Source organism: Aquila chrysaetos, unplaced genomic scaffold (assembly GCF_900496995.4).
Source record: "Aquila chrysaetos chrysaetos unplaced genomic scaffold, bAquChr1.4, whole genome shotgun sequence".
Taxonomy (NCBI): Eukaryota; Metazoa; Chordata; class Aves; order Accipitriformes; family Accipitridae; genus Aquila; species Aquila chrysaetos.
Genome location: NW_024470382.1, coordinates 106,442 through 177,125, shown reverse-complemented (window position 1 = coordinate 177,125; position 70,684 = coordinate 106,442). Strand labels below are relative to the sequence as shown.

The 70,684-nt window shown below is 46.0% G+C and overlaps 3 protein-coding genes and 2 long non-coding RNA genes across 10 annotated transcripts; 3 read left to right on the top strand and 2 right to left on the bottom strand.

The window, feature by feature from the left end:
* Window positions 1–17,624: 17,624 nt before the first annotated feature.
* On the bottom strand, window positions 17,625–26,960 carry LOC115337774 (butyrophilin subfamily 3 member A1-like). The gene is given in 7 exon segments (XM_030006175.2): window positions 17,625–18,169; window positions 18,658–18,684; window positions 23,252–23,350; window positions 24,305–24,589; window positions 25,316–25,360; window positions 25,363–25,671; window positions 26,888–26,960. Coding segments are annotated over 7 exon segments (1,383 nt in total).
* LOC121233096 lies at window positions 19,344–21,873 on the top strand. Its single transcript, XR_005931880.1, has 3 exons — window positions 19,344–19,431; window positions 21,035–21,109; window positions 21,402–21,873. It is a non-coding gene; the product is annotated as an uncharacterized LOC121233096 (long non-coding RNA).
* A 7,464-nt stretch (window positions 26,961–34,424) lies between the features above and the next one.
* LOC115337772 (butyrophilin subfamily 3 member A2-like) lies at window positions 34,425–45,659 on the top strand. The gene is made up of 12 exons (XM_041121755.1): window positions 34,425–34,497; window positions 37,146–37,496; window positions 38,737–39,021; window positions 40,349–40,447; window positions 40,848–40,874; window positions 41,981–42,007; window positions 42,999–43,025; window positions 43,470–43,496; window positions 44,117–44,143; window positions 44,392–44,412; window positions 44,600–44,626; window positions 45,115–45,659. Exons 1-12 carry the CDS (start codon window positions 34,425–34,427, stop codon window positions 45,657–45,659), a joined length of 1,536 nt encoding a protein of 511 aa, XP_040977689.1.
* Window positions 45,660–55,971: 10,312 nt separating this feature from the next.
* LOC115337814 lies at window positions 55,972–58,133 on the bottom strand. Its single transcript, XR_003922247.2, has 2 exons — window positions 57,521–58,133; window positions 55,972–56,937 (listed from the first exon to the last, which is right to left on the bottom strand). It is a non-coding gene; the product is annotated as an uncharacterized LOC115337814 (long non-coding RNA).
* Window positions 58,134–61,716: 3,583 nt separating this feature from the next.
* On the top strand, window positions 61,717–65,433 carry LOC121233093. Of its 6 annotated transcripts, none has more exons than XR_005931876.1 (4): window positions 61,717–62,191; window positions 62,318–62,512; window positions 63,189–63,324; window positions 64,236–65,433. XR_005931876.1 is itself a non-coding variant. In XM_041121772.1 (4 exons), exons 1-4 carry the CDS (start codon window positions 63,654–63,656, stop codon window positions 65,148–65,150), a joined length of 453 nt encoding a protein of 150 aa, XP_040977706.1. In that variant the 5' UTR covers window positions 63,395–63,653; the 3' UTR covers window positions 65,151–65,433. The 6 variants fall into 6 exon arrangements, 3 of the variants coding, with proteins under 3 accessions (XP_040977705.1, XP_040977706.1, XP_040977704.1); XR_005931877.1 differs by having other exon boundaries at window positions 61,717–62,512; window positions 64,236–64,274; window positions 65,104–65,142; XM_041121772.1 differs by lacking the exons at window positions 61,717–62,191; window positions 62,318–62,512; window positions 63,189–63,324 and adding an exon at window positions 63,395–63,720 and having other exon boundaries at window positions 64,236–64,280; window positions 64,423–64,716; window positions 65,104–65,433.
* The last annotated feature ends 5,251 nt before the right edge of the window (window positions 65,434–70,684 follow it).

The following is a 70,684-nucleotide window of genomic DNA, read 5'->3' as shown; positions in this document are numbered from 1 at the left end:
CGGGCAGGCAAGGAGACTAACCCTGAAGATCCACACTTACTGATCTGCCTGCAAAAGCCAGTCCATTCTGCTATTGCCCACCCCAGGGAAGGATGAAAAACTCCTCTGGCGTGGTGGATGGCTCACGCTCCTTGGAGCTACTCATTACGTGGCGCTGACTGGATTTTTGCCACCAACCACAGACACCCACGTCCCTACCAGGACCCGGGGCTGGTCAGGGACACAGGCTCGCCACCTCATCAGCCACACCGTGGCCTTCCCTCAACATCCCCTTCCCTCACCCTCCTGCCTGCACCAAAGCCTCCACCAGCCTGGACACCACCAACCACCCGCCATGGCAGCCCCAAATCTCACGAGTTGCAAGGGCCATGGCTGCCACTAGAGATCCTTTCCCCGGGGACATTTGGTGGAAGAAAGCAGAGGGAAAGCAGGGAGAGATCGCCTCCAGCCCAGCTGTCTCTCACCACTCCTGACACCACTCACGCTGCAGGCTCTCCTGGCTATCTCGTGGCGTGAGGGGTGGCTTGCCCTCCACTGTCCCACCCTGGCAACGCATCCCATGATCCGCTTGCGCACACATGGCACCCAGGGAGTCAGCAATACTCACCAATCTCCTGTTTCTGTTTCTTTGCAAAAAGAGATGGGGAAGGGAGACGACCTTGCTTAGCAACCCAACTCCAAGGAAGACAGGGGAAAAAGCCTGGGTCTATTTGGCAACGTGGTCTCATCCTCCACCAGCACCCATCCCCAGTCTGGGCCTCAGACGAGCACAGAACCATGGTGGCAGCACACTGCATGCAGTCCCCCTTCTTGGCACCCCTTGATGTCCCACCTTGTGGCTTGAGCTCCTCTGCAAATGAGGGGCAGGGAGAAGGGAGAGCAATTGGGGATGCAGAAGCAGCAGCTGCTGCCAGCAGTGGGGATAAGGGCTCCCTCGGTTCTGGGGACAGCAGCATCCACCACCTGCGCTGGTTGAGACCCACTGCCCTTGCTCCCGCTCCCCCACTCACGAGAACTTCCCACCAGCCCTGCCGAATGCATGCTGGGCCAGGACGACAGCCAGGGACCCCATGAATAGGACAACCATTGCACTGTCAAGACTCCACTAATGACCCCGCACCACGGGCGGGCAAGGACACGAAACACCAAACATCCACACTTACCATTCTGCCTCTGAAGCTGCACTGAAAGGCAAAGACACCAGAAATAGGACCTCCACAGCTGCTGTTGGGGGACCCCTCACAAAAAGGAGGAGTCAAAAGCAATTGGCCATGGGGCACTGCCTTGGCAAAGCCCAAGCTAGGGAGCACTGGCTGCTATGTCGAGCTTTGGGCACTGGCAGGGTCTCTCAACACGACAATCGCGAAGCAGTTGGCATTGCTGGAGCATCCCACCTTCACCCGCCCCAAGGCCCCTGTCCCAGCGGAGAAGGCACGTGGGCAAGCAGAAAGACTCACCGTTCCTTGCACGCAGTTCCTCTGCCGAGTCCCCGTGGTCACAGGAGAAGAAGACATGAAGTCAGGGCAAGACCGTGACCAGGTTCTTGCAAGACATGGTCCTTGCAAGCCAGTCCGCTCAGGGACTGTCGAACCCAGGGAGGGATGAAAAACTCCTCTGGCGTGGTGGATGGCTCACGCTCCTTGGAGCTACTCATTACGTGGCGCTGACTGGATTTTTGCCACCAACCACAGACACCCACGTCCCTACCAGGACCCGGGGCTGGTCAGGGACACAGGCTCGCCGCCTCATCAGCCACACCGTGGCCTTCCCTCAACATCCCCTTCCCTCACCCTCCTGCCTGCACCAAAGCCTCCACCAGCCTGGACACCACCAGCCACCCGCCATGGCAGCCCCAAATCTCACGAGTTGCAAGGGCCATGGCTGCTGCTAGAGATCCTTTCCCCGGGGACATTTGGTGGAAGAAAGCAGAGGGAAAGCAGGGAGAGATCGCCTCCAGCCCAGCTGTCTCTCACCATTCCTGACACCACTCACGCTGCAGGCTCTCCTGGCTATCTCATGGGGTGAGGGGTGGCTTGCCCTCCACTGTCCCACCCTGGCAACGCATCCCATGACCCGCTTGTGCACACATGGCACCCAGGGAGTCAGCAATACTCACCAATCTCCTGTTTCTGTTTCTCTGCAAAAAGAGATGGGGAAGGGAGACGACCTTGCTTAGCAACCCAACTCCAAGGAAGACAGGGGAAAAAGCCTGGGTCTATTTGGCAACGTGGTCTCATCCTCCACCAGCACCCGTCCCCAGTCTGAGCCTCAGACGAGCACAGAACCATGGTGGCAGCACACTGCATGCAGTCCCCCTTCTTGGCACCCCTTGATGTCCCACCTTGTGGCTTGAGCTCCTCTGCAAATGAGGGGCAGGGAGAAGGGAGAGCAATTGGGGATGCAGAAGCAGCAGCTGCTGCCAGCAGTGGGGATAAGGGCTCCCTCGGTTCTGGGACAGCAGCATCCACCACCTGCGCTGGTTGAGACCCACTGCCCTTGCTCCCGCTCCCCCACTCACGAGAACTTCCCACCAGCCCTGCCGAATGCACGCTGGGCCAGGACGACAGCCAGGGACCCCATGAATAGGACAACCATTGCACTGTCAAGACTCCACTAATGACCCCACACCATGGGCGGGCAAGGCCACGAAACACCAAACATCCACACTTACCATTCTGCCTCTGAAGCTGCACTGAAAGGCAAAGACACCAGAAATAGGACCTCCACAGCTGCTGTTGGGGGACCCCTCACAAAAAGGAGGAGTCAGAAGCAAGCACACAATTGGCCATGGGGCACTGCCTTGGCAAAGCCCAAGCTAGGGAGCACTGGCTGCTATGTCGAGCTTTGGGCACTGGCAGGGTCTCTCAACATGACAATCGTGAAGCAGTTGGCATTGCTGGAGCATCCCACCTTCACCCGCCCCAAGGCCCCAAGGCCCCTGTCCCAGCGGAGAAGGCACGTGGGCAAGCAGAAAGACTCACCGTTCCTTGCACGCAGTTCCTCTGCCGAGTCCCCGTGGTCACAGGAGAAGAAGACATGAAGTCAGGGCAAGACCGTGACCAGGTTCTTGCAAGACATGGTCCTTGCAAGCCAGTCCGCTCAGGGACTGTCGAACCCAGGGAGGGATGAAAAACTCCTCTGGCGTGGTGGATGGCTCACGCTCCTTGGAGCTACTCATTACGTGGCGCTGATTGGATTTTTGCCACCAACCACAGACACCCACGTCCCTACCAGGACCCGGGGCTGGTCAGGGACACAGGCTCGCCGCCTCATCAGCCACACCGTGGCCTTCCCTCAACATCCCCTTCCCTCACCCTCCTGCCTGCACCAAAGCCTCCACCAGCCTGGACACCACCAACCACCCGCCATGGCAGCCCCAAATCTCATGAGTTGCAAGGGCCATGGCTGCCGCTAGAGATCCTTTCCCCGGGGACATTTGGTGGAAGAAAGCAGAGGGAAAGCAGGGAGAGATCGCCTCCAGCCCAGCTGTCTCTCACCATTCCTGACACCACTCACGCTGCAGGCTCTCCTGGCTATCTCATGGGGTGAGGGGTGGCTTGCCCTCCACTGTCCCACCCTGGCAACGCATCCCATGATCCGCTTGCGCACACATGGCACCCAGGGAGTCAGCAATACTCACCAATCTCCCTCTGGTTTTCTGTAAGAAAAGAAGGGGAAAAAAGAACACCTTGCTTAGCACCCCAACTCCAAGGAAATGGGCAAAATCATGCACCAGGGACCACGGGAGTGACAGGAGCAGCAAAGCCCTTGTGCCTCACAGCACCATTGCCATTGGGATCTTCGAGGAAGTCTTGCCCCATGAGTCCTCAACCAGGAACAAGGGAGGACAAGGGGCACAGCACATCCCTCTCTCACAGAACATGCGTACTGGCCTCATGGCACCCTTTGGAGCCAGACCCAGCACACGCTCCCTGCCTGGCTGCCCGTGCTGCACCTCTCCCACCCTGGCCATTCTTGGCACAGCATGGGAAGTCTTCAGCAAGGCAGTCTTGACCCCCGTGAACGCCCGCCCCCAGCCGGGGCTCCCGTGGGCACTGAGCCGTGGCGGCAGTCCGCTCCTTGCACTCACCCTTCTCTGCATCGCGTGCTGCCTTGTTTTGCGACTGGAGCTCCTCTGCAAATGAAGTGTAGGGAGAAGGGAGAGCAATCAGGGCTGCGCAGGCAGGAGTTGCTGCCAGCAGTGAGGACAGGGGCTCCCTCGGTTCTGGGCACAGCAGCATCCAGCCCCTGCGCTAGGCTGAGACCCCCTGTCCACCCACCCACTCCCCACGCCTTACATCGATGACCCTGCATGGCACAGACACCCTGCACGGCTCTTCCCTCCACTGGCATCGCAGCCACGTGTCCTTGTTGGCATGTCGGGTCCTGAGGGACACGGCACCACCCCTCGACCAGCACCCAGTAAGCCAGAAGCTGGAGCACCCCCACCACAACCTCCCTGACCCTTCTTTCTGGCTCGCACAGGGAATACAGCCTGGCAGTTTCCTACTTCCCCAGGGATGGTATTCCCTTCACGCAGGGATGGATTCTCCCTCTTGAGCCACCGCTTCTCACCCTGACGCAGCAGCAAGGACCCAGAGCCTTCACAATGGAGCCCAGTCAGCAACAGGGGCCCCCAGTCACGAGAACTTCCCACCAGCCCTGCCGAATGCACGCTGGGCCAGGACGACAGCCAGGGACCCCATGAATAGGACAACCATTGCACTGTCAAGACTCCACTAATGACCCCGCACCACGGGCGGGCAAGGACACGAAACACCAAACATCCACACTTACCATTCTGCCTCTGAAGGTGCACTGAAAGGCAAAGACACCAGAAATAGGACCTCCACAGCTGCTGTTGGGGGACCCCTCACAAAAAGGAGGAGTCAAAAGCAATTGGCCATGGGGCACTGCCTTGGCAAAGCCCAAGCTAGGGAGCACTGGCTGCTATGTCGAGCTTTGGGCACTGGCAGGGTCTCTCAACACGACGATCCCGAAGCAGTTGGCATTGCTGGAGCATCCCACCTTCACCCGCCCCAAGGCCCCTGTCCCAGCGGAGAAGGCACGTGGGCAAGCAGAAAGACTCACCGTTCCTTGCACGCAGTTCCTCTGCCGAGTCCCCGTGGTCACAGGAGAAGAAGACATGAAGTCAGGGCAAGACCGTGACCAGGTTCTTGCAAGACATGGTCCTTGCAAGCCAGTCCGCTCAGGGACTGTCGAACCCAGGGAGGGATGAAAAACTCCTCTGGCGTGGTGGATGGCTCACGCTCCTTGGAGCTACTCATTACGTGGCGCTGACTGGATTTTTGCCACCAACCACAGACACCCACGTCCCTACCAGGACCCGGGGCTGGTCAGGGACACAGGCTCGCCGCCTCAGCAGCCACACCGTGGCCTTCCCTCAACATCCCCTTCCCTCACCCTCCTGCCTGCACCAAAGCCTCCACCAGCCTGGACACCACCAAGCCACCCGCCATGGCAGCCCCAAATCTCACGAGTTGCAAGGGCCATGGCTGCCGCTAGAGATCCTTTCCCCGGGGACATTTGGTGGAAGAAAGCAGAGGGAAAGCAGGGAGAGATCGCCTCCAGCCCAGCTGTCTCTCACCATTCCTGACACCACTCACACTGCAGGCTCTCCTGGCTATCTCATGGGGTGAGGGGTGGCTTGCCCTCCACTGTCCCACCCTGGCAACGCATCCCATGACCCGCTTGCGCACACATGGCACCCAGGGAGTCAGCAATACTCACCAATCTCCTGTTTCTGTTTCTCTGCAAAAAGAGATGGGGAAGGGAGACGACCTTGCTTAGCAACCCAACTCCCAGGAAGACAGGGGAAAAAGCCTGGGTCTATTTGGCAACGTGGTCTCATCCTCCACCAGCACCCATCCCCAGTCTGGGCCTCAGACGAGCACAGAACCATGGTGGCAGCACACTGCATGCAGTCCCCCTTCTTGGCACCCCTTGATGTCCCACCCTGTGGCTTGAGCTCCTCTGCAAATGAGGGGCAGGGAGAAGGGAGAGCAATTGGGGATGCAGAAGCAGCAGCTGCTGCCAGCAGTGGGGATAAGGGCTCCCTCGGTTCTGGGGACAGCAGCATCCACCACCTGCACTGGTTGAGACCCACTGCCCTTGCTCCCGCTCCCCCACTCACGAGAACTTCCCACCAGCCCTGCCGAATGCACGCTGGGCCAGGACGACAGCCAGGGACCCCATGAATAGGACAACCATTGCACTGTCAAGACTCCACTAATGACCCCGCACCATGGGCGGGCAAGGCCACGAAACACCAAACATCCACACTTACCATTCTGCCTCTGAAGCTGCACTGAAAGGCAAAGACACCAGAAATAGGACCTCCATGGCTGTTATTGGGAGACCTCTCGCAAAAATGAAGAGTCAAAACTGAGCCCACAACTCACTCTGAGGTTGATTCTTTACTGTCAAGAAGACCTGGGTAATGTGATCTCTGACATGGGGAAATATCTTACCTCGCAAAGTAATGAGAACAAGGCAGCAGATAATCCAGAACAAGTTGCTGTTTTCTGAAAAATGGAAAAAAAGCCATAAAAAAAAAAGACATCCATTTTCTTGCGGTATAGCACGTGCATAACAGAGTGGCTTTGGAATCACATAATCTGCACTATTTGGACACAGTTAGCAGCAGAACACTTTCAGCAAAATCATTCATCTGGAAATGTGATGAGGAACACAAAAAGTCTTAAAGAAAGCTGAAATGAGACACTGATAGTTCCATTTTAATTCACTGCCTTGTGTCCAAGAATTTTCCATACACACACACTGAAATCCAGATTTGAGATTAACCGGGAAGTAAAATTTTTTTTTTCCTTGTGAAGTTTTTTATTATTTTTAGTCTTTGCAATTGCTCTCTATTTTTATTCAAGAGGCTACTATCTCTGAAGTGAGCAATATTGTTCTAAGTGATACCATAAAAATATTGTAGCTTAACACAAGTTGACCTTCAAAGCTTTCGATGAGAAGACATTTCAGAGGAAAGCTCAGCCTTAGCCTTGCTGCTCAACACCACCTTTCAGGCAGAATAATCCTCCAGTAGCCTAGTGCCAAAGTCTTTCCTTGCTGGTACAAATCTCAGCAGCTGACAGTCTGAAGAGCTGCCAGAAAAGCTTCTCTGCCAGCATTGAAAAATAGAGGTTCATGCTGGGAAACGGGCCAGTGGGCACTTAGCTCAGGAGCCCACTGTCTTCCTGGCTTTCCTGGGGTCAGCAGATGCTCTTGCCATTTCAGCCACAGTCCTGATAGTGGGATGCCATGACTGCAGATTCATTGACTTCCTCAAAGTATTGAGCAATAGACTCCTCTTAGGCAAAAATCTCATTCCCTAACTATTGTACCCATTAGTCTTTACAGGATGACATTTTATCAACTTTCTTTAGATATACGTAGTTACACCGTATACCGAATCCCCATGCTTAAGTAAGCATGACTAAAGGAGCCCAGCTTATTGCAAGGAGGAGGACAGTCCCGCCTGGAGATAAGGACCTTTGTTTCTCAGAATCTTAAAGCTGTCCATGAAGGATAAGGATACCCCTGGACTACCGAGATATCGCCAGCATCCTAGCCACTCAAAACCTCTGTGAAACCCTCCCATTATCAGGTGTCATAGATAAGCAACTGTAGCAAGACCAACTCCAGGGACATCTAGATCAATAAAGAAGCAGGTAGATGATGACACCATGGAATTATCATTGCTTTGCAAAGAGTTGTGTGTGTGTGTTAAGTAGCGATTAGTCAAATCATGTTGTAACCGAATGCTTGAAAGGTGTTAAGAACCATGTGTAAAACCACATTTGGGTTTCCCAATTTGGCTCATGCACGTGAATAAAAGAATTACTCTTGCAATTCTATACTTTGTGTCCTAGCCTCTCTGCCTGGTCAGCACGGGCCAGTTGCAAATTTTTGTGACATTCCCAAATGAATTCAACTATTGAGTGTTGTGGGAAACTGAGTGAACAATTCACAGCATTAGGCCCAGCTTTCTCATTAGTGGAGGATGATGCAGTATCCAAGTGAAAAGAGAGTACCTTTGCTTGCTTGGAGAATGCCAAAGTACATGATATGTCTTAATTGCTGCATACCTGACTGTTGAGCAATCCGTGGACTGCGTTCCCCATCAGTGGTCACAAAAGAAGGTGGCGGTTGTCCACAGAGTATCTCAATGGAGCTTTCTATATAAAAAATATTGTCCTTCTCCTGCAGAATGCTTGTCTGGGCCAGTGAAGATAGATCTTCTCCTTGGGGATTAACCCACATCACTTTGGGCTTTACATAGGAGCCTCTTATTTTGCCCTTGTATGTACAAGTGCCTGACTGTGGCACAGTAATTCCATTCATGGAACCTGTAACAGAGGCAATTTAACACCACAACATCTGGCACAACACAGAAATAACAAGTATGCCATGAAAGAGATCTCATAGAACACCTGTGCTTTTGTTGTTCTTTCATTTCTAATCAAAACCATCTGGCTTTTGAGCACTTCATTTTTAACAATTCCACACTGGAGAGAGTCCTATGAGCTTTCTGTGTGTAAGAGTGAAACTGCTGAAATAAATGAAAACAGACAGGATTGTGTACAAGAAGCTCTTCCCAAACCCTAAGTGATACAGCCTGTCGCTTCAGGTATGAAGGTAAAAAACCAGAAGTGATGCTGAAGAGATAACAATACTAATGGTTCAGACTGTTAAAAATACAGGAAAGCTATGAGCCCCTTAAGCTATGGCTGAACTCGGCCCAAAGAGGCAGAGCAGTGAGAAGATCACTCTCAGTGCTTTCCTGGGGTGTCGTTTCATGGTGTTCCCCTGAAGATGCCACAAGGCCAACCCAAACCTCTGTCACCCGACAGCAAAGATTTCTCCTGAAGGGTAAGATTCTGCTGGATGCTTGCGGCTTCAGGGAAGGTGCTGAGACCTGTCCAATTTCAGCTCTTCTAGCAATAATGGAAGGCTCTGATTCCCTCAACAAAGCAGATGCAGGTGTAAAAATGTGACCTACCTGATAGGCTTATCTTGGATTTGTTGAGTTTGACTACACACACCACATCTACATTATCACAAGGCACTGTGATGATGCTTTGCACCGTGAAATGGTCTCTCTCACTCCAGGTTACGTTGGTCTTGGCCTCCACATTTATTGTGTCTCCTCCATAGTTCATCCAAATGACTTCAGGCTTTGGGTACCATTGTTTTGACTTACACGTGTAGCGACACATACTCTCCTCTTGCAGATCCCTGTTCAAAGTTGGCTTATACCCAATTGCTGTAACAGTTAGTCAATGAGTATGAAACAGAGTTAGAGTTATTGCAAAACAACGACAACAACAACAAAATAAACCAACAAAACTCAGAAAGGCTCAGTATGTTGCTCTAAAAATTCATAGCTCATAAAACCAACCACACCTGGTCACATCAAAGGGGCCATTTACCTGGACTCCAACAATGGTGGGCACTAGGGCATTTTATCACAGAGATACAGTGAACCCCAGGGAGCCTGGATGATCAAAGGTCAGGAAGATATCTGGGAGTTTGCAAAATAGATGAGCACTCTTGTATTGGGTCTGGCTGAGGTGGAGTTAATTCTCCCCATAGCAGCCCTCATAGTGCTGTGCTTTGTATTGGTAGCTAGAAAGGTGTTGATAACACACCAGTGTTTTGGCTACTGCTGAGCAGTGCTGGCACAGCATCAAGGCTGCCTCCCCAACATTTTTGGCCCCCCCCCCCCAATGGCAGGCTGGGGCTGGGCAAGGTCTTGGGAGGGGACATAACCAGGACAGCTGACCTAAACTGACCAAACAGCTATTCCATACCATATGACGTCAGCTCAGCTATAAAAGCTAAGTAAAGGGAGATGGAAGGGGGGCATTTTTGTCTTCTGGAGCAACCACTATGCATACTGAAGCCCTGCTTCCCAGGAAGTGGCCAGGCATCACCTGCTGATGGGAAGTAGAGAATAACATCATTTGTTTTTCTTTGCTTTCGTGTGCGACCTTTGCTTTCACTTTATTAAACTGTCCTTATCTTGACCCATGAGCCTTTTGTTATATTTTCTCCCCGCTGTCCAGCTGAGGAGGGGGAGTGATAGAGCGGCTTTGGTGGGCACCTGGTGCCCAGCCAGGGTCAACCCACCACAACTCTCCACATCTCTGAGGGGGATATGATACAGGTCTATAAAAAAGGAATGGTGTGGAGAGGAAGAACAGCAACAAATCTTTCCCTGTCTTGTCCAACACCAAAAGAGGAGGTATCAAGTCAGCCTAGTACATGATAGGTTCAAAAGAAAAGAAATTAAAAGGGCCTTCACCCATAGCATTGATCTGAGGAATAGACTGATGCCAGATTTGTGGATGCTAGATGTTCTCATGCACTCAAACTAAGCTCCAGAGTGTGACTTGTCCAACGGGAGATCAGATCTGATAAGGTGCTTTTTGGAAGTGCATGTTTGCATTCTGGAACTTTTGGTTTGCATTTCAGACAGGTCTTCTGAAATGGAGGATTTCTAATGAGGAGGGAAAAGGGGCCTTTACCATATCATTATGTGCACTGCACATCAGTGAATACCCTCCCTAATAGCTCTGAGTAATTGTTTTTTCATTTTACAAAGCAAAACAGCCCTAACTGGAGAGGCTGAAAATTCATAATCCCAGAAGAGAAAACAACTCTAGGTTGTTTATATAGGGGTCTTCAGCACCTATATCGGGATTTATCTAAGGATTTTCAGCATCTTAACACAGATGCCGTGTTGCACTATTTCCCACATGACAAACCACATGCCCTGTCCCCCTCCGTGCCCAGCTTTTAGATATTCAGAATTGAAGCAAGTCTTTCCAGCTACTTCCTCCATCTTTGCTTATTTTCTCATTTTTCCAAGTAACTGTTACACCTGATGGAGCCCTGCTTTCCTGGAGATGGCTAAACACCTGCCTGCTGATGGGAAGTAGTGAATGAATTCCTCATTTTGCTTTGATTGTGTACACAACTTTTACTCTACCTGTTAAACTGTCTTTATCTTAACCCATGAGTTTTCATACTTTTACCCTTCCGATTGTCTCCTCCATCCGACCGGGGCAGGGAGTGAACTAGTGGCTGTGTGATGCTTAGCTGCCTACTGGGGTTAAACCATGACAAAGTCTCAGCTGTCCAGCAAGGAATAGGCAAAGCCACAGAGTCATGATGGGAACTGAACTCAGCATGGTCACAGCAGGTTGCATTTCACTGTGAAAATCTCCCTGCTTACCTGTGACATCAAGGTGAGTAGTAGCCTCCTGCCTGACAACACTGCCATTCACTGCACAAACATAGGTCCCCTTGTCAGTTATTTGCACTTGCCAGATAACCAGAAGGAGTGTTCTTCTCTGCCAGAGTCCCACAATCCTCCCCTGTTCTTCATCCTGGCACTGCTCCACCACCCCACCCAGGCTGGAGGAAGAGCATAGTGGAGAATCCCTCCCCTTTTCCATTTTGTACCAGAGCACTCTCGTGTTAGAAGGGATACTGTCTGTCAGCTGGCAGGACAGAGTCACTCGCTCTCCAACACGGACAACCGCAGGTTCGATGCTGATGGTGATGGGCACTTCACCTGCAAGGAAGAGGTGGGAGCAAATGTATTGGCTTTCCCTGCGAGTGTAATCCTTCCATAGAAAGAAGAAAGCCACATGTGTTAGCTGAAACCAAAGCAGGAAGCTGAGCTCTAGGTTAGAGTCTCATAGTACCTTACAATAGTGAGGACAGGGTCTTGAGTCATTGCTACCACCTCCTCCAGGCACAGACGTGCTTCACAGTTACCAAATTTCCTGGGTTTATATACGTCAGCTGTGTTACGTACCCATGGAGCATACTCATGGGCACTGTGGGCAGTGGTTTATTCAGGAAGACAGTAGGTACGCTGGTGCGAGGACTGCAAACCAAAACTCACCGAGCTAGGAGCAAGTCACCACACGAGGTGCAAAGATCTATGCAATGATCTATGCACTCCGCAAATTTACACCCTGCAAAGCAATCTGTACAGGCTCTTGCTCTCCACAGGCCCTGGCTCTGTGACCCAGGAGACACTGAACATGCCTCCCTCTTGTCTGTAGTAAGATAATACACCTATGCTCCTTCCCTGAAATAGCTGACACCCCAGCGCAGGACTGGGGTGTCTCACATCATCAAGATGGCTGAAGTTACCCCAAACTTGGGCTTGGAGGTATGAGACACCGCATACGATGTACAGTGCATTTGTTCCTTTAGGGACTATGAACTGAAGTGCAGGCATGATATCTTAGGAGAACTGGCTAGCTGGATACAGGAGGGAGTTTCTTACCTGTAAACCACTTTCTAATTAAAACACATGTTAGAAGAGCAAAGAACAGGACTAGTACAAGCTTCCTTCCTGAGCACTTATTCCATAAATCCTCCAAAAACATCCTGTGGGTCAAGTCAAATTGCTTCTATTCCCCCTGGAAATGGATGATGTGCTGTAAAAATGAGAAAGAATTCCCAAGAGGAATGAAACAGAAAGCAATGAATCTTGCTAAAGACAGAAACACAAAGGCAGCACCTGGCTCTGCCTGCTGTGTTCAGATCCTGTGGGACTGCGTCATATTGGTGGGGTCACCCACAGCTCTTGGCTCCTTTCTCTGAGGGAAAAGCTGCCCATTCCCACTCCCTGACAGTCCCTATTCTTCGTCACAGGATCATTTGACTTCAAACTGATTTAGATGGCAGGCCAGAAAGTCCAGGATGCCCACTGCCAGCCCTGTACGCATATTACTCGGCTCATGCAATGAATCTCTTGTTGCATGTGTCTAGGAAACTGGGCCATGCATTGTACTTCCCAGCCTACTTTGATTATGCAGCAGTGCATTACTTGGGTAGGAACACTTTCCTGGATGAGGATGTGACAGAGAATAACAGAAAATGCTGCTTTTGCTTCATTACAGATGAGCAGCTGTGATCCTCATGCATAAATGAGGGAGAATGGGAGCAACTGCCTGGTCTGGTTCTCCCAGTCTCCTCGGAAACTTTTCCAGGGTCCCATCTTGGAAGGCCTGAGAAAAGCAAAGTATTCCACAGAGATGCAACACTGCAGCTCATCTGTGCCCAGTCAGTTGTGACTTTACTCCCCGCAGCCACTCTCTTCTGTCTTTTACAGTTCCTCACACAGCCTGGCTAAATCAATCAGCACACCCCATTCCCTATCTCTATGGCTGCGTTATCTTGCACCTGCAGTTTATCTTAACTCCCAACAAACTTGCACTCTTGTCTTAGCAGAAAACGTTGGTGAACTCCTGAAGGGCAGAAAAAGAGTTGTTTGCTAGGGCAATAAAACTGGAGGAACTGTTAGTGCTGTAAGGAAGCATCTGGGGAGTACACCATGGCTTGCAAGGGTCTAGCGTTTACTCTAAATGCACAGAGGATAAGAGGGAGGCAATGCAAGCACAGTGCAGGAGAACAGCAGACATCATACTAATCACCTGAAAGGCAGGTTAGAGGACAATAAGGCATGCCCAGGGAAGCCCTCTCCCTTTGTTTTACTGAACCCCAGAGTCACACTGAGCTGCTTGGCACTAAAGCTCATCTACATATCAAAATACACAATTACCCACATTCTGAATACCAACTGGCATTTACAACATCTTTTCATAATAGTCTATCTGAGGGACAGAATACTAACATTTATGTCTCAACCATTCAACATTTTGAATGAATTAAACCAGCAAAATTTATATCTGGCTGTCACTGTTTTGTATATGTTTTGCCCTCTTCTTCTACAACCCTTAATTCCCTGCTGGGCTAAATATTTATACCTATATTACAAAGATCATTCTAATAGATGTTTACCATTCCAAAGCAGAGGATGTTTTACATTTTCAATCAACCACATTGGAAGAACACTATATAGCAACAAAGTACCAGTTCAATGAGATAAAGTGACTAAAACCACAGTACAAATCTCAGAGCAGTACCTGATTAACGAACATACATTCTCATAGGTTTAGTTATTAAAATGCTCCTTCCTTACTAACGCTAAGGTATCCTCCACTTTATTCCTTCTCATTCATTAATCCTCCGATCTCACCTGTGAAGTAGTAAATAGAATACACCTACTCAAAAAGACATCTAGAATATATTTTTTTGCTATTTTCATTATGCATCCTTTCTAGCATTAAAAAGGTCTTGTGCTCTTACCTGTGGGAAGGAGTGTCTTGGCTAGAGATTTTAAAAAATACAGGAAGGAACGAGATGACTCAAGTTACCACTGAAGTAGGAGGAGCAATTCTGCACTACTGAGAAAATGATAAGAACTGCCTTTCACCTGTTGGTGAACTCAAGAAGTCTGATAGAAAATGATAGGTAAATATGAGAGACTTATTTGGGGGGTGTATTGGGTGTCTGTGGCCATGTTTTGGGAGCAGGGGGGTTGCAAGGGTGGCCTCTGTGGTAAAAGTGAGGGGCTGCTCCCATGTTGGACACAGCTGATTCAAGCCGGCGGCAAAATGGACCTGCCCCAGGCCAAAGCTGAGCCAATCAGTGAAGCTAGTGGCACCTCTGAGAAGACCTGTTTATGACGGGGCAAAATGCAGCACGACAGTAAGGAAAAAATGTGACAGAAACAATCCTGCCAACACCAAGGTCAGAGAAGGAGGAAGGGGAGGAGGTGGTCCAGGTGCCAGAGCAGAAATTCTCCTGCAGCCTATGGAGAGTGGTGGAGCAGGTACCCACACTGGACCCGTGGAGGTCCCTATACTGCAGCAGAGTGGATATTCTCTGAAGGAAACTGCAGCCTGTGGAGAGCCCATGCGGGAGCAGGTTTCCCACGCTGGAGCAGGGGAAAGTGTGAGGAGGAAGGTCTGGCAGAGGGGAACCATTATGGACTGACCACAACCCCCCATTCTCTGTCCCACTGTGCCACTTGGGGTGGGGGAAGGTAGAGGAGTCAGGAGTGAAGGAGTGAAGTTGAGCCTGGGAGAAAGGAGCATGGCGAGAAGGTGTTTTAGGTTTTGTCTTTCTTTCTTACTATCCAAATCTATTCTAAGTAGCAGTAAATTACATTAATTTTCCCCAAGTTGAGTCTGTTTTTCTCATGGTGGTATCAGACTTGACCATCTGGAGAAAGACTCTGAAGGAATGAAAAAGACCAGGAGGCAGGTTCTTCCATGGATTTTGGAGACTCCTTTGACTAGCGATTGTGTAAAGACCCATGCATGGTGGGAGGCATCCTGTTACTGTTTTCCATGAGCCTGCTCCATGCCATCCACCCAGATCAAAGCATTTGTGGGGTATAAGAGGTTTGCTACACACTACAGGCTGCCCTTTTCTCATAATCAACTCTCTGGTCTTGCTGATCACGCAAAAGTTTGCCTACATGCTGCCATCACACTGGTAATGACATGGTATTCCTTGGATTGAAACCACTCTGCATTCTCTAAGCTCCGTTCACTGGTGTAAATCTGTTCATTACCCTTCTATTCTGGGACCAACCTTTTGCCTGATGCACCCTGTTCAGGAAGGGAACACATCCATTGGACACCTGAATCCCGTTGAGCAGGCTCCTTGCTGCCCCACTGGAAAATCAGGATGCATTGGGCAAAGGTGATAACTTCAAGGTGACCGGCTCAGCTGGAGATTTCTACTGGACAGACACACTGAATAAAGCCCAAGTTGAGGGCACCTAAACTGAAGCAAATCTATATCACTCTACATTCATGTATAACTCATATATTAATTATCATATACTCATTATCATATACTCCTCATGTATTAACTCATATAACAACCTCTTTTGGTCTTCTGAAAAGTTGATAACCATTCTGCTCTGTCGCTCCTGCCTCCTCACACATCTCTCCTGCTCAGCATGGGTCCTCTCCATGGGCTACAGTCCTTCAGGATCAATCTGCTCTAGCATGGGTCGTCCATGGGCTTCAGTTCCTGTCAGGAGAATCTACACCAGGGTGGGCTCTCCACAGGCTGCAGTTCTTCAGGATAAACCTGCTCCAGTGTGGGCTCTCCAGGGATCGCAGCTCCTTCAGGGAATATCCACCTGCTCCAGGGTTGGGTTCTCCATGGGCTGCAGTGTGAATACCTGCGCCAGCATGATGTCTCCGCAGAATGCAGGGAAATACCTGCTCCATCATGGATTCTTCCAAAATTTCTGTGGGCTGCAGGGCAGTCTCTGCTCTGGAGCCCAGAACCTTCTTCTCACAGAGGCCACCCCTGCAGCCTCCCCGCCTCCAGCTAAAAAAACCTTGCCATGTAAACTCAAAACAATTTCTAACTGGAATTTGACCATTTTGACGCAAACAGCTCTGAATATTTTTCAAGCCAAATAGTTCAGAGACTGCAAAAAAGTTTTATTCTCCCCTCAGGCAGCCAAAATTTAACCAAGGCAGCTGTGAAAACAGGAAATAAAATGAAAAGAAAGTGCAGATGGTATTAAGATCAGTTTGCGTACCATTTATTATAAAGGTTTTGTGTAACTTTTTCATGCATGGTGAGACCTTTAGGAATTTAGTCACAGGAGGTCAGAAGAGGAGGAGGTGCTCCGTGAGCAGGCACCTCCCTGAAGGGATTGCAGCTCACGCTGGAGCAGGTACACCTCTGAAGGGAGTGCAGCCCATGGAGGACCCACACTGGAGCATAGGAAAAGAGTGAGAAGGAAAGAGTGGTAAAGAGAAACCACTATGTCATGACTCCAACCCCTTGCACTGCTTGTTGCCCAACTGGAGAGACTGAGTGTAACCTTTGGTGATAGAAACCTTTGGTGAGGGGAGAGGTGTCTGGAATTGAGCCTGGGTGTGAAGCTGAGCCTGGGAAAGGGTGAAAGGTGATGGAAATGTTTGTCTTTTTTTCATTTCCCAATACCCAAACCAGTAATTGAATCCTTCTGCCAATTGGTAGTAAACTAAGTTAAATTCCCAAGTCTAATCTCTTTTGCCCGTGACAGCAATTGGTAAGTGATTTCTTGGGGGAGTAGGGAGCGAGCATCTCTGCTGGGGCTTGGCTGGTAGCCAGGGTCAACCCACCACAGTGATGCAGACAGATGAGGTATGCTCAGTACCCTGCCAAACGTTAGCACACTCTTGGAAAACACAATCTCTCTTTTAACTCCTTTTCCTATCTTGAATTTTCCAAGGAGCTTAAAATTGAAAAGAAAAGTTTTCAAAACAACACTCTCGTCCTTCAAAATACCTTTATTTCATTTCTTGATACAAGAATGGTAGCAGTTGGCTTGCCTAACTTTAGGGATGGCATTCAACCTAACATAAACACAGAACATGGAGTATGAGTCATGTTGCCTAGAGGAGAAGGAAAGACAGGCTATATAACTTCACCTAAATTACAATTCTATCTTCAAGCAACTGAAACCATTGCTGTACTGATAAGACTTTCATGGCCTGTAATGGGAATTCAGACTCCTGCCTAGGTTTTTCTGAATCGGATCCCAATCTTCTTTCGACTAGCTGATTCTTTTTTCCTTTCTCATTTTTTCCCCCTGTTTCAGCTTCAGGTTTCTTCTTATTTAATTTTACATTACTGATGTCTGAGAAGTAGCTTTTCCCTTCTTCTTTCCACTGAACTGTCTTTCCCTAATCGACTAGATCTCACAGTCATATTTCAAGAAGCTTTAATGGGACAGGGGTTAAGACTGGGCGGATAAGAGGTGTGAGCGTCCCTTCCCTTTTGGATAGAAATGGGTAAAACATTTCTGCAGGTTCCTTTCCAAGCCTTAGAGGCATTCTCACCATGACGCCCATCTGCTCTGTGTCATAAAAGTTCACTTGCCCTTCCTCCAAGTCCAGCAGCACACCGATCACTGAATTACCCATCTGCTGCTTCGCAATCCTGTGGTCTCCTTTGCTAGAGAAAATCTCTCCCTGGGAGCTGTGCAGAGCCCAGAAGTCCTCCCCGGGAAGGGTCCCTTCCTCCTCCTCTCTCCCTTTCTCCCTCAACACCCCCAGCACCCAGTCCTGCTGCTGGCCCACCTCCACCTCCCAGTAGTGTTTCCCAGCTGCAAACCCTTCCTTCCCCAGCAGGACAGGGACTGTGGAGGGAGCGTTTGGGCCAGCAGGTTCAGACGTGTTGCTCTCCACATCTGGAGTCCCCGGCACCTGCAGCGCCAGGACTCGGCAGTCAGGATCCACAGTAATGGGAACTGGAGGGGAAAACGAGAATCATCCGATGAGCAGAGTGGCCCAGGGACCTCTCTCCCCATGGGGCTACGTGTTGACGTGTTTGAGGGTCTGAGTGGTCCTGGTGCGATTCAACAAAGAATTTAAGCATTCCCCAGGACAGGGCATGCAATCACTGATTGATGCACCTCAGAGCTGTCACAGCCATGTCCCCTTTCAGGGCGCAAGTCCACACGCTGTGCCATAAATCTCTTTTTCTCTTTTCCATACAGCCATCCATCCTCTCCAGAATTGTGTCCACATCCCACCCCACAGCTCGACACCTTTCAGCAACTCCTTCTCTCAGTCTTCCCAACAGCCACATCCCAGCTTCATTAGCCTGTTAACCAAGCCAGGCATATTCCTGTGACTCCAGCTAGTCGGTCTATCTCCAACATCATGGCATTGTCATTTCAGGGTGGCTTGGACAGATGGCCACTGCATTTTCACACCCTTCCTCCTGCCAGCTTACCTGCGCAGCTCCGGGCTTCCCAGAAATCTACAGAAAGGAAAGAGAGCAGTGTTTTATGAATCCATTGGGCAGCCAGACACTTATCAACCTACAGTATTTCTGTCTATCGATGTGCAATTATTGTCATTACTGTGATTCTGCCCCGGGGTTGACTTTACTTAATGCACCAGTACATATAACAAAAAAATAAAACTTTTAAACCACTTACCCATCTCAGCTTCGAATGTCTCTGAAAGAGAAAGATGTTCTAGTTATTAACACTTAATTTGTGAGGGTTTTTTCAATGTCGGACAACACCTAACAATAGAAGCTCAAGCAATGACATGAGACAGTCTGCTGATTTTTTTTTAATTTGTGTGGTTTAAACTTTTGAGACTTTGTTGCAAGGTGAGGCACACAAACTGGGTCTCTCAAGAAGGTCTGAATTTCTTTACATTTGGCAAGCATTTTAGAGGACATTAGGTCAGCCAGTTGGGCTATGTGGAGGAAATCTGTTTCTCAGCTGTCATCATAACGGTTCAGGCGGACGTGATTTGTAAGAAAAAAACACATGATGCAACATAGTTTTCTGTAGTTTTGGTGTAGTTTTTCGGTAAGAAAAACTCCCAATAAGGAAGATTATTCATTATTCATAGAAGACTTCCAGAGAGGTCTTATAGCAGCTGTGTGACAAATTTCTTGAAGGAAAAAATTGAACCTCACTGTGAGGAGATATTTACATTGGCTTCACCCTCACAGAAGACCTATCTGAACACTTGCTTTATTTTTTATGAGGTTTGTAAAAATGTAAGATTTATACAAGGTGTTTTCTTACCAAGGATCTTTCTCTTTTGCGACACTTCTGTAAAAGAATAATAAGTGAAATGAAAACTCGAGGAGATAACGATCAAAAGGTGAGATCTGAAGGAAATAATTCTATCCCTGTGCAAATTCTCAAATGATTTTTTCCCTTAAAAATTGCCATGTGAAAACTTGTCAACTTAAATTCTTAAAAGCATATGTTGTTGATAAAGGTCAGGTGTAAATTAACACAGCTATACTGCACTGTTCCTATGCTCTAGAGTTATGGCACTCTTTTTTTTCTTTTTCTGACCCTTCTTCCCTTAGTTGTACACCTCCAGTGCTGTCTGAAGCGGTGTGCCCTGGGTGGGAAACCTCATGGCATCTCAGCACAATCTAGGTATCCTACTATAAATAGCTGAATTTCAACCCAAATGAACACAGTCAGAATAGCTTGGTATGCAGGCTTAGGTGACCAAATGCAGGTGTCTATTTTTGAGTTCTCTAGGTGCCGTTAGCAATATTGCTAATCAATATTGATGGCACTGACAGTATCCTCCTTATTGTGGCATAAGTTGCCCAATGTTATTTGTCTACTGCCTATTCATAGGCACAAGCTGTGTAATGTTATTTGAGATGCCCTAAAGTCTCCTCCCTGGCATTGAGGTGGCCTACTCATCCAAAAGGAGTTGACCTCCAGGAGGGTCTTCGCTGTATGTGTCCTCTCCAGGTGGGTATCTGAGTTGAGGGATGAAGCAGGAAGACAGGGGGAAGCATGACATGGCATTTTCCTTAGTGCTCATTTTGTATGTAACTAAACATCCAAGCCAATATTCCTCAGGGTACAGTCCGAGCCGTACATTTTTGGCTTTGTGATGCTGGTTACAGCTGTTTGAATAATTTGACCAGAAAGTAAAAAACGAACAGGAGCAGTAGGTCAGAGCTTCAAGAAATCTCACTACAGTCAGCAAGACTCCAGGCAGAGAGATTACACAGGAGCAGAAAAGTATCACAAGCTTCTTAGAAGTAGAGCCACAATAAGTAATATTTTTCAGCAGTGACTAAAAACGAAATAGAAGTAACAGCCATTTGAATAAAGGCAAGCTGCTATGCTTTTTTATGAAGTAGCTTTTTTTTTTTCTCTCTTACATACCTGCTTCTCTGTTTGTTTTCTTGTGTATTTCTAAGATGATCAACAAACAAAACAAAAAAAGGAAGGAAAAAAAAAACATTATTGGCTGGCCAGTTGGTTTAATTTACAAGTTTAAAATGATGAGACAAGCTTTTAAATTATTTCGTTGTCCTCAATTACTAAAGCTCCAACAAGTTATTTGAAAATGGATCATTTTTTAATTTATAATCAAACTTGAAAGCAGGTCACAAAAATGTTTTCTAAAGGGAACAGACGCATCCAGAAGTACTTCATATGAAAATCTACATCTCATTTGCTCTTTTGGGGTTGTAAATAGTATGCACCCTAGAAGTACTAAAAGGAACAGTAGAAGTGTGTCCTTACCTAGTTTTGCCTCCAAGGATACTTTTTCTGCAAGAAATTATACATGGTTATTAATAATGTATAAGTTTCTGTTTCTCTTAGCTGACTACAAAGACAAGACCCTCAGGAACACCCAGAGACTTCTATCACTTTAGAAACTTAAATTGAATCTCACTGGTAAGTTGAAAGGCCAAAATGAGATAACGGAGTTCCTCTAGACTATGTCTTGTTTACTGTTATCATTATTTTACAAGAAATGTACGCTGATGACACACAGAATTTGCAGAAATTGCAGCAGAAATTGTTACTTGTTTCTTCAGGCTAGACTGGATTGAGAGGATCAGAGATGAGAGTTTGATGAGCTTGATGAGAGCATCAGAGTCAAAGCCACGGGGTGCAATTTAGCAGTGAACAGTTCAAGGCTTGTTATTTAAATCTTTTTTTCTCTAATAATCTTGGGAATTATTAGCAGGTGAAAACAGAGGAGGCAAAAGATCAGAATACATGGATTACTGTGATCCAGCCGTGCAAAAAATGGAGCATAAACCTGGCATAGAACAATGGCATTTTCAGAGCAATTACAGCATTGATATGGTTATACCTCAAGATATTAGTGCAGTCATACTAGATCACGGTGTATCAGTCTGTTCACCATCTTGCAAGCATCAGAGGATTACCCTGAGTGATGTACTCTACTTCAGGCTACCTATGGAGGGGTCAATACTTTTTAATTATAAAGGACAATGTGACCAATTGCCATCAAATCCTTTATGCCGATAAGGAATGCTGCTTTGGAGATTCATGTCCAAGAAATCAAAAGGCCCTAGAACAGTGTGTTTGATTTTATGTTTTCAAGAAATCCTCACAGTTTTCAAGGAGCATTTACCTTTTACCATGTTCTCCCTCAAGTTTACTGGAAAAAAAAAATATTGCAATATTAATTATTGACTCTCTCAAAAGAATAAAGCATAAATTATACCAGTCAAAGGATCTGGAAAGCTAGTTGGAAGTTGAACCCATCAGTTCTGTAGAAAAATTAAGCCATTTTAACAGAGGGTTATGGAAATACCAGAAGACCTTAGAAATACCCAAAGAAAAAAGAGCTACTGGAACAGCAACCAATTTAGTGAAGAAGCCCCTCTACAACCTCACATCTGGAGAAATGATAGAGGCAAGGAGAACTTCCACGTGCAAGTAGGTAAGCAGACAAAAAAAGTTTCTATTGGATTCACCAGCTGATGCTGACATTGATAGGACAAGGGGTAATGGCTTTAAACTGAAAGAGTGTGGATTTAGATTAGATGTAAGGAAAAAAATTCTTCACTGTGGGGGTGGTGAGGCACTGGAACAGGTTGCCCAGAGAAGTTGTGGATGCTCCATCCCTGGCAGTGTTCAAGGCCAGGTTGGATGGGGTTTTGACCAGCCTGGTCTAGTGGAAGGTGTCCCTGCCCGTGGCAGCAGGGGTTGGACTTTAAGTTCCCTTCCAACCCAAACCATTTGATGATTCTATGGTTTCAGTATATGTATATTCTTGTCTTGAGGAAGAGTGAGCTCTGGAGCAATACAAGCCACTGACTGTATTGTTGTATTGGAGTCCATACAGCAGGAGAGTACCCCAACTTGTCTGTGCTGACAAGAAGATCTGCCTAGGAGTGTAAGAAGCAAAGCTCCCTGATTAAGCAGCAGTGGTAGTACACAGAGCTGAGCAGGGTCCAAATATCCCCACTTCAGCATGGTGCTCTGAAAAACTGAAATACTTAAATGTTGATCATGCCTGCATTATTATCACACCTATAATACTGCTTCTAAGACTGTTGCTGGCTCAGAAGCATAAACTTTTCTCCTCAAATATGTTCGTGTGGGTTTATATTTAGCTGCTTCACTACTCACCTGCTTTACGGCATTGTGTATAACTACCTGGAAAAACAAGAAACTTTTTTAATTTTTGTTTTTATTTTTTAAACAAGATGTGTATTGAGAATATTGAAGTAAAACCTCAAACTTTCTCATTTTAAAATGAATTTTTTTCAAAATCCACTATTCTAAAAGCTAAAATCATATTCTGTGTCTGTAAATATCTGTGATCATACAAAATGGCATCTCATAGAAGTGACCTCCCTGTAAAAGATTCTCTGTGCATTCACACACATGCAACCCCCCCACCCTACTCTACATTTAACTATATGTTTGTTAATTTTGTCTCTCTCCCCCTCATTCCCATATGTTTGTTTCTGAATCTGTTACTTAAGTTTTCATTAACTGTGGTTTGCATTGTAGGTTAAAACTTGCATATCAACTGTTGTAGGTGGAAATACTTACTGTGTAGTTTATAACCGATAGCAGCAATAACAGCTATATTAAGAAATAAAATTACAAGGAACGCCATCATCCAAGGTGAAGTGGAAGGAAAGAAGACATCTGTAAAATATAAATGGTGTTACTTTCACTGCATGTTTGTGAAACAGCTATGACAGGCTCCAGCGGCCAAAGCATATGCATCCAGCGCCATTTTATTTGCTGTACTGTATGCTTTACAGTCTCCTCCTGCCACCCCTAAAGGTTGCAGGTCTCCCTTGAAATCCAAAACATCCAAAGTTCTGCTCTGCCAGCTATACCAGGCCATCGGAGATAGTATCAGATGCCTATGTGCAGGCAATCAAACTGGGCTCCTGCACTGCATACACCCATACTCCAACTGCCACGGGTAGAGGCATGTTTGGAGAAGGTACCTCTTTATGAGGGAGATGTGCTGAGAAGCCCATCTCCGATGCCAGTATTTGCACTGTTGAGCCACATGATGAAGTTTTCAGCAAAGCACAACTGTCCTCAGTGGCATTTCAGATTGGAAAAAAAGGATCCAATTCCCCTTTTGGATTCCCCTTTTGGATTCCCCTTTTGAAATCAAATTGCCTACTTTCCAGACTAGGAATCCATCTAGAGGGAGGCACACACTGAAGCTCAGAGTAATCACGGTGGTGTTAGGGAGAGAGAAGGGGATGGGAACGGACATTCAGCATTTCCTATTGGCATACTCCAGCCGTCTCAGGTCATTGTGCTTGGTATCCTGGCAGCATCATAGGGCCTTTGTTAACCCCATTGGCACTTCTAAATCCTTCCCTCTCCAAACTGGCACAGTGCTCTCAGGTGGCAGCTAACGAGAGCCCTGCATTAGTATTTATAGCTAAGTTGTATCTTGGAAGTAACAAGTGATCTAAGACACAAAGATGGACTTCTTATCATGTTATCCATCTAAACACTAGTCATGTTTGTGCTTGCGCTGGGTGTCCAGGATCACCCCAGGGGCAGTGGAGAGACAACGCACAGCAGCCTACCAAGCAGACCTGACAGTGATTGATCCTGGAGGTCACTCACCTGAAATCAGGACTCGGGATTCACATGTTGCATTGAGTAGGTTATTGACTACCCTGCAGGAGACTTCCTTGTCAGATCCTGGTTCAAGAATCATGGAACTTACAACATCAAAAACGCCTGAAGATGTCTTTGTGCTTTGGGTGGTCACTTCCTCCTTCCGTGTCTGTCCTTTGCTGTTCAGCCAAACTACTTTGGGCTCTGGCAACCATCCCTGTGACTTGCAGGTGAGGCCAATGCCCTGACCCACAGGACCATCCAGGAAAACTGAAGACTCATCACCTTTAGCTATAGAACAGCAAACAAACAAGCTCCAACAACCAGGAGACAAGATATTCTCTCACCAAACAGTACACGGTGGGAAGGTCTTCCCCAGATTTATCTATAAACACAGTGTGTAAATTCATCAGATTTGAAAATTTAGTTCTCATTAAATTGCTGGTAAACAGCTCTTCCTGTGTTACATTAAAATGGGGGCATTTGCACGTAACTTCCCTTTTAGAGTCTTAATAGAGACAGATCTTTGGACTGATTTTTGTTATCTCCATGAACAACTGGAATTAAAATAAAGTAGCATTGCACTGAATGGAAATTTGTTGGTAAAACAAAGTTGGACGACACCATGAATAGATGAAAATTAGAATACTGGACCGAAAATGAGATGATGTATAGGGCAAGAGCAGAAGAAACTGGTTGCAGTACCAAATGCAGCTTTGGTTGCTTCACCTCTGCAAAACCAGACTTGTCTTACTGTAGGATTCATCTCTCTCCAACATTTAAATGTTTTAAAGCTAAGGTGTTGCCTACGCTCCCTCTGCAAGACATGGTAAAAAGACCTCTATGACTGTTCAGAGTCTGCTGGAGACAGAGGTAGCCTAACCTATAGCAGAGGCTGATCTTTCACATGGCTAAGAGCAAGTCAGACGAATCCAGCCCATTGGTACCCCATAGACCTTTCTGATGTTATACAACTGGACAGAGGAAGAAGCAGCAAATGCCTGCCATTCCACTTACCTGCCACATCCAGGTCAACCACTGCTTCATCATACCAATTCTCAAAAAGACACTGCAGGTGTATTTGCCTTTGTCTGAGAGCGTGACATTTTTCAGGTGAAGAGACACATCTCCCTTATTAAATTCAGACCAAAAAATATTTGTCCTGCCCTGGTATGTCTCATCCTCATAAACTGGTTTGTCTGCGTTTTTTCCACCATAAGTGATCACATCAATTTTTTTGGAGTGTCCAGTAAACACCCACTGAACAAGTGGTCTCTCGGGGATTATCTTAATATTCAGCTGACAGGGCAGGATGACTCCTTTTCCAATGACTCCAATGACAGGCTTGTCAGGAGTAATAATTTTATACTGGCCTGCAAGAAAATATAGATGTAAATCTTACCTGTCATAGAATCATAGAATAATAGAACAGTTTGGATTGGAAGGGACCTTTCAAGGTCATCTAGTCCACCCCCCTTGCAATGAGCAGGGACATCTTCAACTAGATCAGGTTGCTCAGACCCCCGTCCAACCTGACCGTCAATGTTTCCAGGGATGGGGCAGCTACCACCTCTACCAGGCGGAGACTGATGGGACAACAGGACTGGAGAGGAAGAAACCCTGTGACAGTGATCACATCACATCTCTGTAGGTCCATATGAGCATATACAAGCACAGTTTTGTAACTGAAGGTCCCTGCCATCCTCTGCCATCCTTCACCACTACCACTTATCCTAAGAACATAGCGTAACTTCAGGCAGATGCTGCTGAAAATACTGAGCTCAGTCTGTAGACTGGTTCAGAGATAGAAATGCCATGTCTATCATGCAGAAAGGCTAGCTCACTTTGTAAAGCTGGAGCTCACAAAGGCAGGATTTCACCTACCTAATTTCAGATGTCCATAGTCTTTTCACTGGGACAGCCGCTTCCAGGGATGAAACACACCACAGGAAGTGTATTTCATTTCAAATGCAGGCAACTTGTTGCAAAATGGCCGTTTTAGTGAAAAAGGACAAGCTTAGTGTTGAGGTTTTAACAGCAAAAATAGTAATGGCCCTTTCCTGAGCTTATTTTGCCCTTCAGTTCAGTACTCTACAGTGGGAGATCCAAAAAGAAACCTAGGTTTTCTCAGCATGGCAAAGTGACAGGGTCAGCCAAGCTGAAAAATGACTCCAAAACAGAGAAAGGAAGCTCCCTGAAAAACAGTTATGGGGGGCCTGTGAATCTATAACCCCATGTTGAAGGTTTAAGTGAGTCTTTAGTATTGCCTAGGCCTTCTGCCATCTGCATGATTGAAGTGTATTAAGATTTCATATAATGCTACTGTTTCATTCTGGCTTCAGAAAATGAGTGGAGGGAATGGTGGGTGTATATATATATGTATAAAAATATGTGTATCTAGATCTATTTTCTATATATATATAAAATCAGGTAATGATACAAATATGTTGCAAATAAAACATGTATTGCCACCCCACCCTCCCCCCCCAATATCTACACTTCTTTTTTTCCTTCTATATCTATCCACTAGCTCTGGAAATTAGGTATCTTTTTAAATCAAATTGTGATTAGAACAGAACCTAGATTTACCTGTGACCAAATGAATTATCTGCAGGAAAAGAATGATGTGAAGAGTTGTCGCCTGCTGGAATTTGGAACCCATTGCCTTGCAGTTTTGTCAGACATCAATAAGCAAAACTTCTGGGGCCAGTCTTACCAGACTCCCGTCATCTTTTCAAGCACAGAACAGAGAATGGGAAGAGCGAATCAAACTAGAGCCATATGTTTCTCTATATACTGCTGTATATGGAGTGACACAAGGACAAATCTGCAGAGGTGTTTAGGTACCTTCAAGTAAAATTAGGAAAATGACAGAATAAGCTGTTTTTAACGAAAGTCAGTCAATTAAGTTGTGATTCTAAGACTTACACTTGGCCATCAGAGAAAAGAGAAGTATTTCTGAGAGACTTAGAACAGTATATTGGGTCTTAAGGGCCCCTCACAGGCCTGGTCCCCAAGCATCCATGAGACACTCAGTGTTCAGGAAACTTGTAGCCAGGATAGCAACATTTTTCTAGATGACATGAGGCTAAATCTAAACCCAGTACGATGTGTCTAACTTCAGACAAGTGAGACCCTGAGGCAGACAGAAGTCTTTAAAAAGCTCCTTTATTTCCAGGTTCTGCTAGAAAGCATCTACTGTGCACTGAAACTCCATATGTTGTTTCTCTTACTCATACTTGCTTGGTCAAAACTTCTGTTGGTGGTGGTGGTTGGAGGAAGGAGCTAGGATTTCTAGAAAGGATCTTCAAAAATGCCCAAAGACAAAAAAAAAAAATCTACGTCATTTCTGTTTTGAGTAAAATGCTTACATGCTTCTAACATTAGCAGATGCACGTGCCATTTGAAACCATGGATTCAACTTGGGAAATTCCTGACCTAAGTAACAGACATTGGCATGTCAAATGATTATTCCAGGACCATATCAGTCAGTACGAGCAGCAATGGGTGAAATTCACCTGCTGTATATGAGTTAAGTAAGTACGTTCGGATACTTGGAGAGAAATACGTACGTAAGGTGAAGCGACCTATCGATTGCTGTAATCACAAAGAAAGTCAGAGAGGATACACTGGCATGCAGATTCTAGGGGTGTAAATTTAGGCACACAGAATCTCACCCAATGTTTCAACAGGTTTTTTTAGTATAAAATGTAAGCACTTCCCTCCACCCAGAGCTTTCCGTGTGACCGCTGAAAAAAATTAGACGGACCTAGACTACTCATGTCACGAAACTCAACATGGGAAGAGACTGGTTTCCTTAGAGCCCAGCAGCATTTCTGTTCATATGCAAGGTCTACAGAACACACTCGGTGCTCACTTCCTTGTGGAGGCTAACCCACATGCGTCTTTGCTTTCCTAACAAAGGAGAAGCATGAAGCAGTAAAGAGTCAAAAAGGAAGCTAGGGATTGTGAGTACAGAATACCAAGCCCATTGTCATAATCTGCACTCATTCATTGCTATTTCTGTTGAAAAATTAACTGTTTACCCAAATGCAAAGTTAGCTTTTCTAAGATCTAGAGTGAAAGAAGGAAAAATAAAAAGGATTAAAAACTGCAGCAAAGCTACAGAGCATTTTCTGTCTTGCTTTTGATGTATTTCTGTTTCACACTCCTCCAAATAAAGCTAAAAGCTCTCAGACACAGGCCAAATATTATTTTTTAAAAAAGGAAAGGCAGAAAATAAATGCCACAGATTTGCACCACTCACCAGCTAGAAAATTTAGCCAAGATTTATTGCTTGCACATACATGAATGCAAAAACTGTTATCCTTTATACCGATTATCTTCAGAATAATTTTATACCTGCGTGATAATTCATTAATTAAGATTACCTACATCATGGTATATATAATAAGTCATATTGGTATATACCTACCAGACAAGCACATAACAAGTCTATATTTCTGACACAAAAAGAGTAAATAAATTTGCTTTCCTAAGTGCAAGTATGTTTCAGAATCAGCACATTGCAATCCTCAAGCCAACCCCATCCATCACAACAGTTTCAGCAAACTATCTCTTTCAAGCAATCTACCAAAAAAACAATTAGCATTTCAGTGACTAATTTCTTTAATAAAGGTTGCTAGCAGGTAGCATCTGATTCAAAATCAAAATCATAGATCTGACGCAGGCATTATGCACTCTTAAGCAAGCAGACTGTTTTATTCATTACAGTAAGGCAGTAAATAAAGAGAAACTTCAATTATCTCTAACAAGTTCATTAAAATGGCACCCACAAATGACTACCGTATTCCCACTGATCCAGGCAAGAGAGAAGCCTTTTTAATTCCAAACTGGAATCATTCCCGGGGGACTGTAAACAGCAAACCACCAGCTCAATATTCATGCAAACCCCTCCAAAAACCTAATCGTGCACAATTCTGTTTCAGGCAGACTTTAATTCCTTACCTGAATAGCAAGATCCAAAGTATCCATTTTAAATTCAGCATGGATTATGGAATTAAGGAACCTTTGGCTTGTATTGCCTGAACACACACACTTTCCTTTTCCATATCTACAGAGGGGATAGACTTCACTAATTTCCTCACTAAAGCTTCCAAGTATTGAAAACTGAACTTTCACCATGAGCAATGTTTTGCCCTTGGGTGCAAGATTCCAGCCGATACCTGCAGATACCAACAACCTATAGTAGGAGATATCCAAAGGCTTGGTTTGCTTACACACCTAGATCCAAAGTACAGCAAGAGGATTATGTTTCAAATCCTTTGCAAGTCATTTTCTAGTATGGCTTTCAGACAATTAAATAAAACTGAGAAAACAGTGTGAATGGGAGGCAGAGAAACCAAAATGGGGTGTTGCATGAGCCCATTACCCACTAGGATGATTTGAAGTTAGAAGTATGAATATACAAGACAGAGACCAGGTAGGAAAACACAGAAATCTTAAAATTGGGCAATTTAGAACTTTAAAGTGCAAGACCTTCTCATTCAATTACACCAGTTCGCTTTATGTGTTAGAAAGAGAGGAAGTTAAGATCTGTAGTGAGCGGGAAAATAACTTGATTTACAAGACTCAGTCCCTTCACAGAGAAAAAGACTAATGAACGTCTAAATGGGGCTCAATTCCTCTTCACTTAAAGGTGGGATGTATCCTGCATACAAAAGTGTTGTAGGCATGGGGCCACAACTAGCTTTAAAAATCTAGGGTTTTTTATGGCCCCCCCAGGCAGGATCAATCATGTTGCAGAGCTGCCTGTCCCTCCTTTGACTGCAGAGGGAGAATAACCATCCAGCTGAGACCTGAAACTTCGTCTTCAAACAGCCAAGGTCACAGCAGCTTAATGGCACCCAGGGAATCCAGGACTGTGATTCCTTTAATCAAATATCGTAGTTTATGATACCATGAGATGAATCATAACTCAAACTCCACTGTCTTTCACAGTCTACGGGAAATAAATGTTTGTTTCACGTGAAGGCTATCTCTGAAAATGCAGGCACCTCTCTCCACAGACATGGTATTCAGGACCATCCTGATAAATTAATGGAAAGCTAAATCTTGAAACGTTGAGGTGGGCTCCCATTATCAAGCTTCTGACCAAAACCTGCAGTTTTCTGATTATTGCTTTGTGCCTCACACACTACATCCTCAAAAATACGCCAGAAATGTTTTTAAAGTTACACATACACCATCTTTAAGCAACAGAGAGATGGAAACTTAGAAGAGAGATTGCTTTCACTGGCTGTACTGTAAAAAAAAAGCTGTAAATGGCAACTTTTCTTCCTAAAGAGTAGCTCCTTTCCTGTGGAAAAGAAAGCACTGTTTTACTGCCTTATTAACTGAAGGGATTGGTTATTTGCTAATTATGCTCCAGTGTGCAGTTGCAGTTCTCTTACAAAACTAGCCAGCTCATATTTTGAGAAGCACTGCTAGATTAGGCTCATATTAGATGATACCAAAACAGCACTTTGTTACCTATCTCAGATAGCTTCTGATAAGTAACAATAAAATCTTCTCAGAAGTTACATGTTAGTTAGGCAGAAAAGACCTGCTGCCAATACTGACACTATGGTGATCTCAGACAACCCTTCCTCCACCTGCATCCCTAACAAAGTTAATTCATGCTTTGTATGTGCCCATTTTCTAGATGGGATCACCACTCATGAGGGTGCAAGGTGGACCTGCAGAATTCTCCTCGTCAATCACGACTCCATCTAGGAAATGTCAAGATTCACATGAGAAAACATCACATTTTGCATTCTCGATGTAATCGTAGGCTCCATCACTCAGCAGGTTCATTTTTGAGCAATTTCCTCCGTGCTTTCTTCAGTTTTGTCTCTGGAAAGACCATCTTGCAAAACTGTTTCATGCTCGTTCAGAAGTCTCCTTTCCTATGTGACTGTAGGATCTAACACAAATGCACTAGTCCCAGATGTCATGGTGTAAAGAGAAAAGAAATATTTTTCTTTAGTTATCTTGGAGGGTGCTTGAGAGTAGGTCCAACTGAGTGTTCAGCAGAACTCAGCCTTGAGTGATGGGGACACTCTTTCTCTTTGTATCAAATGTGCCAGTGGAGGTTCCTAAGAGTTATTTTATTTTATTTTATTTTATTTTATTTTATTTTATTTTCCCAGACAGCATTTCAGCTAGCTCAAGAACTCCAGCTATGCAGTTACTACAGGGAAATAGATTGTGACTGTAGCCCTACTACATAGATTAATTCCCTTGGAATAGCACAAATACTTGACTTTCCCTAGACAAATAAGCAACTGTTTTCATAGCCCTTACAGAAACTTTGCAGCCCTGAGAAAATCCACTGCTCAATCAAATTCAGATCAAATTGATCAAATTAGCCTCAAAAGTTAGAAGTATAGAATCATAGAATGGTTTGGGATGGAAGGGGCCTTAAAGATCATCTCGTTCCAACCCCCCCTTCCCTGGGCAGGGACACCTTCCACTAGACCAGGCTGGTCAAAGCCCCATCCAACCTGGCCTTGAACACTTCCAGGGAGGGGGCATCCACAACTTCTCTGGGCAACCGCCTTCCAGTGCCTCACCACCCTCATAGTGAAGAATTTCTTCCTTATATCTTATCTAAATCCATGCTCTTTCAGTTTAAAGCCATTACCCTTTGCCTTATCACTACATGCCCTTGTAAAAAGTCCCTCTCCAGCTTTCTTGTAGGCTCCCTTTACATACTGGAAGGCTGCTAGAAGGTCTCCCCAGAGCCTTCTCTTCTCCAGGCTGAACAACCCCAACTCTCTCAACATGTCTTCATAGGAGAGGTTCTCCATCCCTCTGATCATCTTCATGGCCCTTGTCTGGACTTGCTCCTACAGGTCCATGTCCTTCTTATGTTGGGGGCCCCAGAGCTGGATGCTGTACTCCAGGTGGGGTCTCATGAGAGCGGAGTAGAGGGGCAGAATCACCTTCCTCGTCCTGCTGGTCACGCTTCTTTTGATGCAGCCCAGGATATGGTTGGCTTTCTGGGCTGCAGACATACATTGCCAGGCCACATTGAGCTTCTCGTCAACCAACACCCCCACGTCCTTCTCCGCAGGCCTGCTCTCAATCCACTCATTCCAGCCTGTATTTTCTTTTGGGATTGCCCCGACCCATGTGCAGGACCTTGCACTTGACCTTGTTGATGTTCATGAAGTTTGCACGGGCCCACCTCTCAAGCCTGTCAAGGTCCCTCTGGATGGCATCCCTTCCCTCCACACAGCTTGGTGTCATCGTCAAACTTGCTAAGGGGGCACTCAATCCCACTGTCCATGTCGCCGACAAAGATGTTAAAGAGCACCAGTCCCAGTACCTACCCCTAAGGAATGCCACTCGTATGAAAGAGATGGGTACAGTTTTCCTTTGTAGTCTTTGTTTCCACAATCATGCCTTTGTTTCAAGAAATAAAAAAAATCTGGCAAAACACCTAATCAGTAGGTTTTGAATTTCCATGACAAAAAGAATGAAAAACAGGACAAGACAGCCCCCCTGCCACAAAAAAACCAAAACAAATCCAAATCCCCAAAACAACAAAAAAAACCCAAAGCAAAACATAGCATTATACTGCCACACACAAAAGCTCTGGGACATCCCTTTTTCAAGAATCTTCAGTGCAATCTGGATATAGGAGAGACAGCAGTCTCCTGAGAGCACTAAATGCTTCTTCACAGGATGGCCAGGAGTCAGAAAAACTGAAGGATAAAAATGAGAGGGAAGTTGACTGAAATTGTCTTCTGATCTTCAACAGGACATAAAAAGAACAATATGGGGAAAAAATTGCAACACTACCAAGATCCAGATATATTTGCAAACAGAGGGAAACACCTGAGCATGCGATACAAAAGTACCCTGCTAAGTTATTCATGACATACTTGTAAGTCTTCCTGCAGTGATTTCTGGTTAAAAGCTGGTTGAACAGAGAATGATTTTGCACAGGAGGATGAGGAGGAACATCCCTACCTTTTTCCAGCTAGGAGTATAGAGAGATAAATTGGGAAGCAAGAAGCTATTTTGGCCTTGCAACATGCATCTTGGCAGCTACCTTTTCCCCAGTCATACTGTCCAATCCTCTCTAGCCCTATTGGATGTGGAAAATGCAATCACAAGCTTCAGTGGTAATAAAGATATGAGGACAAAGGTTCACCACAACCATATCCCATAAAGAAGTCTTAAGGTTCTTACTGTTCAGGTAAGAAATAATACTTTTGCCAAATCCATGAAGAAAACCCATTGCATTTACTTGAATTAACTGGTATGGATTTAATCAGTTGCACTGACAGGAATGAACCTGCCTGCTGTAGATGCATTATTACCATTTTCAGATGGGAATACCTCTCTCTGACGGCACTTGATTTTATCTGTGATTGGAGATGTGAGAGAAAACACAGAAAATCAGAGGAAATGAGGAGCTCTTATATCTATAATTAAGTTGTGTTGTGCCCTTTCAGCTCACTAGTCAGTTTGAGTTACATACCTTTACTGTGAGTATGCTGTGAGTATGGATTAGTTCAGCAGTGAGTTGAAAGCAAAGATCTTGGGAGGAAGTTGGAGGAGTCATATTTGTTAAATCACAAGTTTCTTTTTAAAATGCTGGTGTAAGTCAACAGAGAGATCAGTATAGTAACATTGCTCCTGGGAATTTATCCATGAAGTTGTTTGCAGTTTTTTTACTATACAAAAGGCAGGAGAAAAAAAAAAAAAAAAAAAAAAAAAAAAAAAAGACTAGCCTGCTAATATCAAAAGACAAGAAGAAATGCTTTAAACTCCTCACTGAAAGGAAAAAGAATGCCAGTGAACATAATAAAGAGTTTCTGGAAGACAAAGGTAAATATAGAGGAAGCAAAGGCTATATTTCTTTTGCACCATTTACATAGTTAAACTTGACAGGGAGATGAGTAAGGAAAAGATGTCCTGCAATCCTCTTTGCCTTTGACAGCATCAAACCCATTATCTGTAAATTCATTCATATTTTTTCCTATCATTCTATCTCTGCAATTACGCTTGCTATTTTGCATTGAACATGTGAAGAGACTGAAGGAGTCATACGGGAATTTCAGCTGGAAGCTTTGCTTTTGGTCCTGTGGATGATTAGGAAGCCTGGATATTGATGGGTTCCCCCTTTTGGTGGTTGACAGCTATTCACATACTGACTTTTCAACGCAGATCATGCCTCATTACAGGTAAAGATAGTTCCATTTTGAATATATTTTAATAAAACAGCTTATTTCTGCCTAGGTTCATAGAAATGTCAAAGTCAAAAATAATGAGTACACATCTTTTTTCTTTTTAACTTAGACGACATAAAACATCAAATTAAAACACCAGATAAGACCCTGGTGCTGTCTGATACGTGTTAGGGTACCTGGGACATCTGCATAGGCTGGAAGATATGATAGGGCTGCCGGACACTTAGAACCCTCTAGACTGGTGAATGGAGGGCAGCTGGGAAGCTCCAAGGTAACTCAGCACTAGACACCTAGGTGTAGCCAACTGAATTGTGCCCAAGGTTTTGGATTTGGCTCGTGGATTTAGCTGTTTACGTTTAGCTTCCTAGAGGCAGGTGTCTGCATGCAAGCTTAGCATCTAGGGTAATATTCAGAGGCTCCTGCATTGGCATCTACTGGTATTTCAGATGCTGTAGGGTCTTCTTGCTTCTTGATGTTCCAATATAGAACAGACCTACCATGTAGCCTGTGTCACGTTTGCCAATCCTGTGCCTATAGTATCTCAGGGCATCAAAGACAGGATGTTCAAGGAACTCTATCCCACCCCATGAAAAGACTCACTGCCTGCTGTAGAATGAACTGAACAGACTATTGGCTAGATCTCCATTGACTACAGTAGGAATGTAGTCAAGTCAACGGTTGAACTGGAAGCGGCAGGTCAGTGGCATGTCTCTGTTTATTCAAAGGTGGAAGTTTTGCTTTTAGTCCTCTTGATGATTAGGAAGCCTGGACATCTGTTTTTAGGTTCCCAGTTCTGGACCTGAATCCTGCTCCCTGTGAGTTATTCAGTGCCTAACCACAGACGCCTAGTGCAATTCTAAATGCTTTAGCGTATCTGAGATTTCCTGTTAAATGTGACAGAAGATCAGCATAGACTGGGGCTCTTGGGGCTTGATCAGATGCAATCCCCTACAGCATATGAAGTGACATTATATTTAATATTAAATATTTCCTACATGTTTCATGGTAGATTTTTAACTTGCTGTAGAAAAAAGTCAAGTTGCTGTGATACGACTTCTTTGCAAGTCCATGTTGGTTGCTATTTATTTTGTTATTTCCAAGAGCCTTCTTTCCATTCTGGTATCCTCCTTGGAACTGAAATGAGAATGGCTGCTATAAAATGTCCTGGTTTTCCCTTTTACTCCCTTTCAAAGACATATATTGTGGGTGGGATTCATCTCATGTATCTTTAGAAATCTGAAAACTGCACATCTGACTTCAGTATAGCATCACCAAGGCTCCCAACACACAGCCCTTCCCCATGAGAGCAAACCTCAAGTAAGCCCAACCTGGACACACCAGCCTCATTTTACCAGTGTCCTGGTTTAACCCCAGCCAGCAATTAAGCACCACGCAGCCACTCACACACTCCCCCCCCCACCCAGTGGGATGGGTGAGAGAATCAGGAAAAAAAAGTAAAACTTGTGGGTTGACATAAGAACAGTTTAATAGGACAGAAAGGAAGAAAATAATAACAACAATAATAAAATTACAATAATAATAATAATAATAATAATAATAATAATAATAATAATAATAATAAAAGAATTGGAATATACAAAACAAGTGATGCGCAATGCAATTGCTCACCAGTTGCCAACAGATGCCCAGTTAGTTCCTGAGCAGTGATCCACCCTCCCGCCCCTGCTCTCCCCAGTTTATATACTAGGCATGACATCACATGGTATGGAATACCCCTTTGGCCACTTTGGTCAGGTGCCCTGGCTGTGTCCCATGCCAACTTCTTGTGCCCCTCCAGCCTTCTTATTGGCTGGGCATGAGATGCTGAAAAATCCTTGACTTTAGACTAAATGTTACTTAGCATCAACTGAAAACATCAGTTATCAACATTCTTCTCATACCTAACTCAAAAACAGCTCTATACCAGCTACAAGAAAGAAAATTAACTCTATCCCAGTTAAAACCAGGACAAAAGAAAAGATCTAGAAGAGAGAGTCGTTTGCCCTTTAACAATGGCTGATGTCTGAGGCTGCCTGTTTCTCCCCATTCATTGCAAAGGGAACCTAGGACATCTAGCTCAGATGTAGATAACCAAATCATCATATATGTCATTCAGGTGCCAACACATGAATATCTAGTGTCCTTCTAGGCACTGCTATATTCTGGTCTGCTCTCCAGCTGCTCCTTCACATGAATGCAGATCTGCTGGAGGTCGTATGCCACATCTACCAGCACCATCAGGATGTCTTGCATACCCTAATGACATTTCAAATGATACTAGGTACCAATGTTTGGGCAATTGAATCCCACCTTTACTTTTTTGTTCGATAGATCCTGCACCCTGTGTTTGACCTTTTATGGACTTCTCAGTGTTCACCCATTTTCCATGACTTCTCAATAGCCATCACTTAATGGCCACGAAATTGCTTAAGTTAGTGTTCAAAGTACGGAAGGATAAACTCCATGAGCCTCACATAATGTGAACATTACTCATCTAAGTAATCTGCCATGTCATTTTTTTAGTTTTCTTCTGGATTCCTCTCCTATTGACAGTGATATTGGTTCTATTGGTTGCCTGATGTAATGCTGTGAAAAATGTGATATGGACAAACAGAAACAACTGCTATTTTATTTTTACCCAGGTCAACTTATTAGCTCTCCTCCTAATAGTTCCATCATTGGAGTCATCGGAGAAAGTGTGGTTCTGCCCTGCCACGTTGTAGCAGATAACATTCCTGAGGTATTCTCTGTCCAGTGGATATTTCATGAGCTGTCTCAAAAAATAACTGTGAGCAGATATGATGGAAAGAATAAAATGGAGAAACAAGATGAGAGATTTCAAGGCAGAACAGAATTCTTCCACAGTGAATTTAGAGCTGGCAACATGTCTCTGCACTTGAAGAATGTCAGGAGCTCTGACAAAGGATCATACACTTGTGTGGTCTCTTTCAATGGCACATACCATGATGTGTTGATTGAACTGCAAGTGGCAGGTTAGTGGCAATTCTCTCTCTTTTTATTTAAAGATGGAGCTGAACAGACACAAGTATATCCATCACTGACTGAGGGAATTATAATATAATTTTAATATAATTTGACACATAAACTGTCTTCATGGAGGGCTGTGTTTGATTTGAGTCAGTTTTCTCTAAATTAATGGCTATATCCAATATTTGAGGTAAGTTTTAGTCCTAGTTTGAGATACCTGTATTTAGGTAACCGAACACAAGCAGCTGTGTGTGACCTGAGAGTACAATCTCCCTTCATACTCAATGAAAGCCCAGTCAGAAAGTTCAGGGAACCCTGCAATTATTCAGCTGATCAATGTAAAGTTGAATTTAGATTTCTACTGTGCAATCAACCATGACTGAGCTGATTGTCCAGAGTTTCTCTGTGGTCAGCATAATCAATTGGTCCCATCCCAATACCTCGCCACTTACATTGCTGCTTGCCCACAGCAGGAGAACAAAGCAGTGGGTAGGACTTCATTGCTCCTATTTCTATTTCAGTATGTTAATAGATAACATCTTCATGGGTTGCTTCAGTTAATGTAGTCGGTTTGGAAGTAGACAGTGTTCCTCCATGCTTTCCCTGCTACACAGGAACCAATTTCCGCTAGATAGGTATTGTGGCATCTCATATTGCAGCCAGATTCTGCTGAAGATGTCCTCTTAGCTTTAAAACTCCAGATGAAGCAAAGATTTAACATCTAAGTAACACTGTAATTTAGTCTTCGGAAATCCTGAGTATAAACAATACAATTTTTTTGAACCATAGACCAGATGCATACCATGTCAGTAACAGTTTTACTTGAAATGATTAGCCTGAGACACTAACACATTCTGCTCTCACGGACAGATTGCACTAGTTGTTCAGAGGCTTCCTGTAACCCGTTAATCATTGCAAGGATATGGGTTTCTTTTTTTCTTTTTTTACAAAATTCTGGGAAGTTCCACTGGCAACTTCATTCCAGAGTAGCCATCCCCAGCTAGCTCTGTTTGCTGTAATTTCCATTAAATTGTTCCTTATTCTCAATCTGATAGACTCTGAATTGCTGACCATTAAGAAACTTCAGGGCCTCGGTCTCTGTCACAGTTTAAATTCAGAAAAGTCTTTCTATGTATTTCCATACAAATACACATATAAAAAAAGAAGTGTTGAATTCAAGATAAGCCAGACAATTTCCCATTCTCAGTACTGGTTGAAATGGAGAATACGTGTTCTTTTTCTTAGCTAGAGGTGGTGTGCCTTCCATTTTCCTGAGGAGTCACATGAAGCAGGGCATTGGCCTCACCTGCCACGCAGTTGGATGGTTTCCTAAACCCGAGGTGATTTGGCTGGATGGCCAAGGACAGGTCCGGAAGGAAGTATCAACCACAAAGATGACAATGATGCCTGCAGGTCTATACAGCGTTGTAACTTCCATGAACCTAAAACCGGGCTCTGACATGGAAGTCTCCTGCAGGATAGTCAACAATCTGCTAAATACAACGAGCGAGTCCCGAGTCCTGATCTCAGGTGGGTGAGCTCTGTAGTCACCTGCTTGTAAGATTAAAAAGACACTGTCTAAATGGCATGGGTCCAATTTTTATGTCATGAGCTGGCCTGAAGATGTATTTCCAGAATCAGTGTTGGAAAAAAGTTCATGAGAACTGCAGTCTTCTTCCACGTTTATTTCTAGTTGACTGCACAGCCTTTGACAGTATCCAGTAAATCAGGTTTTCCTCTTAAAAAGTGGTCAGGTAGTATCAAGACTTTCTGTGTTCAAATTTACACAAATTTACACAAATCTGTGTTCAAAGGCAGTCAACTTGTCAGAGCTGAATTAAAACAGATTAAGAATATAAGTGTATGCACATAAAAAAATTACATATTTTCTTAGCAATGGTCAAGCACTCTAAAAGCTTGCATTATCCAGAAACAGGTTACGAGGCCATTTAATAAGATGTGTGCTGACGGGTTTCACAGAGCATTGCTGAAAACAAGAGTTATGGTCACAAGAGTTAAAGTGATAATTCCAACAGCTCACACATGTTTTTAGTCTATGTTTTTACCTTCCTTCTTTTTAATATGTGCATTACTGTGTGATCGTGGTGTGGATAATGTCATGCCTCCCTGTACTCTGTAGAACTTTACACATTTCTTTTTGCTAGGTATATAGACAAGCATCAGGTAGTCTGAAACAAGCCTCATAGGGCTGGACCCCAAAAAGAACTTCAGCACCACAAAGCCAGTGTCTAGGTCTGAAATGGGAACTAAAGTGCAGTGTAAAGCTCTTGAAGAAGTGTGTGAGGGAAGTCCCTTTCGGGGTGGCATCAAGAAATCCCAGAACATTGAGTGTGGAAACACCTGGAAAGAGGAAACAGGAAAAATCCAATGTGGGGAATATCTTAAATCTTATTCTCCTTCTTGGCTTACACACTATACTCGGCAGGATGAATCAGACGTTCATTAAATCAAATTAAACAAGGGTGAACGTGTCTCTCTTGTCCAGTGGTGATGGTTTCTTCCATCATCTGCTCAGTTTAGTATGAAACGCAACACATCTGTGAAAAAAACTGAGAGCTGGTATTGCTGCCTTTCTCGTGACTCATGAACTGTGGAAACCTGTCTACCTCTCCCTGACATATCTTTCATAATTCTGAATCTGATACCCAGAGAAAGAATCTCCCTGGATTAGTCCTGTTGGGGAGGGCTAGATCTCTTCTTCAGCAACTTTACTAGGAAACTTCAAGTAAAATACAAATTCACCATCTCCTCAGACGTATTGACTGTATCCTAAGATATAACTGTCATTATGTTTTAATCATTAATAGAATATAACTCCTTTTGGTCATTTTTACAGATATTTTCTTTCCCTCCATTTCAAAATGGCTGATTATCTTCCTCGTAATTTTATGTCTTAGCATGGTCCTAATTTCCACTGTATTTTCTAAGCTGAGAAGTAAGTATTTCTTTGTATGTTATTTCAGTCAACATACAGAAATATCAAAACAGTTCATATTGAAATCCATGACTGTAACAAAAGCTCACAAGCAAAATCACCAGTGATTGTTTAATGACCAAATTCAGGAAATGGAACAAAAAAGGGGTGGGAAAGTACATGGTCTGAACAAAGAGGAAGGCAAATTGCATGTCCGTACCTCAGATGGCTTTAAGTCTGACAAGAGGAGCTCTGTGACCTAAACTACGCATGTAGTTCCCTTTCTATAATTATTGGGGACATAACTCCATAGTGTTGTCAATGACACTAGAACCTAAATGACAAATCAGAGAGCTGATTTCTGTCAGTATTACTCTACAAAAACATGCAAAAAAGGTTTTTTTGCTCTTTTTTTAACCAGGTAACCACAAGAAAACAGTTAGATCGGGTAAGTAATGAGCAAGATGAATATGAAGATTATAACAATTCGTAAGTTGGAAGGTTTATTTGCATCCAAATGTTTTGTAGTTTTTAATTTTACTTTTGCACAGCACAATGTAATAAGTTCCAGTATGAGTTTTTTTCATTTGTGTTTTATAAACAGAATCTGTTTCCTTCTTTCATTAAGCTCTAGCCATTATTATATGCTGACTGACATACTCTACCATGTCGTACACATTCAAGGTTTGTTTGCAATTGTTCAAGAGTTAATTAATTGATCAGAAGCATTCCTTGGATTCCTTAGACTAGGAAGAACTAAATGAATTAAGCAAACAGTCAAGAGCAATTCAAGGATCCTACCTAAGGCCATCTCAAGACTCTGAAAGCAGCTTACTCTTTGAATACATCTGTTTGGTACTCACCACCTATGTCTGTACTTGAAAATAAAACGGACCAGTTGTCATAGAATCATAGGATGGTTTGAGTTGGAAGGGATCTTTAAAGATCATCTAGTCCAACACCACTGCAGTGGGGTGGGGGGACATGGCATAGCTCATGTGGATTTTGCTGAACTTTCTTGCTCACCAGGACAGAGTATTTACAGTTAAAACCATCTATCGGGAATGGCCCTCAGCTCATGTTGTCACCTAGATGCTTACCTGCTTATTGTTTGGGAGAGTACTAATTGACCCATGCGATAACCATAGCAGGGACAAATGAATTGCATGAATAATTTTATTCTGAGGCACATCTGGTTCTGTTCCCTGACCAGGTTTGGCAGTTGAGGATACACATATCCATGGGACCAGAAGGGATTTATTCCTGGTCTCTGAACCTCAGTTAGGCTATGGCTGGGCAAGACTCACCTAGGAAGGACTGGGTGTCTCGGAATGCTACCTCATTTTTTGTGAACGCCATTAGAAATGAGACATGTCTTGGTATAAAAAATAAGAATTCTTTGGACTAACAAGAAGCCTTGGGAAGCTTATTACCTTAAATTAAATTAAAATTTTAACCCTACTTATTTCTGTTTGTACATAAAGTACACTGTTGTATGACAAGGGAAGTTTACAAGAATAATTAACATTATGATTCATTTTCTTTATTTTTCAGTGAAAGTGAAGATGGAAATGGAAGAAGGTAAAAGTCCTTTGAATTTGAAATGATGCTAAGATGTTCAGAGATCTCAAAGATGTAAATTCAGGGAAACAATATTCAAATGTTGATTATCAGTACAGTAATTGCGGGAGTGGCAGCCCTTTTCAATGTTAAGGAAACAGTGACAATGACACATCATATCCCACGTAAGGTCTATTCTCTAGTGAAGACTGCAGATGTTTACAAGGAAGTAACATGAGCCAGCAGTGATCTTTTAGAAAACTCAAACCAAATCCCTGCTGTTGGATGGAAAGCTCTTAGCAAGCTTCTAGCACTCCTTCTCTCCCTAGTGACCTATCTTTCATCAGACCCATCTATTCAGACCTATCTTTCATCAGCTGAGTTGCCTGTAAACCCTGTGAACTTTATTCACGGATCTCCACTGGGAGCTTGCATGCCTATGGCTCAATCCACTTTTGTACATACAGGTGCCCTGGAGCATTTGTGATGTCCTTGGTCATCCCATTTATTTCCTAGCTGCCACCCTGGAAGGAAGCAGTTACCTCATTGATCTTTGATTGTATCTGTCAGATACAATTTGAACTAACAGAGCTTCTATGGGAGACCCTAGGTCTTTTAGAGACACCTACATGGCACTTGAGATACCCCAGGGCATCTCAAATGCACTAGGTGCCCAGGCACCTGAATAGCCCTCTTAAATGTAGTCAGTTAAGGCATGTTTTAAACAGGCTTTGAAAGAAGACCTCTACCAGCAATACCTATAAGTCTTGTTCCCACCCTGCTTAATGAGTTTTTAAATAACTTGATGAGTTTTCTAAATATAATAAAGTTGAAATAGTGTGATACATTCATGCATTAAATTGTTGAATTGGATTTACTCAAAGCAGTTGACAGTGTAATCCAAGGATGCACTTGCTATATGGTTATGCAATTTGTGTATTGGTGTTGTTGAGTGCATTAAGCCGCTCTATCAAAGAGCTGATACAGATATCTGTGTACTGTCTTTTCTAGAAAAAAAAACGACTGAAGTCGATGTTAGGTAAGATGCTTTTCTTGTTCATTGTGTTTAATTGTCTTTGTGTTAAAGTTATGCCCACTTTGGGGTTTTTTTCTGGCTTGGCTTGTTTGTTTGTTCTGGGTTTGATGGCACTTTTTAATGTGGTTAAGCATTTAAAATGAAATGCAAGGCTCAGCTGAATCAATGTGAAAAACTCCAGGCACAGTCCGAGATATTTACTTTTTTTTTTTTTTCTTCCAGAAAAGAAAGGCTTGAAGTATTGTAGAATTTGTGTGTGTATGCTTAGCTGTAAAATGAACTAACAAAAAGCGTGTTGGAATGATGTGTTTCCCACAGAAGTGACTCAAGTTTAAGGCTTTACAGAATGCAATGTGAAAGTCCACTAAGTAACATTTAACCTCCAGTATATATCCAATAAGTACTCCATTAATATTATTTCTTTTATTCTATGTGCTGAATTTTCAGAAGGAGAGAAAACCAAAAATCAAGCAGGTAAATCTCGTTTTCTTAAAATATTCATTGAGAATAGATGCTGTCCAGCCCCAGTGAAAATAAGCTACTATGTTTAATTAGCTTACTTTTCTTTAAAATGACTTCTCCGAATTGTTATTTGCCATGTTAATTACATGGCAAAAAGGCCAATCATATTTACTTCTCTACCTACATGTGCAGGATGCATTGTGCCTTAGACGCTGATTACGGTCCACTTACACATCTCAGGACTCTGCATTAGGTTTCTTCTCTCCCTTGTGGTTTCATAGAATCATTTAAGTTGGAAAAGGCCCTTAAGATCATTGAGTCCAACTGTTAACCTAACACTACCAAGTCCACCACTAAACCATGTCTCTAAGCAGCATGATTCACCTGGACACAACTGCAAATTTCACAGAACCAAAACTCTCAGCTCAGCTTTCTCATTCTCTCCTTCCCCTCTTCTCACATTACTAAGAAAAAACTGTAACTGCTTTTATCCTGCAAATTTAATGACAGAAATCTCCCACACTGTTCCCATAAGGAACAACTGGTGATGTAATTCTAATATCTCTCTCACAAGTGTTTTTTCATTTTTGCCTTGAGTTTCTACATCACTCATTTATGCTATTCCTTTTCAGCAAAGTCCAAACTCAAAAAACGCTTTGGTAAGAAAACACATTTTATGTAAATATGACATTCTTGTCAAGTTTAGAAACAGTACGACAAATCTTCAGGTTAGCATGTCTATGTTATCCCTGGATTTGAAGCCAAGTAATATAATCAAAGATCAACCTATGGAGAGGAATAGCCTCGTATTGCATGCTTGGGGGTTGTCCTATTTTGAAAAACTGGAACAAAAAACGAAAAGCAAACAAATGTTACTGACTGGAATATCTATATCTTTCCTTTTCAGGTCAACTGAAAGCAGAGCTGGGTAAGTGGCTTAGAAATACTAGTGATTATACAAAATGCTAGTATTGGTGGCTTAAGAGGAGAAAGGCCAAAACTGATGCAGAATCACAGTAATGACAATAATTGCACATTAGTAGTCTTCTCAGTCTGAGAAGTATCTAACTGCCCTACTAAAACATAATACAGTAATGTCCATTTCCTTTCTGTAGATTTCTGGGAAGCCCGGAGCTGCACAGGTAAGCTGGCAGGAGGAAGGGTGTGAAAATGCAGTGGCCATCTGTCCAAGCCACCCTGAAATGACAATGCCATGAAGTTGGAGATAGACCGACTAGCTGGAGTCACAGGAATATGCCTGGCTTGGTTAACAGGCTAATGAAGCTGGGATGTGGCTGTTGGGAAGACTGAGAGAAGGAGTTGCTGAAAGGTGTCGAGCTGTGGGGTGGGATGTGGACACAATTCTGGAGAGGATGGATGGCTGTATGGAAAAGAGAAAAAGAGATTTATGGCACAGCGTGTGGACTTGCGCCCTGAAAGGGGACATGGCTGTGACAGCTCTGAGGTGCATCAATCAGTGATTGCATGCCCTGTCCTGGGGAATGCTTAAATTCTTTGTTGAATCGCACCAGGACCACTCAGACCCTCAAACATGTCAACACATAGCCCCACGGGGAGAGAGGTCCCTGGGCCACTCTGCTCATCGGATGATTCTCGTTTTCCCCTCCAGTTCCCATTACTGTGGATCCTGACTGCCGAGTCCTGGCGCTGCAGGTGCCGGGGACTCCAGATGTGGAGAGCAACACGTCTGAACCTGCTGGCCCAAACGCTCCCTCCACAGTCCCTGTCCTGCTGGGGAAGGAAGGGTTTGCAGCTGGGAAACACTACTGGGAGGTGGAGGTGGGCCAGCAGCAGGACTGGGTGCTGGGGGTGTTGAGGGAGAAAGGGAGAGAGGAGGAGGAAGGGACCCTTCCCGGGGAGGACTTCTGGGCTCTGCACAGCTCCCAGGGAGAGATTTTCTCTAGCAAAGGAGACCACAGGATTGCGAAGCAGCAGATGGGTAATTCAGTGATCGGTGTGCTGCTGGACTTGGAGGAAGGGCAAGTGAACTTTTATGACGCAGAGCAGATGGGCGTCATGGTGAGAATGCCTCTAAGGCTTGGAAAGGAACCTGCAGAAAAGTTTTACCCATTTCTATCCAAAAGGGAAGGGACGCTCACACCTCTTATCCGCCCAGTCTTAACCCCTGTCCCATTAAAGCTTCTTGAAATATGACTGTGAGATCTAATGGATTAGGGAAAGACAGTTCAGTGGAAAGAAGAAGGGAAAAGCTACTTCTCAGACATCAGTAATGTAAAATTAAATAAGAAGAAACCTGAAGCTGAAACAGGGGGGAAAAATGAGAAAGGAAAAAAGAATCAGCTAGTCGAAAGAAGATTGGGATCCGATTCAGAAAAACCTAGGCAGGAGTCTGAATTCCCATTACAGGCCATGAAAGTCTTATCAGTACAGCAATGGTTTCAGTTGCTTGAAGATAGAATTGTAATTTAGGTGATGTTATATAGCCTGTCTTTCCTTCTCCTCTAGGCAACATGACTCATACTCCATGTTCTGTGTTTATGTTAGGCTGAATGCCATCCCTAAAGTTAGGCAAGCCAACTGCTACCATTCTTGTATCAAGAAATGAAATAAAGGTATTTTGAAGGAAGAGAGTGTTGTTTTGAAAACTTTTCTTTTCAATTTTAAGCTCCTTGGAAAATTCAAGGTAGGAAAAGGAGTTAAAAGAGAGATTGTGTTTTCCAAGAGTGTGCTAACGTTTGGCAGGGTACTGAGCATACCTCATCTGTCTGCATCACTGTGGTGGGTTGACCCTGGCTACCAGCCAAGCCCCAGCAGAGATGCTCGCTCCCTACTCCCCCAAGAAATCACTTACCAATTGCTGTCACGGGCAAAAGAGATTAGACTTGGGAATTTAACTTAGTTTACTACCAATTGGCAGAAGGATTCAATTACTGGTTTGGGTATTGGGAAATCAAAAAAAGACAAACATTTCAATCACCCTTCACCCTTTCCCAGGCTCAGCTTCACACCCAGGCTCAACTCCAGACACCTCTCCCCTCACCAAAGGTTTCTATCACCAAAGGTTACACTCAGTCTCTCCAGTTGGGCAACAAGCAGTGCAAGGGGTTGGAGTCATGACATAGTGGTTTCTCTTTACCACTCTTTCCTTCTCACTCTTTTCCTATGCTCCAGTGTGGGTCCTCCATGGGCTGCACTCCCTTCAGAGGTGTACCTGCTCCAGCGTGAGCTGCAATCCCTTCGGGGAGGTGCCTGCTCACGGAGCACCTCCTCCTCTTCTGACCTCCTGTGACTAAATTCCTAAAGGTCTCACCATGCATGAAAAAGTTACACAAAACCTTTATAATAAATGGTACGCAAACTGATCTTAATACCATCTGCACTTTCTTTTCATTTTATTTCCTGTTTTCACAGCTGCCTTGGTTAAATTTTGGCTGCCTGAGGGGAGAATAAAACTTTTTTACAGTCTCTGAACTATTTGGCTTGAAAAATATTCAGAGCTGTTTGCGTCAAAATGGTCAAATTCCAGTTAGAAATTGTTTTGAGTTTACATGGCAAGGTTTTTTTAGCTGGAGGCGGGGAGGCTGCAGGGGTGCCTCTGTGAGAAGAAGGTTCTGGGCTCCAGAGCAGAGACTGCCCTGCGGCCCACAGAAATTTTGGAAGAATCCATGATGGAGCACGTATTTCCCTGCATTCTGCGGAGACATCATGCTGGCGCAGGTATTCACACTGCAGCCCATGGACAACTTCGGGGGGGGGGTGCCTGCTCATGGAGCACTTCCTCCTCTTCGGACCTTCTGTTGTTTCTCAGTCTTTTGTTCCCTCCTCTTTCCGGCATTTTCTGCCCTTTCACAAAGATGTTTTCACCAAGATGCCACAAACTCCTCTGACCGGCTCAGGTTTGGTGTGCAGTGGGTCCGCTGTGGAGCTGGCCAGAACTGTGTCCAGCACAGGGCAGCCCTGGACCTCTTCCCATAGAAGCCTACTTCGTAGGCCCCACCACCCACTACCAAAACCTGTACCCAATACCGCCACATCCATGCCACCAGTTCCCCATTCCTGCAGATCCCTTTTATCCCCAGTAACGATGAACACAGGCAAAGGAAAGGCAGACCCAGCCAAATGCCCATGGTGTGGTCTGAGCCTGGCACTCTCTCTTTGCTAACTGCCTTTCCCCTTCCTTTTGTAGCCCAGGGGCAAGAGGAGAAGGGTAAGTGGTGTCTGCTGTCTGGGGTGTTGTCCTTGGAAGGAGAGGAGCCTTCCAAGAGGGACATGCTCGTGTCTGTGGGACGAGGGTCTCTCCATGCAGTCCACGAGCGCGGTGTCCTTGGGGTCTGGAGCCGAGGTGGGCTCTGAGCCCGGCAATCTCTCTTTGCTAACTGCCTTTCTGGGTGGCCTTGGCAGTTGCCTTTGTTCCAGTGCCAGGTACCAGCACCCACAAGGTTTGCTTTTTGATAGCTGGTGGGGAGGGAGCCTTTGGTGTCCATGGGCCTTTTTTTGAGAGGGAGCAGAAGAGCATCCATGCTTTTCAAGGGCTTCTTGTACAAATGCTTATGCTTCTGTCTTTCATTACTCTTTGTCTTTACAGGCCAACTGGTGAGAGAAAAGACTGACATCTCCTTTCTGACGCTCCTTGTGAAATGCACAACTGCTGAGATGTCCATTGAAAACCTGCTCAGCTCTAGCAAAGTGCTCTCGCCTCTCTCCACTTTGTTGGGAAACATCATGTAGTGCTAAGGAATACCTTTGTACAGGAGAGGGAATTAGGCCAAAGGATCACATGGGGTAAATCCTGGACTCCAAGACATATAGGAATGGGATTATGAAGCAGTTTTGCAACGAGGTATTGTCAAGGGTCTGGAAGGCACTGGGATTTCCCCTTTCATGACAGCTGCAAGATACCTCTCCAGACTGGCCTTTTTAATGGTCCACTCTCTTTCCTACTAGGGACCACATCCTCTTTCCTCTCTATATTCATGGCATCTTCAGAATATTTCTGAGAGACTCATCACTTGAGTGACCCACTGGCTTTTCCTCTTTGGAGGATGAGGTGGTCTTGTAATGTGCTTTCTGACCTGTAGAAAAGACATGCTACTGCAGAAGTGCATGCTCGTCTGCCAGCATCATAGACTTTGTATGAGTTCACTGGACCCATGGCCTCCTAGTTAAAACCACTCAATGTCTCCTTTATTCATTTTCCTACAGGATTTCTGCAGACACAACAACACAAAGGTAAGAAAAGAATCCGTGCTGAATCCCATCTCTTGGAGCCTGAATGCAGCCCTGGCAAACACATTCCTCCTTCCCAGGGAACGGTTCAGATGACTTCTTAACAGCTAGAATTGTTTCTTAATCTTTCTCTTATTCATTTGCTGCCCAAGAAACTTCACATGTCAGTGTTAGAGTTTCTGGCATTTAAAGCAGCATTATTGATTCTCAGAAGAAAAGGGTAGATTTTGGCAAGGAGAGGCTCATTTCAGGGTGGTTTTGGAGCATTCCTACTGCTGAGTATACACAGACCAGGCATATTGGTGTCATATAGTCTCGGTCAATGGGATTTCTCCCCATACTCATGCAAGTGGATTCTGTGATTCTGGTTTTGACCAAAGAGGAGGTGTGTGCCAAGACACGGTTCTTATCTTCTGATCACCTCTACAGCGTTGCGACGGTGAAAGCAGAGACTTGTGAAGCTGCTATTTCTCTGCAGCACAAGTGCAAGTGCACTTCCCCATATCAGGAGCCAACCCCAGTTCTGCCAAGCTCAGTGCAGACACAAGTGTAAATGCTGACAATAAAGCCACCGTGGAGCAGTCTCCTAGGGAGATTATTTGGGTTTTTACTTGTCCCACGGCTCTGAACTGCCCTTCCCACCCTGCTGCACAACATGGGATGTCTGGAGACACATGGGAGGGACTGACAGACCTCTTGGGTTGTTCCAGCTGTACCACTTTGGGGGACATGTAGCCATTAGGTCAAACCAGGGTACCACTTCGTGGGAGGTTTGAGAGGGCTGGTGGACCTCTCTGGCTGCTCAGGTCATGAATGAACATCCTGCTCTGTTCTCACATGTTTTTCAGCACGTGTCCTCAGGAAGGAAGTTATATAGCTGTGCAGTTTAACCACACCCATATGAGCTGGTATTATTGGAATAGTTGTGGTTTGCATGGCTTATTTCTTATCAGTGTAGCTTCTCCAAACTGTGAGATCAGATTAGGCTTTTTCAGGGAGAAGTACTGAACATCACAGGGGTGCCAAACAGCTCTGATTATAACCCAGCTGTAATAATTTTTGTGTTTCAAGTGAACAGCCGTTCTGTTGCAACTAGCAATGACCAGAATCTTTCCTCCATCCCAGTACACAGCTGATATGGGGAAACACCAAGGGAGAGGGAAACAGCAACAACAACAAAATCTGAGTAAGTGTGGTTTAACCAAAAAGTGAAAAAGTTAAGATGTTTTTAATCCTAACCCTGTTATCTTTTGTGGTGGTATTGAGCTCATGATAAGGACGTGGGGTGCTTGCCTCAGTTGTTCACATGCAAACCTCCAGTGACAGTAGAGATGCCACGGGCTGTCACTCCACGCACCCCCAGAAGAGTACAGGTCTCCACACAAGATCTGCCCCACCCTCGTTTTTGTGGTCAGTGGAATTTAAGATGCTTTTCAGGTTGATTAGCCAGGACATTTCTACTTTCAGGTGCTAAATTGCCCTGCAGGCATTTTGGAGCAGAAACCATAGGCCAAGCGAGTCACCCAAGGAACATTTAGAGAATCAAATCAAGCCTTTGGAAACTTCCCTTAGGGTGACCGTGTTCCAATGAAATTACATTTCTCTTCCAAAATGTGCTTTGGCCCCTCTTAGACCATGCTGTAGGCCATGCCAGGAAGATTTCAAGGGGCATGAGAGATTCAGCAGAAAATTGAGGCATAGGGTTTGTACGCTCACAGCAATTTCTTGCTATGATGATTTTGCTAAATGTGTGAGCCAAAGCTCCTCAGGCCAAAGCAGACCCATGTCCAGTTGGCTCCTCACTTCCACCCTCATCCTTCTCAGATGAGGAGGACAGACCTAACTCCTAGCGATGATGTCTTCCAGCATCTCTGATTGACAGATGTATACCTAAAACTTCATTTTTAGCATAGGTAGCTGTATTGGGTTTACATGATCCTGGGCAACTGGCTCCAATTGGCCCTACCTGAGCAGTGAGGTTGGAGAAGATGGACCTCCAGAGGTACCTCCAACCTGAACTAGTCTGTGAAACAGTCCCCCACTGCAGCAATTGCCTTGGGGGAGAGCGAGGTGGGGAGGATGAGCACTTTGCAGGTGTTTCCTCTCTTCTTCACTGTGTTTGTGCAGGCTGTGGGGGGGGGGAAGAGGAAAACCACAGAAGTGAGGATGTGCTCTGCTTAGCAGCTTGCAAGCAGTGCTTCCTGAAATAGAATGAACTTGTTTTGCTTTGAGCAAAACACTCCTCGTAGGGCCCTGTCAAGTTAGGGTTGTTTTTTTTAATCCTGTGGTGCACAGTCAACGAACACACAGAATGGAGAGACACGGTCAAGAGGCCAAGGTGTGACTTTTATTCTGCCTCTGTCCCTAGCAGTGACTGCATGGTTTCACTGACTAACCGGTTCCCAGTGTCCTGTTCCTGTTTGATTGGCCTCATACATTTTTTCCTTCAATGCAGCCAGAACCTCTCCTGCTTCAGTTTTGAAATCTTGAGATTTACTCCTAAAAAAGAGTCTTAAAAAATTATTTTTAGGTCAGTAGAAGAGAATAATGACTGAGTCGCTCATATGGGTTTACATTATCATGACAAAATCCCATCATGACAATGATTACTGAGGACAACTTAGTTTGTAAATAGACCTCAGTCATTGTGAAATTTTAAAAGTTCCCCTAACTTTCAGTTAGTGCAATGAAATTTTAAACAATTCCATTGATAGTGACCACGTATAATTGCTTCCTCTTTAGGCTTTTGCATTGTTTTCCACCTCTTTAATTGTTGGCATTTACTTCATTTACACAGTTTTTTCATGTTGGTGCAGGCATAAGGAAAAGACTGTATTTCTAAAAAATTATGAGATGAAACACATGAAGATTCACCCAGAGAGAGAAACAGAAAACTCCATTAAAACAAAGAAGGACGAGATAGTGCAGAAGAAACTGCAGGGAGAACTAGCTTCTCAACTCCAACACTTTTTCCAAAATGTTATGGAAGATGAAGACATAACTAAAGAAATGCATAACACTGTGCATGCTTCTCTGCAGACGGGCACTCCTGGAGCTCTGCCGTGGCCATGCCAAGTACTTGCAACATTGCTTTGGGTGGTTCCTTCTTTGCCCACCACCCTCACATCTCAATCCTGCATCAGTTATCAGCCTGTGCTCTCCCTTTCCAACCCCCCCCTTAGAAATCTCCCTGTCCAATCATGTGTGCCTGAAACTCCAGATGGTCTCCCCATTTTGTTCTCGGTTGGTGTCAGGACAGAGGGAGAGGGAGGCTCAGGTCCCTGTGGCAAGGGTCCCCAAGGCATGCAGCTCCATTTGGTACAAACTTCACTCAGCCTTGCTCTCCTTGTCAGTCCTCATGCTTGGTTTTGCTAGGAATCAGAGGAGAACAGCAGAAGGGCTTGCTGGAACTTATTGAACCAGTGGGAATGAGTACATGAAAGGGAAATCCTCCAAGACATCAGCCTTCAAGTAATACCTAAACACTCTTCTTTGCTATCTCCTTTCTCAGCGCAGAGCTTCCTGGCCATGGTGAGCAACAAAGGTTTCTCTCCTCCTCTTCTTTAACCCCAGTCACTTGCACCCAGTATATGATGTCCTCAGCTAAGAAAGCAGCAGATCCTCAAGTGTTACAGGTGACCCACGTGCAACTCCGCTCCTCCTTTCTGAAAGCCTCACATCGCACAGCTTCCCTAATAAGCCAGAAGAAAAGGGGCAACTGGACCCCTGGGGAACTTCCAGTTCCCCAAGACCAACTTCATCACAATCCCAAGTGCTTTGCAGGGCAGAAAGCTCCCATTTGATACGGCAGGCACTCCTTGCTGCCTGCAGTGGACATACAATCTCTCTGCATTATAATACAAAGCTGAACAATCCTGTGCTGTTTGGCTTGGCTGAGATCTTTTCACTCCCTCTTCCTTGCTTTAGAGTTTTTCCTGCTTCAAGTACAATGTTTAGCTGCTGCAGAAAAATGTGTGTCTCCTGTAAGCCTTGTGTCATGCCTAGCAGACCTAGGCAGACCTCTTGGATGCCCACAGACAACCCAAGTGCCACTAGAAACTTCATTGTACAGGACTGGATCTTTTAGGGTGGGATTCATATGGCTACCTACATTGAAGCCAGGTTTTTTAACTCCAATTTAGTCAGAGATGTAGTACATAGTAAAATTGCCTGCATGTTGCCATATCATGACATCTGGATTTAGACACCTATGCAGGTCAGGCAGATACAACAGACATCCTAATAGTGACCTGGACCTCTCCAGATTGGCTTTTGGAGGTTAAGCAAAGTATCACAGCAGGCATGAAGTGGCAGAACATAGGGTCTTCATCCAACCCTGGCAGTCTCTCTGTGGCATAGCTCACCTTGCTGAAGGTCATGCCCCAGCAGTTACTGCAAGCGTGAGAAAGAATGAAGCCACAGCAAGTGCCTCCAACCCACAGCCTGCAGACTGCTTTCAGAGAAACCACAAGTGCTCTTCCTGGGACACTTCTGGTGCGAAACCAGTTTCTGAGTATCTGGGTTCAAATGACAGGAGCAGAGCAGGGGAGAAAAGAAACCTTTGTTGCTCACCGTATCCAGGAGGCTCTGCACTGATCAAGGAGATGACAAGGAACAGTGTTTAGTTATTATCTAAAGGCTGCTATTTTGAAGTTTTTCCCTGGTGTGAAAAAATGAGCGGGAGCAATTTCCCCTCCTTCTCTGCTCTCACCTTTTGCACCCAGTAGATAGTGCTCTTGGCCATCGACCATTAGTCATACTAACAGAGCAACTGGTAGCTCTTGCAGGCACCTTGCAGGCTGCAGAGGAAGAGAGGGATGAGAACACGGATGTGGTGCTGGGCAAGAACCAGGACATGGCACTGGAATCTCCTGCTTGCTCAGTGGTCCTTGGGTCTTGTCTTTCTGAGACAAGCAGGCACACTGGGTAAGATGGCTGTCCAAGAGACAGCCTGGAAAGTCTCTTTATTATTAGAAATGGTGCATTAGCCAGATTAGGTAAAGCCAAAATATCTCCATGCAAAACATATCCAAGCAAGTGGCCTGTCATTCAGCTGCCACCAGCTCTGGTGTGAATTTTACCACTAAACCTTCCGTGCCCTCTGAATATTGTCCGAATACTCCCTCCTTACCTCCAGCTCCTGCTTCCTTCTATGTGTCCCCACAAGCCACAACAAGTTGCAGGAGGTCTTCAGACCTGGTCAAGCTAGCCACCCACATCACCAAGAGGACAAAGTTTAATGGGACAGATCCCAGAGACCGTGGCACCTCATCTCAGACAACTCCAAGGAGAGCAATTCTGGTCTCCTGGACATCTAGGACCGCTGCCGGGGATCCTCTGATCTGCCTTTCCAGTGTACTCTTAATCCATGCCTGAGAGCTCAATCTTCACACCTTTTCTTTTCCTATAGTTGGCTCCCAGTTTTCTTCTCATGGTTTGTATGAGTTAGTCCCCCTTCAGCCCTTTTCTGTCCCAGAAAAGGTCTGATGGTGTACTTAGGGTGTTCTCTAAAAGGAGAAGAATGAAGGATCCCAGGTTTTCTGGGGGTTCACCCATACAACAGCCATGTACCTTTGAGAAGCAGGTCTCAGTCCGGCATAATGGTTTCAGCATCCTCGTTGGCACAAAGTGCAAAAGAAGTAGAAACACCCCTCCAACTCACCTTGTCCTCTTGTACCTAAGAGTGCAAAAACCCTGTCTGCTCTTCTTTTGCCTTTTTGGCAGATTTCTGTCCCGAGAGTGCTTACGTAGCTTGCATGTTCGAGAAAGACAAACTGCAGAAGTGGGGATGGGCCCCAGCCAGAGATGTGCCAGCATCAGCACTTCCCTCAGGGGAAACGTCTGTGTGTCCAACAAAAGCCTCTCTTCCCATTTTGGCTTTAGGTAAAGAGCATGCCCTGATCTGTGCTGTTCAATCAGCGTCCCTCGTTTTTGTGCCAGGTTCCAGATTTTGGTCATTCTGGTAAATAAGATGGGAGTAGAAGTGCTTGGGGAAATGCAGCTGAAGTATGAGCTTGGGCTATGCTGGCTCTCTCTAAAATGTTTCCACCGGAAAGTCTGTGGTCTCTGATCCTGCAGGATTGAGGACTGGTTGACAACTGAGCAGTGAGCAACTTTCCTAGGTTGGGGCCTCCATCCACATACGTTGGAGCTCCATTTAAGCTTCAGAAGCTCCATTTAGGTTCCAGGAGCTCCGTTTAAGCTCAAGCTTGGGCCTTGAGTCCCTCTTTGAGCTGTGTTATAGGTGGGTTTGTCTCAAGCTTCATTACAGCCATGGCCATGCCTGGCTGTGGATCCCACTGATCCTCACCCATGGACTGTTTTTGTAAAAAAACAGGTAGGGAAGCTCACTGTCCCTCCACCGTCCTGTAAGATTTCATAAACATGAATAAATTTTGAAAGGAATAGCAGCAGCCTCCAAACTCCTGACATGAAATGAAGGGAGCAGAGCTCTGCCGGGGTGGAAAAAACACAATACGATTGAGTTTCAAATTCTGAACCCAGAGGCCAAGTGTGCATGCTGATGGTTAATGCTCATTCCCTAGTTCCCCTCTTTTGAGCAACAGGTCAAACTTGCTTTTTTCCTTCAAGAAAGCTGGCTACCGTACCTCCCAGAAAGCTGATTGTCGTGGTTTAACCCCAGCCAGCAACTAAGCACCACGCAGCTGCTCACTCACTCCCCCCCACCCAGTGGGATGGGGGAGAAAATCGGGAAAAGAAGTAAAACTTATGGGTTGAGATAAGAACGGTTTAATAGAACACAAAAGAAGAAACTAATAATGATAATGCTAACACTAATAAAATGACAACAGTAATAACAAAAGGATTGGAGTGTACAAATGATGCACAGTGCAATTGCTCACCACCCGCCGCTCGACACCCAGTTAGTCCCCGAGTGGCGATCCGCCTGCCCCCAATCCCCCCAGTTTCTCTACTAGATGTGACGTCACATGGTATGGAATACCCCGTTGGCCACTTCGGGTCAGCTGCCCTGGCTGTGTCCTGTGCCAACTTCTTGTGCCCCTCCAGCTTTCTCGCTGGCTGGGCATGAGAAGCGGAAAAATCCTTGACTTTAGATTAAACACTACTTAGCAAAAACTGAAAACATCAGTGTTATCAACGTTCTTAGCATACTGAACTCAAAACATAGCACCGTACCAGCTACTAGGAAGACAATTAACTCTATCCCAGATGAAACCAGGACATTGATTGACCTGAAGATAAATGGAGCATCTTAATTTTTGTGGTCACCCTTTGATGGTAATACAGAATGTGACACTTGTGCTCAGAAAGTTTTATTGCAATTAGGCACTAGCTAGTTCCTTGCAAGTGGGAACAGTGCAAACCAGCACAATGTTCAGGAAGGACCAGCTCACATTTCTTCTGCCCTTTAAGACCTGAAGATATTTATTCCTTCTTTGCTTACTTCTTCCTTGCTTTATGCAAAGGTAAAACCTGAGGAGTCAAGATTGTGTAGGTAACAGGATTAGAACTACCAGTTTGGGGTACAGATATAGCAAAACTGGGACCAGAAACTGGACACTGGGGTGAAGAAAGAGAGGTGAAAGAGCAACAAATGAAGGCCAAGAAACAGGAAGAGGGATAATAAGGTGACCGGTGCTGATGGTAGCTGTCAGCTTGACAACCGTAGCTGGAGCAGGACAATAAACCCAACTTACTCTTCTGGCTACACTGTAAGAGCCAGACCTGCTTTGGCGGTCAGGAGGACTGAGGTGGGAGCAGGGTGGGTGCTTTCCCTAGCAAGCCCAGGATGGACAGGTCGAGCATCCTGGTGTTGCTGCATCGGCACCTGCTCTGGCCCTTTCGGCAACAGTAGCTGCCCACCTCTTCAGAACGAAGTGTTAATTGGTTGCGTCGGTTGTCCTGTGGTTGTGCCAGTGCAGGAGGTGAGAGGCACACCTTGTTCAACTGCTTGTTGGCTCACCAGCTGTCTATCTCTAACAGCAGACTTTACAGCTTCCTTTATTTTTTTCGCTGCATTTCTCAAATCTAAGTTTTTCCAGAAATTATTAATAACAAGCCGGAGAGAAGGTTTCACTCTCTGTTCCATTATCTGCTCTACATCCGCTTTCTTCAGTTCTTCAAAATGTTTCCATGCTTCTTCCTCTAATAAGCTCTCCAGCTGCTCTCTCTGTCCTTCATAGTTACAGCAGAACCAGAAGGGGTACACGCGGTACAGGCCATAAAGACTGACAACAGCAGTAAGAACGAACAGCCCGGCAACCTGGAAGAAAAAATATTAAAACTAATGGTGTCACTGGACTTTATGTTCCAAAAAATGTTTTGCACCTGAGTGAGAGGAGTGCTTTACTATATTAAAAACCTTGCATTATTATTTTTAAGCCATACAGTTCTTCTTATAAAGTACATTCCTTGCCCCTGCCATGGCTAGAAGACAACTGATGGTAAGAGATATACTCTGAATATCAGTCTCTCTCTCTCAAACAGTACATTACCTTACTTCTTATTTTCATAAAACTTGCTTTAAGAATCAGATGCAAAATACATGCATAAACTTCCAGAATAACCATGGAGTAAGATGTTCAAAGTTCAGGTTTTAGCCTCAGAAAGAACATGCTAATTATTAACTTGTATTGATAGACATTAATTAAAAACAGAAGCAGGGGAAAAATAAAAAGGTAAGGTAATCAAATGTAGTAAACATATCAAATTAAATCATAATTGCAACTTAACCCTTCAGTCTCCAGATGAAATGGCTTCCAAATTGCTATACATTCCACATTCTTCACGCACACAAAATAGGTGATATTAAAATACTTAAAATCCTAGATTCCTAGGACCCTTACCTGAGATTTTGTGTAGAACTCACTGGGTAAATCTGCTGCTCCACTTTGGTTTGCATTTTGACCATTGTTTCCTACATTTCTTGAAGCCACACAGTCTATATATCTGCCATCGCACAGTAGGATCACGCACCAAATCAGAGGAGGTAGAAATGCCTTCAAAATTATGTCACTCTTCCAGTAGCAGGAGCGTTTCCTCATGCAGCGAGCCAGGGGAATGCAGTCAGGGTGGGAGGTCAAGCTCATGAAAAATGTAATGAATGCTGGACAGAAAAAGTAGGAAATAACATACAATTTCTGTAATGACTCCTTCTGAGGACATTTAAATTCCACCTCCATTATTTCTTCGACCACCACCATAATTACAGAATGAAATGATACAGTCAAGACATTATAATGACTTTTCCAAATACTTATGAATTTCTGTCTGATTGACATTTTGGTTGGTGCTCAATACTTCACCAACTCAGAGGACTAAGGAAGTCTTCTGTGTCTCTATATCACACAGCTCATCGTCCTACACACTTTCTATCACCCTGTCTGCAAATGATTAACCAGCAGAGAGGAAGTGAAAAGTAAAGCACACACAGTAATTGGGTACCTATACAGCTACACATATGGGTATATGGGGACATATGCAGCTACAATCTGACTTTGTAGATTTTGAAACTTGTAGTTTCAGGTGTCGTGCTCTGTACAGAATCACAGAAACACAGACTAGTTGAGGTTGGAAGGGACCTCTGGAGGTCATCTGGTCCAACTCCCCTGCTCAAGCAGGACCACCTGGAGCTGGTTGCACAGGACCTTACCCAGATGGCTTTGAATATCGGCAGGGATGGAGACTCCACAGCCTCCTTGGGTAACAATGTCTGTAAGACTCAGGGACCAGTTTGGGGCTCAGTGTCCTTGCTATGTTTTTCTGTCCATATGACATCTTCTTGGGGATGCACCTTGATTGGGTAAGAGGCAACAGGCACAAGCTGCAACATGAGAAATTCCAATTAAATGTAAGGAAAACTTTTTGGGTAGCTTTTTACCGTGAGGGTCATCAAACCTTGGAACAAGCTGAGGAAACTCCATCCTTGGAGGAGTTCAAGGCTCAAGCATCCTCATCTAACTAGGCCTGCTTTGATCAGGGCATTGGACTAGCTTACCTCCAGAGGTCCCTTCTAACCCAAATTATTTTGTGTTTCCTTGGGGTTTTCTTTTTTCCCCTTGTTGCTAGAGGGTAAAGGGAAGAATGTAAATAAAAACAAGAAGCCATTGCATTATTGCCATAATCAGTGTCACGCCATAAAATTTGCCAAGATTATGAGAGCTGAAACCAAGTTCCAGATGTACTACAGACTGAGACCCCAAAATAGAGAGGTATAAAATGAAACAAATTAGAGGAGCAGTGCAGATAGTGCTCAAATATGAAAATTAATTTTTCAATAAAATGGGAAACTGAGTGGGATGCAATGAGAGATGCCTAGAGAAAGAAAAATAAAGTCATGGTGTGCTGATACAGATTTAGGTGGTTAACCCAGGATGTAAAATGGGATTTGCTCATCCAGCTTGAGATGCTTTGTAGACAGGTTAGGGAGGTCTGCTCTAACATTAATTTAGTTGTTAGAAGTCACAGTAACAATTACTTACCATGAATATTCCTGACCTCTTGTCCTGGTTTCATCTGGGATAGAGTTAATTGTCTTCCTAGTAGCTGGTACGGTGCTATGTTTTGAGTTCAGTATGCTAAGAACGTTGATAACACTGATGTTTTCAGTTTTTGCTAAGTAGTGTTTAATCTAAAGTCAAGGATTTTTCCGCTTCTCATGCCCAGCCAGCGAGAAAGCTGGAGGGGCACAAGAAGTTGGCACAGGACACAGCCAGGGCAGCTGACCCGAAGTGGCCAACGGGGTATTCCATACCATGGGACGTCACATCTAGTATAGAAACTGGGGGGATTGGGGGCGGGGGGATCGCTGCTTGGGGAATAACTGGGCATCAATGGGGGGTAGTGAGCAATTGCACTGTGCATCATTTGTACACTCCAATCCTTTTGTTATTACTGTTGTCACTTTATTAGTGTTAGCATTATCATTATTAGTTTCTTCTTTTTATATTCTATTAAACCGTTCTTATCTCAACATACGAGTTTTATTTCTTTTCCTGATTTTCTCCCCCATCCCACTGGGGGGGGGGGGGGGGGAGTGAGTGAGCAGCTGCGTGGTGCTTAGTTGCTGGCTGGGGTTAAACCACGACACCTCTGAACTCAGACTAACAATAAGCAGCTATTTTGCCTTGAGGTAAAGGATGTACAATACACCAATACCTGAGGAAGTGCTCTAAAACCACCCCGTAAGATTAGTTATCAGATGGGAGATCTCTGCACTAGATGAAAGTCTAAAAAGTCAAGGCTGTTTCTGATGAAATTCCTGTAATTGCTTTCAGGTTTTGAACACTGTCTGCACCCTGTTTTACACTGCTGCCTTTGGTCTCTGTTCATCTGTGCCATGCAATAACTAACTTGCAACTGGGCTCTGAACCGTGTCCATTTTGTGCCCCAAGGATGGGCGCAGGCTGCACCACATCTGGCTTCTCCCAGTGCAATCGCCACAGGGTGCTCCTGGACTCTTATGTCCCGTCTGCGACACACGTGTGCATGATCTGCAACTCCAGGCTATGCAAGAATTGCAGCAAAGCCATGTCTCCACTTACATACACTAAACCACCCAACAGAGTAACAAAACAGAGCCTCCTCTCCTCCTCAATAACCAGCCTCCTGCCTTCATCTTGGAGGTCCAAATGGGCAGCAGGGGGCACTCAGAGGAGCAAAAATGCTTGCTGCCCATAAAAAAGCCAGGCTTGTTATGCTGGCAGCCAAGGGGAGAGCCCTGGGCATGGGCCAGCTGGTTACAGTGCCCCTTATGAGGCACCTTGGTTGGCAGAAAGTCTGTAGGAGGCAAGTTAAAAAGGATTTGTTCAGAAGTGGGCAGCTGATGTTGCTCCTCTGTCTTTGAGTCAACCTTCAGAACAGAGCTAGGAGAGCCGCTTGACTCCTGGCTGGTGGGGCCAGGAGTCATGGGAGGGAGATGTTGTCCCCTGCACCCGGTGATCAAAGGGCATTCCCTCCCTCTGGCATTGCCCCAGCAGACGTGGCCTGAAAGTGCCGAGCTGAGGATGGCTGAGCCCATCTGCTCATGCTGAGGTCCAAGGGGTGGCCGCGCCTGGCCCTCCACACCCCACACCCACCCATCTGTGGGGCAGGGGCATGCTGGGATGACTCCCCTGCCACCCTAGGAGACAGCCCTGAGCAGGGATATTAGGCACGGGGGTGTCCAGCTGCAGGGCAGATGAGGATGGGATCTCAACATTGGCAGCCTCCAGACCTGCACTCCGACCCCAACCTAACAGGGCTGCAGCAACAGGTCTCCAGAGAGGCTGAAGGTTTTGGTGATGTCTCACCAGGTATAATCACCTTTAAAAGCAAGCAATGCCGAGTCATGGCCAATCTGAAAAAAAACAGGGCTCGTCCAGGATTTTCAGACTTGTCCACAGCTCTGAACATCTCCTCTGCAGACCTCGTGCCCCAGGTAGGTGACCTCTGCGCAGCAAGGAGCCTGGCACGGCAACCGTGCAGCTGAGGAGGCACCAAGCCCTCGATGGCAGGAGGTGACCAAATGACACTGCGCCCCATGAAGCCATTTGCAGCCTGAGACCCCCTGCCTGCACACCACTGCACCAGCAATGGCAACGCAGGCGTTGCTTTTGGGCAGGGGCTGCCTTGCCTCTGAGCATATGTGGGCGAGAAGATGGACCTGAAAGGGTTTGGGAGAAGCTGATGGTTTTTGCTGGCCCCTCAGGGAGCTGGGCACATCCAGCTATTGGGTACAGCCCAAGGCATGGACAACCGGGGTTGTTCTGACACGGCAGACTGGGTGATGTTTAAAGGGACCTCTAGAGGTCATCTGGTCCAAACTTACTGCTCAAGTAGGGCCACCTAGAGCTGGTTGCCCAGGATCTTGTCCAGCTGGCTTTTGAATATCTCTAAGGATGCAGACTCCACAACCTCCCTGGGCAATCTGTGTCAATGCTTGTCACTCTCACAGTGAAATTGTTTCCTAATGACCAGAGGAACCCTCCTGTCTTTCAGCTGGTGTCCATTGTCTCTTGTCCTGTCACCAGCACCACTAAGAAGAGCCTGGCTCCATCCTCCCATCAGCTATTTATACACATTGATAAGATCCACCCTGAGCTGTCTCCTCTCCAGGCTGAACAATCCCAGCTCTCTCAGGCTTTCCTCATGTGAGAGATGCTCCGGTCCCTTCATTATCTTTGTGGCCCTTCCCTGGACTCTCTCCAGTATGTCCACGCCTCTCTTGCACTGGGAAGAATACAAGAGAGACATCTCCTGGCATTTTTGCCTGTCTTCCTATTCACAGGAATGGAACATTATTCAGCTTGGAGGAGGTGATCCTTGAACATTAACCAGATTTCCTGAGCCCCTTATCCCACGGGACCCTTCCAAGCATACATTTGAAGAGGCCAGTGTCTGCTCGCCTGAAGTCCAGGGCTGCGAGCTTGCTTTTTACCCTCCTCCCTCCCCTCAGGATCCTGAGCTCCACCATCTCACGGTCGCTGCAGCCAAAGCTGCCTTTGAGCTTCACATTTCCAGCAAGCCCCTTGTGGTTGGTGAGTAGGAGGTCCAGCAGACCCCCTCTCCTCATTGGCTCCTCTATCACTTGGAGGAGGAAGTTATCAACAGTACACTCCAGGAACCTCCTGGATTGCTTGTGTCCTGCCGTGTTGTCACTCCAGCAGATACTGGGGTTGTTGAAGTCCCCCACAAGGACCAGGACCTGCGAACGTGAAGCTACTCCTGTTAGAGGGCCTCATCCGCTTGTTCTTTCTGGCAGATGGCCTGTAGCAGACTTCCACTCTAATGCCACCTATACCTCTCCTCTCTTTAATCCTAACCCATGAGCTCTCTGTTGGCTCCTCACCCATCCCCAGGTGAGCTCCAGGCACTCCAGCTGTTCTCTCACATAACGGCCAACTCCCCCTCCTCATCTTCCCAGCCTGTCCTTCCTAAAGACCCTGTGTGCCTCCATTGCAACACTCCAGTCGTGGGAGCCATTCCACCACGCCTCCCCGATCCCTGTAGCCCTGAAACGGCACCCAGGTCTCTACCTCATCATCTTTATTCCCCATATGGCATGCATTAGTGGACAGGCACTTCGCAGAAGCACTTCAGCACGTTGACTGCCTAGAAAGGAGGTTGGGGGATTTCTCTGTAATGGTGCCTTGCAGGCACTTCCTTGTTGAAATGCAAGTGCTGGGAGTGACCCCGCTTAAGCCTCATTTTGTTGAGATTGTGTTTCATTTCTGTCACATCACCCCATGGCCCTTGCTCATCAACCCTGTCCGTCACTCCCTCACAACACAGCCAGTTAATCTCTCCTCCCCCTATCAGTCTCCATTTAAAGCCCTCCTTACGGGGTCAGCCATCCTATCAGAAAAAATAGCTTTGCCCTGCTTGGTGAAGTGGGTCCCATCTCTCCCCAGTGGATGCTGATCTGAGTCCATTGTTCATAGAGCCCAAAACCCTGTTGCCCAAATCAGCTTCACAGCCAGTTACTGACCTCTAATACCAATCCCCACCTCTTCATACCCTTTCCACCCTCAACAGCAGGACTGAAGAGAAGCCCATGCCCTTGTCTACCACCCCCAGAGCTCTGTAGTCACTTTGGACCATGCCTGGGTTTCCCTGGCAGAATTACTTGCATCCACATGGAAGAACAGCTGGGAGCAGCAGTCAGAAAAGGGTAAAGGTGAGTGGAGGACAAGGGGCAGGAAGGCTTTGCAGGCAGGATGTTGCCCCCAAGGGACAGGCAAACACAGCTCGTGCTCTGGTGTCTGAGTGTAGAGAAATGAAAGCAGGGGATCTGCAGGTGCAGTGTCCGCAGTGGGGGCTGAGGCAGGGCCCACACTCGTCACAGCCTCTCGTGGGAAAGTGACCGCTAGCCACTGAAATGCAACTGGAGCAGTCCCAGGCACGCCACAAGCCACTGGCCAGGCAGCTCTTGAAGCGCTGTCCCAGCTCAGAGGAAAGCAGACAATTCAAGGAGAGGGTGTTCCTGCAGCACCCCAAAAAATGCTGGGGCAGGTGGCATGTGGCAGGCTGGCTCCTTCTCGCCCTGCCTTCCTCCTGCTGCTGCTCGGTGAGTGGGGGGATTTCTTTGCCTTGGGGCTCAAGACTGGAGGGCTGCTAAGCAGGGCAGGACAGGGCACGTCCTGGGCACAGGGGAGGATGGGGAAAGGGTGCATGGAGCAGCCGTGCAGCAATGAGGGGCAGAGTTGCTTTGATGAGGGGAGGAAGATGATTGCCTCCTCCAGCTACGGTGCATCTCTGAGCAAAAAGCATCATTTTTGAATACCTATAAGGGGGGGGTCAGGTCAAGCATGAGACTTGGTAGATGCTGGAGTGCTTTAGGGAGCCAGAGGCACCCACTTCGAGCCACAAACGTAACCAAAGCTGGTGTCAAGCTGGAGTCAAAGGAGATGCAGGATGGAGCCACAAACGTAACCAAAGCTGGTGTCAAGCTGGAGTCAAAGGAGATGCAGGATGGAGCCACAGGGGTGGGAAGGTGCTCGCCCAGCAAAGGACTCAGCAGGGACACGTGGGTGAGCCGGTCGCTGCCCCTCTAACCAAAACCCTCTCTGCCCCATGGTGCAGGTGCCAGCGTGGCCACCCAGGACATCTGCAGCTCCCCAGGTGTTGGTGAGCACAGGGATGGGCCAGACAAGGGAGGTGTGTGGGTGTGGATATAGGACCAGGGCACGGGTTTGTTGTCCATGTGTGAACCCCTGGAGTGGAGACTCCAGTAATGCTGGTCTAGGGCATCTCTGTGCCATCCCTCCAGGTGACCTCCCGGCTCCTAACCTCTTCTTGAACACCTTTGGCACTCAGGACTGGAAACTGCTTTTGTTTCACTGCTCCATCGACAGGCATTCTCCCGCTACCCGAATCATCTTCTGCAAGGATGGGGTGGAGGAGCACAGCATGAAAGCCCAACAGGGGAAGTTGAGCTACATCATGGAGCGGAATGTCACCCTGGGAAGTGAGGGAACGTACACGTGTGGGTATCAGCACAGGAACAGGAGCAACTGGGTGAGGAGCTCTGCCCTCAGTACACCTCAGAACCTGACTTTCACAGGTGAGATGTGTCACTAGGGCACAAGTAGGCACTGCTCCGCGGCTCCATAGACCCCAGAGGAGTTTGGAGACTCTGATGTGCCCAATGGCATGTCCCTGGGCAGTTGGGATGCTGGCGGTCAGTGTGCAGTTCAGCCCAGCCTTTGCTGCCAGAGCAATTCCTCCGTCACGGGAAAGCATCCTGCTCCTCTCCTGTCCCAGCATCACAGAAACAGGAGAGTGGTGGTGCCAGATCTAATCCAGAGCAACAGCTGTGCAATGCATTTATTTGTTTATTTATTTATTGCAGCGGTTGATAGATGGTGGATCGGGGCTTCCTTACAGTTGCTTAGACTGTGCAGTACCTGGGAGAACTGGAGACTCTTACCTTGTCCCTTTTTCCTCCCAGGCAGTGAGTCCAGCTCCCAGGAAGGGACATCGACCACAGGTGAGTGATTCCCTCCCTGCACACCCACTGTCCCCCAGCATCGGTCTGGCAGATGCCAGGCTGCTGACACCAGGACACAGGGAGGTTCATCAACCAGGATCTGGCCTGGCTCTAGGGGCATGTCCTGCTCTCTGCTTCCTCTCCCCATGACCTCCTCTTCCCCAACACCTTCTGTCTCGCCAGCTCCCAAAACCCTGATTGTCCACAACTTCTCCATATACATCATGACGGGACTGGTGGCCATCTCTCTCATCCTCCTGACTGCAGCCAGCTACTATGCCATGAAGAAAGGTGAGCAATTTAGGGAAATTGAGGGTAAACCTTGAGGCTGACATTGCACTCTGATGCCAGGCTGCTGCTGTCCGACTCATTCAGGTTTAGGATGGCCAGCTCCTTGCCCCCGTTTCACAGGAAGCTGAGCCCCTCAAACATTTCCTTTATCCCCTGTGGGGAGCAAAGGTGCTGAGATGGGAAAGACCAAATGCATCCCTGCCCCAGGCAGATATTTGCTCCCAGCCCTCTGGGCACAAGAAGCAAGTCTCTGAGCTGGCCTGAGCAAAGCAAGCATGGCTCCTCAACACTTGGGCTGTCCACAGCTGCTGAGAGCTTGGGAGAAGCCAGTCTGGGAAACAGGACACTCAGATGCGTAGGCTGGGCTGGAAAAGTCCCTCCCTGAGTGAAGTGTGGAGGTTCAGCCCATCATCTTCATCGTGCAGCCCAGAGCTTGGAAAGCCAGAGCTGTGCGGTAACTCTGCCTCCCCGCCTCTCCCTTTCTTTTCCTTGCAGTGACCTGCAGAGACAGATGCCAAAGGTGAGCAGCAATCCCTCCTGGCTGCGGGGTGATGGAGATGGGGGCATCCTGGGCACCCTGGGGTGGTCCTTGGCCAGGGGCGGCATGGTCTGTGTCCGTGGGTGGCTTCCCCCAGGGTGGAGGCAGGGAGGAGCAGGGCTTGCCCTGGGCTTGACTCCAGCCGTGGACCCCATGTCAGAAAGCATCATCCATGGGAATGACCCAATGGCCTCATCACAACCTGGACAGGCCACAAAACCCTTTCCCCCCTCCTCTCCAGGCACATTCCCAACCATGAGGCTGAAGGAACTGACGACAACGGAATAAAGTGTTGAGTACCACCTCCTCCCTCCAGCTGAGCCATGGGCCCCTCTGTCTGTGGTGACCCCCCTCCCTTCTTGTGGGCTGGCTGCTCTCTGGTACCACCAGCAACCCTGTGCCCATCAGCCGGCCGTGCTGAGGTCTCAGTAGTTGCACAGATTTGCAGGGATCTGGCCCAAACCCACTTTCCCCTCTCTCCATCCCCTCCCCTCATTGTGCTGCCAGGCAGGACTTTTCCCAATTCCACATGCAGTCCCAGCAATTAATTTCCCAGCAGGATATGCAAAAAAACCTGCCCATTGAACAAGGGCTGTTTTCTTCTGCCTGCATTGCATCCTGCTTCTGCCTTGCATGCATAGCCCAGCTTCTGCCTGCAGAACAAAGGTGCCAGCATCCCAACGCTCAAGGTGACCAAGCCCATTTGCTGGCAGGGTCTTTCCCTACATGCTCTGGCCCCAGGCTGCAATCCAGCTCCCCCCCAACCCCCTGCCCCGGGCTTGGTTTTTTTCCCCCTCTATGTTTTCCCTTCAACATGATTTCTGCTTCAAAGCAGAGCGCAGCAGCTGAGGGCGCGGGTACATTTGTGGGCGCTGGTGGGGAAAACATCTCCTTGCTAACTCTGAAACCACAGGCTGCGGCAAACGGGGCATGCTGTGGGTGGGGAAGGGGGATATCTCCGCACCATCCGTGTGCCTCGGTCTATTTGCAGGGTGACTTTGCTTTCCTATGCGGACACAGAGGGGCAGATAAAGGTCTGCTGGTTGGGCAAAGAGAGAAAATGCCACAGGTTGGAGGAAATGCAGCCAAACCTCAGCATCCCTCCTCCGCATCCGCAGAAGGAAGGGCAGCTTGCTCTGCTGCCAAGAGCACAGTGAAATTAGGGGGAAACAGGGCAGGCGATTCAGTCCTGGCCCCAGGGGATCTTCTGTTCAAAGGCAGGGTGGGTCTCGACCCTCCCCAGAACGGCAAGCAAGGGTTAACAGTGTGGTTTTTTTGCCCCCACCAGACTCCACCACCATCAGCGTTGGACGTAACAGGGTGAGTCGTGGCACAGCTTTGGGGCCAAACCAGGGAGCGGGGCCCCCAGGGATGGGATGTGCTGGTTGCGGTCCACGCCAGTGGCTTGGGCTGGGGAGTCCCATGGGGTTCTTCCCACCAAGAACCAACTGACTCACTCAGAGAAAAGGCATTTATTTCTGTGTCCACCTGCCCACATCTCACCTCATCTGATGCCCATTTCTGCTTGAAAAGGGTGGCATTTCTTCAACAATAAGATATTTTTTTCAACCAATAAATTTTTTTTTCTCCATATCTTCTGCAAAGATTTTTCTTCATCATGAAGAATTGCAGTTCTTTGCTGCTGCTGTCAAAATTGTAAGGTTTACTCTCACAAGCTGAAACAATCATGCCTAAATGCCTGATACAAAATTTGGGGGCTTTTCAAGAGCAAAAAAACCTTGCAAAAACAACAAGGAGAAATAAGGGCCACCTAGAAACACAAAACTGCCACAAATCTGCTATTCTTTTTTTGTTAGGTTGTTGTACACTAGGCTCGGAGACAGCAGGTGAAATAATGTGGCTTAATTTTCTCTCTACAGCCTCGCGTGCAAGAGATGAACGCCAGGACAATATATGCCACGGTGAGCCACTCACACCGCCAGCCCAGATAGTGCTCCAGCATGGCAAGTGCACAGGAAGAATTGCCCACGTTGGCATTTTTCCTTTGGCAGAGAACTCCCACGCTGGCTGTCCTGGTTTCAGCTGGGATAGAGTTAATTTTCTTTCTAGTAGCTGGAAGAATGTTGATAACACACTGATGTTTTTAGTTGTTGCTAAGTAATGTTGAGTCTAAAGTCAAGGATTTTTCAGCTTCTCATGTCCAGCCAGCGAGAAGGCTGGAGGGGCACAAGGAGTTGGAATGAGACACAGCAAGGGCAGCTGACCCAAACTGGCCAATGGGGTATTCCATACCATGTGACATCATGTCCAGTATATAAACGGGGGGAGTGGGGCTGGGAGGAATCGCTGCTTGATAACTAACTGGGCATCAGTCTGTGGGTGGTGAGCAATTACACTGTGCATCACTTGTATATTCCAATCCTTTTATTATTACTATTTTCATTTGATTAGTGTTATCATTATCATTATTAGTTTCTTCTTTTCTGTTCTATTAAACTGTTCTTATCTCAACCCACAAGTTTTACTTTTTTCCCGATTCTCTCCCCCATCCCACTGGGTGGGGGGGAAGTGAGTGAGCGGCTGCGTGGTGCTGAGTTGCTGGCTGAGGTTAAACCATGACACTGGTAAAATGAGGCTGGTGTGTCCAGGTTGGGCTGACTTGGAGTTTGCTGTCACGGGGAAGGGCTGTGTGTTGGGAGCCTTGGTGATGCTCCCTCAGCTCCTCAGCTGACCATGTTCTCCACCTTTCCCTTCCCAAACGCACTTCCATCCACCACGGCAGATCAGGTTTGTCCCCATCACCACGAACCTGCTGTGTGCGAAGCCCTTTGCTGGTCTTCACCAGTTCTTGCTGGGAAGTTGCCAGCACTTGGCTTGGGAGGGCAACACCTACCCACAAGCCCTGTCCATGCCAACATGTTCACACCCAACCCTTCAACCATGCCCAGCCCTTCCCACAGACATCATAAACGTATTCTGGATTTCTTGAACCAAAATTATATCCATGACTTGCACATATAGTCACAATGTATGATATAAAAATACCTATATTACATATATTGTAAATGTATGCGTGCATACCTCAAGTGAAGACATCTCCACCCACTATGTTAAATGTAACATGTGCATACATCAACTCTGTGATACAGCTACGTGCGTGCTGTTCTATCTACCCACAAAGATGCACATATGCATATATGGGTACACAGATACACATGCACTGATGTGCTCGCACACCTCTGTTAATAGGTATGTGCAATGATGTTGTAGTTTTGCTCAAATGAAGAATAAACATCTATGAATTTGTATCACTGATTGCACCTCTGTCTTACACAGTCCTTTAAGGAATGGAATTGAGCTGCCCAAAGACAGCCGTAGATACACAAAGGGACGGCTGTAGAGAAGTGAAGGGACTGTAGAGATACACAGGGATAGAAAGGGGAGCTTTCTCGTGTCTGAACTCAGCTGAGACATCTACCAGACCCTAAAAGCTTTATGTTCGCACTCTGCTACTGCCTCTCCTTTCTCATCTTGGCTCTGCTTTCCTTCCCAAACCTAAATCCCAGCCAAAAGTCATTTGTTGCCCTCGCCATAGCCAAAAAAGCCCGTGCAATTGGAGTGTTAAAATACCATGCAATGTCATAGGGCCACCTGTGTTCCTGCATCAAAATTATCATCAGCTGGTAGCTATGGGTTTGCATTAATGTTGAGGCTTTAGCTAAAACGAGCTTTGCAGATTTCCAAGCTGGCTGGGTTTTAATGTCCCCGTGAGAGCCCTGTGCACCACATTTCAGTTACAACCCCTGGAGACAGACAGCTGCTCTCGGGGGGGCATTTCACCTGACAACTCTCCTTGGATGAGGCAATAGCAGCTCCTTTCTCTTTAGGGTGCAACTTCACGCTTTCATTTACAGCTCACACATCTTCCATGCTTTCCCCATTTGTCTCTGCCTCTGTCAGAGAACTTGTGTGGATGCTTTCCCTGCCTGCACAAGATGATCTTCAAAAAGCTGGGAGCAGGCTGTTCTAGTGGAGAAGGGTCTGGGGGTCTTTTGAGGTCTCCAAGCAAATGTTTCCTTCAGGACACCTAAAGCCCCAAATCGGTGGGGAATGGGAGAACTGCAACTCATGAAGGAGCCATCCTGAGCCCCTCCAGAAATGTCCAGTAAATATCCAGAGATCTTCATGGAGGGGAGAGAGAGCCAGCAAGTATCCACGTGAACACCTTCTCTTGCACTGGATAACTCAGAAGATGGCTGCATCACCTCTCGCTTTCTCATGAGTTGGCGTACATTGTGGTTTGGTCTGGAGACCTTCAAAATAGAAAAGACAGAAGCCTCACCCTCTTGGTGCCCATCAGAGCCTTGGGCTGGGCTGAGACCAAGGAAAGAGGGCAATGACAGCCACAGTAGATACGTGGGAAAATCCGAGCTTTTGGCTCTGTCCTCCTCCAAAAATGGGTCGTCTTGGAGCCAAGAAGAGCTTGCACAGCCTGAAAGCCTCTGCAAGAGCTGAACTCACCTCAACTCTGCCCAGTCCATCAGTGTTGGCATCTGGAGGAAGAACCTGAGTTAGTGTCCAACCATCAGCAGGATGTTGGAGACAGAGAAAAATGGGTTTGGAAGAGAGGAGCCCCAGGTTTCAAAGATGGGACCGGGACTATTTAGTGAGAATAGAATTTATTGAGAATTAATTTATTGGGAATATAAAGGATATTTATTAAGAACACGAACGATGGGACCAGCTCTGCAT

Coding starts and splice junctions, on each gene's coding strand:
- LOC115337772 (XM_041121755.1), top strand. CDS start 34,425: ATGGGTTCCCCCTTTTGGTGGTTGACAGCTATTCACATACTGACTTTT. Junction 34,498..37,145: donor CAGATCATGCCTCATTACAG/GTAAAGATAGTT, acceptor ATTTTTACCCAG/GTCAACTTATTAGCTCTCCT. Junction 43,497..44,116: donor GAAAACCAAAAATCAAGCAG/GTAAATCTCGTT, acceptor ATTCCTTTTCAG/CAAAGTCCAAACTCAAAAAA.
- LOC121233093 (XM_041121770.1), top strand. CDS start 63,532: ATGCAACTGGAGCAGTCCCAGGCACGCCACAAGCCACTGGCCAGGCAG. Junction 63,721..64,235: donor CTTCCTCCTGCTGCTGCTCG/GTGAGTGGGGGG, acceptor CCCATGGTGCAG/GTGCCAGCGTGGCCACCCAG. Junction 64,717..65,103: donor TCAGAACCTGACTTTCACAG/GTGAGATGTGTC, acceptor TTTTCCTCCCAG/GCAGTGAGTCCAGCTCCCAG.